Here is a 72,089-nt window from a genome sequence, read left to right as displayed (position 1 = left end):
CTTCGTCTTCTTGGCTGATTGATGAACGGTCACTTTTGAGGGAGGATTCCGCTGTGTTGTGTCAGTCACTTTCAATTCTTCAGCTTTCCTTTTCTTTCTTTCATTTTCAGCATGCAGTCTCCTCTTGTATCTGCCATAAGCTGTCAGCAAATGATATACCATACTCTTGTCCACTGGATCATGATGATCTGTATATCATCTCGGTGGAAATCTCTTAAGGCTGTTGTATTTCTTGCCTTCAGGTCATATTTGACAGTTTGTATGGCTGAATATGTCCTGATAGCTAGCCTATTTGACTTGGGGTCAATAATATCATTCATGACACTGAATGACTGCTCTATTCGTGGCCCAGAAAAGATGCTGAGACAGGCCTTCACTAATTTACCCAGGGCTGGATTGCGTGGCATTACCTCAGCCTACCAATGGTCCAGACGCTTGACCTTTGACTCTCCATCTACTACTGTGGCACAATCTGGAAGGGTAGAGTCAACTTGGATTCTGAAAAATTTCCTGAGATACAGATCTGCGTCACTGCTGGAGCTCACAACAGTGGGGAAATACTTCACAAGTTTCTTGAGATGACTGTGTCACAGAGTGCCCTTGTGCTTTAGGATCAATTGCTGACAAACACTTCAAAAGTGGATTGCTGAGAGGAAGCTTTCCCTGGAGATACTGCGCTGCAGCAACAAATGCTGCTCTGACCCTTTTTCTAAATTCTTGACGCAAGCTGTTGTGTCTTGACAATCTTTTCAGAATATTTTCTGCAGTATCTACTATGAAAATGTCCTTTGTGGGCAGATGCATGGATGCATCGCTGCCGTCTATTTTTTGCAACTGAGAAGCAGAAATGTCCCATACCTTCTCTTGTAGCATGAAACAGGCAAGGAAATGATGAAACAAATCTGTCTGCTCATCGTGAAGCTTGTGCACCATTGGTTGCTTCTGTTCAAACATCAGGACAAAAGACTTGAAGCTGTGGTCCTCTCCATTTGTATTCCTTTGCTTGCTTTGGTATCTCTACCAAACTTCTGTGCAAAATTGATGAGTTGAGGTGTTAAACTCAGTGGCAGTGAGTGTTCTGCGATGAATGACAGTGTCATTGCTTCTAAGTGAGCTTTTCTGTCCTGCATACTGACGTAGGGACGTGGTGGCTGAACCAGCTCAGAGTAGCTGCTACTTATCTTGTCTGGTGTGGTATGTCTCGGCCTCAACGGCTCTGGTGCTCAGGGCCTGCTCCTGAGCAGCCAGGATGAGTGCCCTCTGTGCTGTCCTTCAAGCCAGCCCTCTTGAGACACTGATAGGACTTCTTGAGATCAGCCACTTCAGTTATGGTCCAGTGGTACATCCCGTGTCCCTCTTCCAGCACCTCATCCTCTGTTCCCCATTGTCTGAGACATTCTCTGAGTACGTCATCCGTTGGAGCCTTCTCCTTGATGTATTCATGGCTTCTTAGGACTTGCCTCACTCGCTGGAGGTATTTGGCCATAGCCGCTTTCCTTGTTGCCAGTTTGAGGTTGCCATCGGCTTGTGGTATACCAAGGTACTTGTAGCTGTCCTCAATGTCTGCTATTGTTCCTTCAGGGAGTGAGACCCCTTTAGTGCGGACTACCTTGCCTCTCTTAGTCACCATCCGACTACATTTCTCAAGCCCGAATGACATCCCGATGTCGCTGCTGTAGATCCTGGTTGTGTGGATCAGGCAGTCTATGTCCCTTTCGCTCTTAGCATACAGCTTTATGTCATCCATGTAGAGGAGGTGACTGATCATTGCTCCATTTCTGAGGCGGTATCCATAGCCTGTCTTGGTGATTACTTGGCTTAGGGGGTTCAGTCCTATGCAGAACAGCAGTGGGGATTAATTTTAGGCAATTTTCCAGAGGATAATTGCCTAAAATTTATTTCCTGCAGGAAAATTGAGGACAATTTGAAGTACCGGAATTTCGGGAAAATCCGGAGGACTTTCATCTCTGGCATCACAAACATTATTATTGGGGCATGGGACATCCATCCATCCATTTTCTGATGCTTAGTCTCACAAGGGCCTTTTTTGGGTTGTTTGTTTTTTGAACATAGAAGTAGATAACAGAAATTTGGCAGCAAGCCAAGGGAAGGTAAAAAAAAAAGAGCAAATAGTCATCATTCAACACAATTTACATGTTCAAAGGAAGTAAGAAGTAAAAAAGGAAACTAATTTAGTCCCACCCCTTGTTTTTTGTGAGTTTTAACTTGATTTACATGAAAATTGTCATAGATTGTTCATTTGGCATTTCACAATCTGAAAGGAAAAAGTGAACACACACTGGCACATTTTTATATCAGTCTACTCTCATACTCAAAATCAATATTGCCTTTTTTATTTTAACTTAACTTTTAGACCCGTTTTGAACACAGCAAGCGATTCACACGATCTCTGCCGAGCGATGTGTTGGTGAGAAAGGCTTCTCTTTGTTCGAGGCGAGGAAGCTAAGATCAGACTAAACTCAGCCGAGAAGGCCCGACGAATACCCAGACAGCTGTAACTGCACACTAAGCTTGAACACAGTGTTTTCATCTGGAAACGTAGAACTGGATGTCCTGTATTTGTGCTTTTAATACAAAATCAGGGGAATGCAGTGCTGCGGGTGGTTGGGAAAATCAAGTATGACGTGGACACCCAAGCTGTAAATCAGTGTTTTTCCAAACTTTTTTGAGCCAAGGCACACTTATTTCATTGAAAAAATCTCGCGGCACACCACAAGCTGAAAATGAGTGTGTGTGTGTGTGGGGGGGGGGGGGGTGCTTATTTTAACAATTAACGGGTTATATTGTTACTCCAACCATTTTTAACATTGGAGAATGACGTTATAACAGCTCTAATTGGAATCAAATGAACACAAAGAAAAAAGTATTTTATAATCTTCCATATTTATTGTTTCACTGTCATCCTGCATTCATGCGTCACAAATGTGCTTGTCTGTAGGCTAAACATAAGGAAATTGGCTAGCTGTTGCTGCTCCCTCGCGGTATGAGAGGGTACTACATGATTACTTTCTGGGCGATAGTCCGCACAGGCACACAAATTGGATATTTTCCCGCGGCACACACTGCTCTCAATCAGGGGTTGGGAACCTACGGCTCTTTTGATGATTGCACTGGCTCGCAGATAAAACAAAATATTCTCAATTTTTTAATCCAACCATTGATTTTTCACTGCTTATGTCCTGTTCAGGGCTGCACTTGGCAGCAGGAGCAATTTTAATTGGATGATACTGGCCTACTTCGGCCGCTGCTGGGTAAACAGGAAAATGTCCCCTTTTGAATCACTCTGCTTGGTCATTAGCTCAAAGCTAACCTTTCCACAAAGCAGTTGAAAAGAAAAAAAAAAGATGACGAGTATGGTCCACTTCAAGACGAATGGACTGAAGGATTCGCCTTTGTGGACAGTACAGGTTCGACGGTGTGTCTAATTTGCAATGACAAAATGCCTTTGATGAAACGATCAAATGTAAAGTGGCACTTTTTGATGACCCTTCCAACCCTTTGATGACTTCCAACCCTACTGACCACAAGACATTTGACCCCGAGAACAACTTGGACCCGGACAATAACTTTTTCAAGACTGACCGACCGCGAGGGAGCCAGCGACGACCGATCGTGAGGGAGCCCAGTGACGACCACGAGGAAGCCAGCGACGACTACAGGGAAGCGAGCGACCGCGAGGAAGTCGGGAAGACAACCAGCCAGCGACCACCGAGAGGGAGCCAGCGACGACCGCAAGGGAGCCAGAGACGACCGAGAGGAAACCAGCGACGACTGCAGGGGAGCCACCGACCGCGAGGGAGCCGGGAGACAACCAGCCAGCGACGACCGCTAGGGAGCCAGAGACGACCAAGAGGAAGCCAGCGACGACTGCAAGGGAGCCAGTGACCGCGAGGGAGCTGGGAGTCAACCAGCCAGCAGCCGCGAAGGAGCCAGCGACGACCGCAAGGGAGCCAGCGACCGCGAGGGAACTGGAAGACACCCAGCCAGCCAGCGAGCCTGAGGGAGCCGGGAGACAACCAGCTGATACAAGCTGGTATCTTTCCATCAAAAATGAAAATTGCTAAAGTTATTCCAATCTATAAAAGTGGAGAAAGACATCTGTTTACAAATTATAGACCAATATCACTACTACCACAATTCTCAAAAATATTAGAAAAACTATTTTCTCGCAGACTTGATAGCTTTATACAAAAGCATGCGCTGTTAAGTGAGAATTAATATGGCTTCAGGGAAAAACGGACCACCTCAATGGCAGTTATGGAGTTTGTGGAAGCAATAGCCACTAATATAGACAACAAAGAATTTGCTGTTGGGATTTTCCTAGATCTAAAAAAAGCTTTTGACACAATAGATCATAGTATATTATTGAATACATTAGAGAGATGTGGCATTAGAGGTGTAGCTTATAAATGGATAAAAAGTTATTTAGATAACAGATACCAGTACGTGCAGCTGAACAATATAAAATGAATCAACTGAAAATCACTCATGGAGTTCCTCAGGGGTCTGTGCTTGGTCCAAAACTATTCTTCTTATATATAAATGATATCTGCAAGGTCTCAAAACAATTTAAATGTGTCCTATTTGCTGATGATACAACTTTTTACTGTTCTAGAATAAATCTGAAACAGCTCCTGACAACCGTAGAAAACGAATTAAACAAATTAAAAAACTGGTTTGACAGAAATAAATTGTCACTTAACCTGAAAAAATCGAAGTTAATTGTTTTTGGCACAAGACCAATCAAACACCAAGCTAAAATTATGGTAAACTCAATTGAGATAGAAAGAGCGTATGAAACCAAGTTTCTCAGATTAGTAATAGACTCAAAACTACCGTATTTTCACGACTATAAGGCGCCATTAAAAGTCTAAAATTTTCTCCAAAATGGACAGGACGCCTTATGATGCGGAGCGTCTTGTCTATGCGTTGAGTTCCAAAACCTGACTGACAGCCGACACGCTGTTTATATAGAGAAAAGGCGGAAGTGACTGTGGACAGGCATGCGGCAAAGAAGTCGGCCAATCAGTGAAGGGTGGGCGTGTATATATATACATATATGGAGAGAAAGAGAGAGAAAAGGCAGACGTGAGTGACAGGCATGCGGGGAAGAAGTCGGCCAATCAGTGAAGGGTGGGCGTGTTAGTGGACGCTAAAGGGACGCTACAAGCAGGTACCAACACCTGTATAGAGTGTGGCTATGTGCATTGTTGCAAAACAACTTCGGTTTTGGTTTCTAAGAACCCCCGAAAATAAATTCTACAAAGAGACACGCCTACGAAGCTCAGTTCAAACTTCAAGCCATCGGTTATGCTTTTGGCATGCGTGCCCATCTCACAGCAGCGGTGAAAAACCAAGTCAAGCAAATGAACTCTGAGCTTGCCGTTATTCCCGGAGGCTTGACTAAAGAACGCCAACCGCTGGACATCGGCATCAACCGGGTGTTCAAAGTAAAGTTGCGAACGTCATGGGAACAATGAATGATCGATGGCAAACAACTTTACAAAGAGTGAGAGGCAGCGCCGGGCGAGTTACGCCACAATTTGCGAATGGATTGTGGCTGCTTGGACGAACGTGTCTGCTTGCACTGTTGTTCGAGTTTTTGGCAAAGCCGGCATCATTTCTGTGGAGCCACATGGCAATGAGAGTGACTGACAACGAGAGGGAACACGGCGTTTTTGATGGATTACCGGTACTTGCACAATTGTTCAATTCTGATACAGAGGATGAGGACTTTGATGGATTTCTGGGTGATGATTGATCGAAAAACGTGAGTACATTGTACGATGGCTAAATAAAATACAACGGAACTCAGTTTTCCGTTGCCTTTTTAAAAACGTGTTTTTAGCTTGTATCTGTATGTCTTGGCATGCTACCGTATGCTACAAGCTAACGTGTTTTTAGCGTGCGTGCATGCATGCCGTATGATTAAGCTGGCGTATGTTTTACCACTTTAAAATTGCGCCCAATAATACAGTGCGTTTTGTCTATGTGTAAAATACAGAAATAGCACCCATTAATGAGACTGCGCCCAACCATACGGTGCGTCGAATGGTCGTGAAAATACGGTATGTTGGAAGCCACATATCGATAACGTAAAAAGAAAAATAGCCAAAACCATAGGAATCCTCTACAAAACCAAGAAAGTGCTAAATAAGAGATCTTTGTACACATTATACTCTTGATTATTATTACCATATATGACGTACTGTGTGGAAATATGGGGAAATGCCTGCAAAACAAACACACTCCCTATTCTAAAACTACAAAAAAAACAATCCGAATTATTAATAGATCAAAATATACGGAACCCACAAATCAACTATTTATCAAATTAAATACGATGAAATTTTATGACCTGGTTGACTTTAAAATCGCCCAATTAATGTACAAAGCACACAATAACCTGCTCTGCCAAAACATTCTGAAGTTTTTCGAAATTCGGCAAAGCAGCTATGATTTAAGAGGTACCAACTTATTCAAAAACTCAAAACAAGAACAAACATCAAGCAAAGAAGTGTATCTATCAAAGGTGTTAATCTGTGGAATAATTTCGAAACGGACCTGAAAATGAGTAAATCGCTTGCTGAGTTCAAAAACAAATTCAAAAAAATAGTACAAAACAGCCTACATCAATCAGAGTTAAAATAATAAATTCTAAACATTAAATATAATGATAAATCAGAACTAAGTTGATAAATAGAGAAAGGTATTGAAAGATCCATTATGAATACAAGAGAAAATTGACACAAGAGTGCCAGGGTGTGGATGTAGATAATCCCGATACAAACCAAAAATTGTAAAAATATCACAGTTAAGGGTAAAGTATGAGCCTTAATGGAGACTTCTTTTTTCTTACTTTCTTTCTTTTCTGATTGATATAAAAATGATTTATTAGATATAAACACATAACGGGGTAGGACTAGATACGTTTTTTACTTCTTCCCACTCCCTTGAACATAATAACTGTGTTGAATGAAGACTGATTTCTTTCTTTTTTACCATTTTATTTACCTTATTTTCTGTCAAATTATTACTGTATATGTTTTATGTTCAATAAACAAACCAAACCAAAACTTTAACACGCACTACGTTCGCATCAAAACACCCTGAGGGAAACAACAGGATGCGTGCAAGCTACTGTGTGCAAGCTAGACAACAGGAACTCCGCGTTTGGACCCGGCAAACTGATTATAATTCCACTAGCTTTGCGAGCAATCGTGAGGAAAACCATTCATATTAATGGTGAATATGATCACAAAATTATTTAAAAGAATGCATTCCAAGGTGTATTATGCTGACATTTTGTTTAATTCACTTTTAAAATATTTTTTAAATGGCTCTCACTGAAATACATTTCCAAATATTTTGCTTTCATGGTTCTCAGTCAGAAAGGTTCCTGACCCCTGCTCAAAATTGTCCTGAGGTGTGACTGTGAGCGTGAATGGTTGTTCATCTATGTTTGCCCTGCGATTGGCTGGACACCCCGCCTACTGCCCGAAGACAGCTGGGAATGGCTCCAACATGCGCCGCGACCCTTGTGAGGATGAAGCGATTGAAAATGGATGGATTTGACGATAAACTTGTCCTTGAACCTGATACGTACAGAAACGTACACAAACACACACACACACTGCGTAGAAGAAAGACAGCATATGAAGGCTGTTAATAAAGAGTACGAAAGAAGTGAGACGAACAGTGTGATCCAACCTAATCTGTGAAGAACAATTCTTGGCTGCATCCTGCCAATGACGTCCAGCAGTTGACGTTGTCCCTTGTGGTCCTCTTTTTCTCTACAAAGCTCCTCCTCGTATTCTGATGTCCTTCTTGCGCACATAGTTCACAAGATAATTACAACACTTTACGCTTACGATCTCTACGCAGCGATGTGTTGAGCACTAGAGCCTCTTTGTTAGCGGCTAGGAAGCTAAACTAGGCCGAGAAACACCAACGTACACCAAGACGACTTTAATCGGACAGGAAGCTTGAACGTAAGATGTTTTGGTCCAGCGAGATGATGGCGGAGGACCCGAGTGGAGGTTTGAGCACGTTGACGACAAATTCAGGAGAATTTGGTCAAGGGTGTCTATCCCTCATCGCGCCCCAGTCCCGTACTGCTGTCAAGCCGGCGATTGTTAATACTCTGCATGACGGAAATCTGCCAACAGCGAGTGTCTTTGAACACCTTCAAAATAAAAGCTATCCAAACCGCCAGCGGTTTGGATTTAAAATAATTTCTTGGCGGTCAGGCAACGACGAGTTCACCCAGAGAAAATGAAAACCACCAAGAAGAGTTCTGAAGTTGCGTCAGAAAATAAAGTCAATGTTAACTCTCCATCAATTACTAAAATTTCACCTAATTAAAAAAATAGATAAATAAAATGCATTTTTGTTGAATGATTTTTTTTTTTCAGGTCTAGGGCAGGGGTAGTGAACTCCGGTTCCTCAAGAGCCACATCCTGCCTGTTTTTGGTCCCTCCACACTCCAATCCACCTGATTCAATATGTGTGCCCTGAGATTGGCTGTCACCAAGTTCAGGTGTACCCCGCCTACTGCCCGAAGATGGCTGGGATAGGCTCCAACACCCCCCACGACCCTTGTTAGGATAAGCAGATCGGAAAATGGAAGGATGGATGTAGCGAGCCTCAAGTTGTTATTTTGTGCGTGTTGTAGTGACTTCTATGTACATAATTCACCACCAACTGCAAACGTGTGAATGCGATGTTTCATATGCTTGTCAGAGAGTTCACGATCATTTGTTAACAGGTAGAAATAATTGCAGTCCCTTTAAGGACCGCCATGTTAGTCTGCTTGTTTCTATGGAAACTGACTTTCGGCGGGTCTCGTGTGACGCGGGAAGTTTTTATGGTGTGCTAAAAAAAAACGACACACTCTCTCGGAGTGCGAACGTGAGAAATTGTTGCTTTCTTCGAGTTTCTACAATTTCCACAGTGTTGAGTTAATTCGCTGCTCTTCATTTGTCGAATGAATGTTTGACATGTTTTGTTCAATTTTTTTTTTAGTTACTTGTGGAAATGTCTCATGTTTACGCTGGATCATCTTTCAATCGAAAGAATGCCATTTGCTCACATAGATGACATTCATCCCCATTTTGCTGACAGAATACAGGGAATAAACTGCTGTCACCACCACCTTGGTCAGCTCCTGTGATTTTATTCCTGTGAAGATCTCACTGATGATGTCACACATACATTGGCCCGTTGTGTTTGTAAATTAGTGATCACATATTGAGCAAAAAACAAGGAAAGAGTTGAATTTTTGTTGATTTCGGAGGTGGAGCATTTGTGACCCAAGTTTATTTTGTCGCCCAGGTGGAAATGCTGCTAACATTTGTTTTTACTGTATGAGTAGTTGTAGTGGTCGAGGAATGATTATTATTTAAACCAGAATTCAACAGCAATTTCTGATTTTCATTCATTTTTTGAGTATTTTTCTTGCTTTTGTTTGTTTGTTTTTCTTTTTTACAGTGAAACTCCTCTACAACGAAATCATGTTTGCAGCAAGAAAATTTTCACAATAGGGGGTTTTTCACTGTAGCAAATTTGAACTCAGATGTAAACACACACACACACACACAAACATACACACACAAACGTATGTGTACACGCACACACAATCGTATGTGTACTCTTTATTTTTATTCCAATGAGCACACACTTATTTGACACTTCATATTTATTGTCAGTGTAGAAAGAAAAAAAGAGAAAGAAATTGCGAAATTTATGATCAGCATTCACTTTCACTGACATCAATTTCTTGGATAATGTCTTTTATTTTGCTTGCTCCGTCTTTCATTTTGATCACTTTTCCCCTCTCTTCCAGCATCAGAGCTCTTCTTATCTTAGCTGCTTGACATCCGCTGCTTGCAGTGACTCTTATGGTTTTGTCGCCATTTTAGCAATGCAACGTCCATGCTTGTCTGAATCTAACAATAACAAATACTTCCTGGACCCGGTGGCTTTTCTTTCCACCATCTCACTGTCTCTAACTCTACCTCCCCTCGATCGCCACCCAAGACAGCGTTGTTCAGCTGATGTCATGCAATGAACTTTTAAGCCAGTGTTAGAGGAATCTATGAGCAAAATTGTATCATGTTTAAAGTTTCATTTAATTTGGGCACATCTAAACGTTTGGGTGTGTATCCAGCACCCCCAAATGCCTGTGCACAAAGGCCACCTGGCCGGAGGGCTGTTGAAGTCCACAATTAGCACGTCAATGCAGGTGAGCGATCAGAGGAGAGTGGGCTAGACTCGGTCACAACAACAAAAGACGATTTGAGAACACCCGTCGCGCCCAGGCGACATTGGCCGTCCGCAGAGTCTGCAACATGTTGATTTAATGTAGACAAGACAGAAAGGCGCGAATGTACCGGTGGGTCAAAGCTTAAACCCAGGTAACCAATCATTACCGAGGGGCCGGACCGGGGGTGCGTTATGCAAATATCGGGGGCAGTGTTTTCCTTGTATGTTACAATAAAAGTCTGAATTGGCGGGAAGGGAGCTCAAGTGTGTGATCATCGGGGCAACTACCGTCGTTTGCTCTCAGAGATCCCTCCCGCCGATATTGAAGACAATTTTCCCCGTGTGCCGAGTCATTTCTTTAACTTTGTCCGAGAAAAACTCTGACAGCCAGCCACGGGACGCTTCGTAGTCCTCGATGGCCATAGTTAGCTCTCAAAGGCTAAAAAGCTTACGCTAACTGGAGTGCTTCTCTCTCATTACCGCTCCAGTTAGCGTAAGGTTTTTAGTATGATAACATGATGATATGAGGAAACGTTCGTTTATTTGAATGTCCGTCGAGCCATAAGCAATTTAAACTGAGCAGCTAATCGGATGCATTCCACTCTATCTTCTATGGATCTAGCTTCAGTATCTACACACATAGACAGTGAGGTCCCACTTGGCCAATCGAAGGCCGGGATGATGCTCGGTAAGCCAATGGCAGAGCAGCTATGAGTATGTTGCGTTCAGGAAACTCGCAGCTGTGACCGAAATAAACATTGTTCACTATGTAAACCAGTGTGGTGGTTGCTGTGGCCGTTTCCGAACGAAGCAGTAGAGGTCGCTGTTGGATTAGACTTCGTTGTAGTGAATGTCTTCGCGAGGCTGGAGCAGAGAAAATTATTTCGTATAACGCAACAGGGTTTTTTTTTTCATCATATGGGGGTCAGTAGAATGGGAATGGTGTTAATGCATGAAGATTTTTTCACATTCGGGGGTATTTTCGCCCATGTAGGTTTCGTTCTGGAGGAGTTACACTGTATTTCTGTAAGAGGGTAACAATTTTCTACACCTGTAGCTCGTTTGTGGAATATAAGATAGAAATGGAGCACGACACAATATCGTCTTTAGGCGTCGCATTGTCGCCCTTTCCTGGTTCGTGGGAGAAATGCTGTCTGACAACTTCCGGGAATCGAAAAAGAAATTTCCTATTTCCATTTGTGTCTTGTGCCAAATTCGTTTTTTTGTGGAAAAAAAAAAAGGAAAACCAACCTGTTTTTAGACTTTTCCTTCTACTTTACAAACAACAATATAGAATCGCAAGCTGTATTTCAATGTTGGTGTTTCGGTATTAAAAGAAAGGCTAAATAAAGACTTGTTTTCTATTTTTTGAAAAAAACATCGTTTTCTTAGTGTTCCACAAACAAAACCAAACCCCGTCAAATGTCACAAGATAAGATTAAAAAACCTAAGTGAGGTGAATTTTTTGACAAGAGAGTAAGGCTAGTTTTGAAAACCGTACACTCGTTTTCAAATCCTTGACTGTACCTCCTCGGTTAATCGTGACCAGATACTCGCTCGTTCTCTTGCAGTATTTGAGGCAAAGGAGGAGTGTGTTGCTGACTGTAAAAGGACAGAATTATCATAAAGTTTCAAACTTAGACTTGCTTTTTTAAGGCATAAAATATATACTGTACTTGATATCGGCGTTCATTTATCTTGGCAATAACTGGTGTATTCAGAATTTTATTGCTTCCACCGGTGTTTGTTTTTGGTTTCGAGTGCAGATTGTCTTCACACGGTGGTCTCGATATGTTATTGCTGATTTTTAGAGGCTCGTGAAAAATATGTGATTCTTTCAAAAGGTTGCAATGACCAACTAAAACGAGCAGAGGGCAGCTATTGTCTTTTGCCGTGCTAGGCCAAAGGAGGCTCTCGCATTTCAGCCCCAAGAAGAGGAGGCATCCACCAAGTGGAAAGAGAGCTCAAGAGCGAACATTGTGAATACTGTACATTGTAATATGTTTGTGTTCCAATCAAAAAATAAATAAGTCAAAAGTTGCAAGATTAAGAAGTACAAAACGCTTTGTTAGGAGGATTTTGAGCCGTGTCGATACTAAATAATAATAATAATAATGATGATGCAAAGTGTGATGGAAACGTGGCATTCATTTATCTTCAAAAATTGGTGTATTTGGAGATATATATATATATATATATATTTATGTTCTTGCTTATTTTTTGAGGGCAAGAAGAAATCATATTGTATTCTTGCATAAGGTTGCAATGACCAATTCTGACCAGCAGAAAGCAGCGTCAAGCGCTTAGTGTGCACGGCCAAAAGGGGCTCAGTGATAATTTTACAGTTTATCCCCAGCGAATCCCAGGGACTCGCTCATCAGAAAAGTATGAGTCACATTATGCATTTAGAGAGTCCCAAATTTCGAATTCTGAAATGGTCTACTTATTCGATTGCATATGATAATAACGCAAATAACAACATATGCATACAATTAGAAACAAATGCTGCAAAAATTTAAATAATTCAGGAGCAGGCCTGAGGATTTCGGATTTTTAACCGTTTATATTGGTTCCGTCGGATTACCCAATGGGAAACCATGGTAACTAATTTTGGGTTCCGTAAACATTCATCATGGGAAACCATTTTTCTATTTTGACAGATATTCATAATCAAGAATTCTGAAACTCAAAGTACAATGTTTCAAGGGTAAATGTTTGAAAACTATCCATGAACATGACATCAGCAGCTGTGTAGTCCAGGTTTATTTTTTAAAAAAAGGATCAAAATATGGTGTAGACATGTGGCATCATGAATACAGCATATCACAAAATCAGAGTATTTTTTTCCAATCTCACACTGCAAAGATTAATTTACTGATAAGTATTGATATGGCTTGATATCCTCTTCCCAAGACGATGCATGTGTAATCTACTATCAATTTGACGAAAGAATCTAACACACGTCATCATGAGTTCTACCAACAGTTAACATTAGCATTACTACACCTCGTGACGAATGTTTTTGTCAGAGATTTTCTCGGACAAAGTTAAAGAAATGACTCGGCACACAGGAAAATTGTCTTCAATATCGGCGGGAGCGGATCTCTGAGAGCGAACGACGGTTTAGTTGCTCCGCGATCACACTCGGCTCCCTCTCCGCCGGTTCGAACGTTTATTGCAAAATACAAGAAAGACACTGCCCCCGAGATTTGCATACCGCACCCCCCGGTTCGGCCCCTCGGTAGTGATCTGATCTACCCGAATACACAAGTCACAGACTTTACTGATGACAAATGTCCACCTGGGCGCGACAGCTGTTCCCAAACTGTCTTTTGGTATTCAACAACTCTTTGTTCCCAATTTGTTTACTCCCACTCTGTGATTGAATCTAGCCTTCTTCCATCTGTTCGCCCCCCTTGCTTTGACATGATTACTCAAGAAAAGGCCCTCCGCCCAAACGGCCGACACCTCTGCGCTGAGTATGTCCAGACATGCCCAAATTAACCGAAACTTTAAACATGATACAATTTTGTTCATAGATTTCTCTATCAGTTTTATTCATAAAGTTACCATGCTACAACCAATAAATTATAAAATAACCAATACTGTTTCATAATATTTTTCATAGCGATTAGCCTATAGATCTAATGACCAACTTGCCTCGTAATCGTGCCTCTCGTCGTATCTTGCTCTTGTCTTCTGTGCATACGTCACAGGTGAGTTTAGTGATATGCCCTTTGGACGATTCATACGAAAAATCAGACTGCATTCCCATTTCTTAAATGTGGTAATTAGTAGACCTTTGTGAGTTTTTTCGCCGCCATCTCAAACTTTCATCCGGGCGATTCCTCAGTTTTCGGACTAAAATAGCAACCCACATGCGCACATAACGTTATCTGTTCCGTCCCCCCCAACACTGAAAACAAAACAAAACAAAAGTAAATGAGATGAAACACACTCACACACCACACCACATACACACGTACAGACACAGTGAAATCGCGTTGATCACACAGGAGAGACTTGATCGCGTACAGTCAACTCGCGTGCGGTGACTCTTATGGTTAAAAAAAATTTCGGTACCGTCGAAATGACGCCGCGAAAACGACATGCTACCGGTAACGATCGTTACCATGAAATCCTCAGGCCTGTCATAGATTTTTTGTTGTTGTTTTGACAGAGAAATTTCCTTGCGTCTGTTGGAGGCGATCAAGCAGGGGGGAAGCGTGTTGCTGTGGACACGGCGGGATCCCTTCACCGTCCTTTGCTTCCCCCAGGTCCTCCGCGTGTTCGTTTGATTCGGGCTGAGTTGATGTGCGAAATCAGAGGCTGGAAATTGAGAAGTTCTTGCAAGAGGCTTTCCTGAACGTTCAGGGCACAAGTGTGAAACAAACAAGTGTCGTGGTCAAAACACAAATGCGCTCGCCCTAACAAAGTCCCGATACGAGTCTTATATATTCTAAGCGGGGCGTATCTCCTTATGGGTATCGTCTTTTCCTGTTATGGGCATCACCTTTTCTGTTTCTGTTTCGGGATGACGGTTTGAATGTCCTTGGTGTCTTTTCCATTCCTCTCTGACATTTCTCAGAAGTTATCTTGCTGTTTTGGATGGAACACAGCTGTAGGTGGGAAACCGCAATCTCGCCACCAGACGCACATATGTACTTGTGTGGTCTTGTCCACGAAAGGTGTAAACAGTATTTTCTGTTCCAAGGCAGTTCAAATTAAGGTCACCTCATAAGGTTCAACTGGCGGTCATATTGCTCGACTCAGAGTGAGGTTTATAGTCAAAGTCTGTCTGTTTGCGATACATAGTTTTAAGCTAAACTTGTAACATATAAAAGTGATAACTTCACGTCCCAAAAACGCACATTATTTGGAACCGTGTGTCCCGCGGGAAAATTATGCGTCTCGGACGCGGGACGCAGGGGTAACGAGATGGCTGGGGGCTCTCTCATTTTGGAGCGAAGAAGAGCCATACGCAAGATGGAAACAGCGCTGAACAGTGTATGTTTTGAATATAATACAAAGTTTCCTTAGTGTTCCAGAAACCAAATGTCTCAACGCACTGATTTGCAAGCACCTGGAAGGGACACAATTGAGTGCGAAACAAATATCAAAGGCCACACGCAAAGACACTGATCTCTCACGACTGCACAGATACATCCAGACAGGGTGGCCAACAGAAATTCCCGAAAATCTCAGAGTGTATCACAAAAAGAAAGGGGAAATTTCTGAACAACAGGGATGTGTCTGTGGGGAACAAGAGTAGTGGTGCTGGAGAAAATGAAGAGAGCAGTGTCAAAAGAGACTCACGACGGACACCTGGTATAGTAAAACTGAAGACAATTGCACGACAATATGTCTGGTGGCCAAACATTGACATGGACATAGAGAAGGTTACAGGCAGTGTGAGACGTGCCAGCTAGAACAGCGCATACCAGTTTCCTGGAGGGGTGAAGGATTCACATTGATTTTGCAGGTCCATTCATGAGTCACATGTTTATGATCGTTGTTGATGCTTACTCCATGTGGATGGAGTTCTCTAAAATGTCACAGAAACGTCAGCAGCCACCGTCACAAGGCTTAACTGTGATGTTAACTGTTTGCAGCACAAGGAGTGCCGGAGCAAACCGTCACTGATAACGCCACAACCTTCATGTCGGATGAGTTCCAACTCTTCATGAAAAGGAATGGAATCTTTCACATGACTGGAGCACCGAAACATCCTGCTACGAATGGACTCGCTGAGAGATGCATTGTGACCTTCAACGCAGGCATGAAGAAGCTCGCAAGAGAGATCCTGAGTGTTGAGGACAAGATTTCACACTTCTTGCTGCGTTATCGCACAACACCAAACAGTACAACTGGAGAGTCACCAGAAGACTTGTTCTTAAAGAGACACGTGCGAACACAGCTGGATTTCCTTAAACCGAGCATCTCTGAGATGGTGAGGAAGAGACAGTATCAGCAGAAGAAGAAACATGATTGTCAGGCTGCCGAAAGACAGTTTGATGTGGATGACCCCGTCTATCTATGCAACACAGCAGGAGAGCACCCCAAATGGATCCCTGGAGTAGTGAGACAACAGACTGGACCAGTGTCATACCGTGTGCAAGGTGAGACTGACCTGGTATACAGGCGCCATGGAGACCAACTGCACCCTTGATACCCACCTGATAATTTAGATCCTGCACCTGAAAGTGCGACTCAGTCAGCTGGGGAGGAGAGAGACTTTGGCGAACTGTAGTCCACAGCGCCCGCACCACCAGCTTTTGCACCGGACCCACCGCTTGTGCCAGAGACAGTGGCCTTGAGACGTTCAGGACATAAAGCACAACACCCTTCAGATTACAGGGATTGATTGTGATATTATAGATGGAAAAATGTTCAAATTGAGTTTATTATGGAAAAATTGTTATGCAGTATGATGGATAAGGTAATGTGAATTTGGTATTTTTCGTGAATGTTCATGTCAATTGAAATTAGAGTTAAGATACTGTATAATTTATATTTAATTATAATAATAATAATACATTTTATTTATAAGTGCCTTTCAAGACACCCAAAGACACTTTACAATAGCAAAAACAATAAAACACAACCTAACCTAAGGGTGGAGGTAATGTGGTGTATTAACCACTATAGTTGTTTGTACAGTATGTTGTTTGGATGCACAGACTTCCCGTACCTTGTATTGCCATCGACTGCGCATGTGTAAGAATGTTTCTAGAATGTTTGTTGGATTCACCTGGCGCTTTAAGAGGGGCGGGGCTGCCACTGACAGGTGACCGTTCGCGCGACGTATAAAAAGCAGCTTCGCATTATGTTACGTTAGTGAATACACTCGCTTCGTCGTCGGCATGGCCCAATGGTAAGCTACGCGTGTGCTTTTCTTTACCAGATATGTAAAGGTAGCTTTTAGATTCGATCATGATCGGCTGCTCTCTTTGTCTGCTTTGCATTGTGTCCGTTATGCTTTATGTTTGCCGCATCGCTATGCAATCACAGTCAGTTACCGTTCGCAATCGGCAATTTAAACAGAGTGGGCTAAAGTGCTGCTAGAACAGTGGCGTCTTTATTTAACTCATTTTTGCATAGTTGTCATGTTTGTCCAGCTGCAATTTGCAAACGAAGTAAATTGCGTTGCAGCTGGGCTTAATCATGCCGGCGCTCCACTTCCGGGTTGGACCTTTGGGACTTGTAGTTCTTTTGTTCGAGTCGACTTGATATGTTTGTGATGTATGGTTTCTTACGTTTAAAATAATGAACAATGATGACGATAATAATACATAGTGAAATCATGGTTGATTAACTCATTTACACCCTTTGACGTATAAATACGTCAATTAGCGCATAGCCGTTCCCTCCCCATGACGTATTAATACGTCAATCACGTGTTTTCATGGGGGAAGGGTGCAAGAGAGTCCGATGCAACTTCTCACCACAGGATTAGGCTTGACGGCAATGTTAAATAGCAAAAAAATGGCCATCGGGTGGCAGTGGTGCAAAAATCAACCAGGATCACACCGCAGAAGTAGTAGAAAGGGTGTACAGTGAAGGAGGGGCGTATGTGGATAGTGGATTGGAACATTAGCAACTAGCAACGATGGAGAAAAGGAAATAACTAACTAAAAAGGATTTTTTTTCGGTATAAAAGCGTCCTCGAAACAAAACAACAAAGGAGATTGTGTTTGTGTGGAAGAGAAAATGACACTTCGGTCACTAATCGAAAGCGGCACCCGTCAAACGAACGTCGGCCTGCACAAACATGGCGTGCTACACGCGGCCCGCATAGCTCACGCCGAGTTTCGAGTTCACCTGATGAAGATGAACTTGCTCCACGTCAGCGATCATCACTTGGCAGAGCATTTTGTGCCTCCCGATGCCCCACATCGCCCACAAATCGTCTCCCCGGCGACTTCCAGCGATGACGGCAAAGAGGCTGCATTGCGTCGCATGGCCGACGCCGGGCACACGTCAGCGATTCGTTGGAATCGTCTCATAAAGACGACGGCGAAAACGATGAATTGGAGAGCGATTTGGATCCCGATGTCGGACGAATATGTGCCTTCGGACATAACGGAAAGCAGCTGAGAGTCCTCGCCAGAGCCGCTGGAACGAGGAGGTAACTGCTGACTAGCTTGCAAGTTCCCATTCAAAACTTCATCACTTCTTATGCCTCCTCAGTCACTTTTATGTACCGCTACATTCCCCGCTATACTATGAAGTTGCCAGGAACACTAATCATTTATGTACGGTTGATGCGTCTCGTAGATGTGGATGAAAATATGCGCTGACTTGCATGTCGCCATAGGTTTAAAAAAACAAAAAAAAAACAGGACACATTTGGTCCGCTCAGCTCTGCTAAAACCACTAGTGTTAAATTCATATTCCATTTCATTTCAAATTGGATGCTGAGCAATGTGGAATGAATGGTGTAAATAGCGGTGTGCGAGCATGTATGTGTGTGTGTGAGAGATGTTGAAATGTACCGTATTTTCACGACTATAAGGCGCCATTAAGTCTAAAATTTTCTCCAAAATGGACAGGACGCCTTATGATGCGGAGCGTCTTGTCTATGCGCTGAGTTCCAAAACCTGACTGACAGCCGACACGCTGTTTATATAGAGAAAAGGTGGAAGTGACTGTGGACAGGCATGCGGCAAAGAAGTCGGCCAATCAGTGAAGGGTGGGCGTGTATATATACATATATGGAGAGAAAGAGCGAGAAAAGGCAGACGTGAGTGACAGGCATGCGGGGAAGAAGTCGGCCAATCAGTGAAGGGTGGGCGTGTAAGTGGACGCTAAAGGGATGCGACAAGCAGGTACCAACACCTGTATAGAGTGTGGCTATGTGCATTGTTGCAAAACAACTTCGGTTTTGGTTTCTAAGAACCCCCGAAAATAAATTCTACAAAGAGACACGCCTACGAAGCTCAGTTCAAACTTCAAGCCATCGGTTATGCTTTTGGCATGCGTGCCCATCTCACAGCAGCGGTGAAAAACCAAGTCAAGCAAATGAACTCTGAGCTTGCCGTTATTCCCGGAGGCTTGACTAAAGAACTCCAACCGCTGAACATCGGCATCAACCGGGCGTTCAAAGTAAAGTTGCGAACGGCATGGGAACAATGAATGATCGATGGCAAACACAACTTTACAAAGAGTGAGAGGCAGCGGCGGGCGAGTTACGCCACAATTTGCGAATGGATTGTGGCTGCTTGGACGAACGTGTCTGCTTGCACTGTTGTTTGAGTTTTTGGCAAAGCCGGCATCATTTCTGTGGAGCCACATGGCAATGAGAGTGACTGACAACGAGAGGGAACATGGCGTTTTTGATGGATTACCGGTACTTGCACAATTGTTCAATTCTGATACAGAGGATGAGGACTTTGATGGATTTCTGGGTGATGATTGATCGAAAAACGTGAGTACATTGTACGATGGCTAAATAAAATATAACGGAACTCAGTTTTCCGTTGCCTTTTTAAAAACGTGTTTTTAGCTTGTATCTGTATGTCTTGGCATGCTACCGTATGCTTCAAGCTAACGTGTTTTTAGCGTGCGCGCATGCATGCCGTATGTTTAAGCTGGCGTATGTTTTACCACTTTAAAATTGCGCCCAATAATACAGTGCGTTTTGTCTATGTGTAAAATACAGAAATAGCACCCATTAATGAGACTGCGCCCAACCATACGGTGCGTCGAATGGTCGTGAAAATACGGTAAGTGGAAAGCAACAATAAAAAAAATAGAAAAATAAAAGTGTGGTAATTGTACATACTTCTATACATTACAGATTGTCCAACCAGAAGCCAAATGATGACGACTCCTCGCTTTGGTGGTGGAAAGAAAGGTAAATAAAATTATTGTACCTCACTCTACAGCAAGATATATTTGCAACTTTTTATGTTTCTATAATTTATAGGTCGTGCATCTGGACGTGGTGGGATGAATCGATGGTGACAAACTGGATGGAAGCCAAAAACCATCTTCTCCACAGCTGCACTTTTGTTCATAGTTCAATAGTTTTTTTGTGTGCAAATAAATTATTTTGCGACAAAAACATTATTTGTAATGTTCTTTTGTAGGAGGAACACATTATTGAGGTATTTGAGCTGCCACAAAACCAAAAAATAGTGTCAAACTTGAAATGATGCTTGAAATGCGTGCTTTTACAAAAAGCTCATTTTCTCTGGATTTCTGCAGAAAATTGGCCTTTCCCATAAAACCTAGCAGTTTTCTAATGCTGATTGCCAACGAACGGAGAAAGATAGAAACAAACTTTTTTTTCTGCTGAAAGAAGAGAGTCTCACCTTTCTTTTGACGGGTTGCATGTATATATAGCCATAGAACAGAAAATTCTGTGGGCCTTGCAAATCAGTCAAAATTCAGTAAAATGTGAGGGATTGAGGGGGTTGCTCCAGTGAAAAGGGGTGGTATTCAATGAGTTAAAGTATTTATTAAATGTATTGTTAAAATAAAAGTATTAATTAATGCCAATTCTATGCATATTTACATCGTGATGCAGAAAGAGATATATATATTCATTTTTTTACTGCATTTATGTGTGCTTTAGGTTATTACCTGCTTCTGCTACTGCAACTACTTCTGTTACATCTACTATTACTACGACTTCTGCTGCAAAGTGCTCCAATAAATGTGTCCAAAAAGTACAGAAAGAGTGATCCTTCCATGCCGACCGACGATCCCTATTCAGAGGGCCGTGAAAAACGGAATTAACTGAACAATGTTTATGGCAGTGTTTTTCAAGCCCTGTGCCACATTCAAATTATACAATATGAATGCTTGTGCGGTCGTTCACTTGGAAGAACAATCATGTAGTACTCTTCCATACTGGTTGGGAGCAGCAGCAGTTAGGAAATTGCCTTATGCTTTGAGACGAGCGAAGTTTCAGACGCGAGGAAATACAATGAAAGGTATCTTTCATTAGATTTACGTTTACCAGAGATGCACCAATGTTCCCTTTGAGCTGCGCACTGGTCGCACACTCTCAGCAAACAAGAAAACCTATCCAACGCAGTCCAAATGAATTAGATATGTAACTTTTTTTTCCTGTATCAATTTACGGTGTAATTCGGTGAGTGACAGGTATCCAGCCAATCACACGATACGATGCAATGACGCTCTGCAACCAATCACGGCATTGACAGTACTTGCGCATGTTCTCTGCTCTATAACAATAACAGTGCGGTGGCGATAAGCATACCTTTCAACTCATACGGTTTAGCCATAGTTCATACGGATTTTGTGGTGAATCTTACGTATATGGCCGTATCGCACAAATCATACGGATTCTGAAAATTTCAGTTTTTTTGTTCCCCCCCCCCCACCCGACAGGTAGTTCCGTTTGCTTTTGCCCCGAACGGAGCTCGTCTACTCGAAGGCTTTCATTTCCGGAATACAACTCTGAACACGGTACTGTAATGCCATCCATCCATCCATCCATTTTCCACCGCTTATCCGGGGTCGGGTCGCGGGAGCAGCAGCTTTAGGAGGGAAGCCCAGACTTCCCTCTCCCCAGCCACTTCTTCAAGCTCTTCCTGGCGGATCCCGAGGCGTTCCCATGCCAGCTGGGTGACATAGTCTCTCCAGCGTGTCCTGGGTCGTCCTCGGGGTCTCCTGCCAGTGGGACATGCCCGGAACACCTCACCAGGGAGGCGTCCAGGAGGCATCCTAATTAAATGCCCGAGCCACCTCATCTGGATCCTGTCGATGTGGAGGAGAAGCGGCTCTACTGTGAGCCCCTCCCGGATGACCGAGCTTCTCACCTTATCTCTAAGGGAGAGCCCGGACACCCTGCGGAGAAAACTCATTTCGGCCGCTTGTAACCGGGATCTCGTTCTTTCGGTCACGACCCATAGCTCGTGACCATAGATGAGGGTTGGAACGTAGATCGACCGGTAAATTGAGAGCTTCACCCTTTCGCTCAGCTCCTTCTTTACCACGACAGATCGATACAACGCCCGCATCACAGCAGACGCTGCACCGATCCGCCTGCGGATCTCTTGCTCCCTCCTGCCCTCACTCGTGAACAAGACCCCAAGATACTTAAACTCCTCCACTTGTGTCAAGATCTCCTCCCTGACCTGGAGAGGGCACTCCACCCTTTTCCGACTGAGGACCATGGTTTCAGATTTGGAGGTGCTGATCCTCATCCCAACCGCTTCACACTCGGCTGCAAAACGCTCCAGTGAGAGTTGGAGAGTCCTGCTTGAAGGAGCCAACAGTACCACATCATCTGCAAAAAGCAGAGATGCAATACTGAGGCCCCCAAAACGGACCCCCTCAACGTTTCGGCTGCGCCTAGAAATTCTGTCCATAAAGGTGATGAACAGAATCGGCGACAAAGGGCAGCCTTGGCGGAGTCCAACCCTCACTCGAAACGATTCCGACTTATTGCCGGCAATGCGAACCAAACTCTGACATCGGCAGTATAGGGACCGAACAGCCCGTATCAGGGGGCTCGGTACCCCATACTCCCGAAGCACCCCCCACAGAACCCCCCGAGGGACAAGGTCAAATGCCTTCTCCAAGTCTACAAAACACATGTAGACTGGTTGGGCAAGTTCCCATGTCCCCTCGAGGACCCTGCTAAGGGTGTAGAGCTGGTCCACAGTTCCACGGCCAGGACGAAAACCACACTGCTCCTCCTCAATCTGAGGCTCGACTTCCCGACGGACCCTCCTCTCCAGCACCCCTGAATAGACCTTACCAGGGAGGCTGAGGAGTGTGATCCCTCTGTTGTTGGAACACACCCTCCGGTCCCCCTTTTTAAAAAGAGGGACCACCACCCCAGTCTGCCAATCCAGAGGCACTCTCCCCGATGACCATGCGATGCTGCAGAGGCGTGTCAAGCAGGACAGCCCCACAGCATTAACCACATCGGTGACTTCAACCACAGAGATAGGGTAGCCCACCTCAGGATCCTCAGACTCTGCTTCCTCCGAGGAAGGCGTGTTGGTGGAGTTAAGGAGGACGTCGAAGTACTCTGCCCACCGGTTCACAACGTCCCGAGTCGAAGTCAGCAGCGCCCCATCCCCACTGTACACAGTGTTAGTGGTGCACTGCTTCCCCCTCCTGAGACGTCGGATGGTGGACCAGAATTTCCTCGAAGCCGTCCGGAAGTCGGCTTCCATGGCCTCACCGAACTCTTCCCACGCCCGGGTTTTTGCCTTGGCGACCACCGAAGCTGCGTTCCGCTTAGCCAGTCGATACCCGTCAGCTGCCTCTGGGATCCCACAGGCCATAAAGGCCCGATAGGACTCCTTCTTCAGCTTGGCGGCATCCCTTACTGCTGGTGTCCACCAGCGAGTACGGGGGTTGCCGCCACGACAGGCACCAACCACCTTACGGCCACAACTCAGATTGGCCGCCTCAACAATAGAGGCACGGAACATGGTCCATTCGGACTCAATGTCCCCCGCCTCCCCCGGGACATGGGAAAAGCTCTGCCGGAGGTGGGAGTTGACACTCTTTCTGACAGGGGATTCTGCCAAACGCTCCCAACAAACCCTCACGATACGTTTGGGTCTGCCAGGACGGACCGGCATCTTCCCCCACCATCGGAGCCTACTCACCACCAGGTGGTGATCAGTTGACAGCTCCGCCCCTCTCTTCACCCGAGTGTCCAAAACATGCGGCCGCAAATCCAATGATACAACCACAAAGTCAATCATCGAACTGTGGCCGAGGGTGTCCTGGTGCAGAGTGCACATATGGACACCCTTATGTTTGAACAAGGTGTTCGTTATGGACAATCCGTGATGAGCACAGAAGTCCAATAACAAAACACCACTCGAGTTCAGATCGGGGGGGCCGTTCCTCCCAATCACGCCCTTCCAGGTCTCGCTGTCATTGCCCACGTGAGCATTGAAGTCCCCCAACAGAACAAGGGAGTCCCCAGCAGGAGTACTCTCCAGCACACCCTCCAAGGACTCCAAAAAGGGTGGGTACGCTGAGCTGCTGTTTGGTGCATATGCACAAACAACGGTCAGGACCCGTCCCCCCCACCCGAAGGCGGAGGGAGGCAACCCTCTCGTCTACCGGTGTGAACCCCAATGTACAGGCACTGAGCCGGGGGGCAATGAGTATGCCCACACCTGCTCTACGCCTCTCACCGTGAGCAACTCCAGAGTGGAAGAGAGTCCAACCCCTCTCGAGAGAACTGGTACCAGAACCCAGGCTATGTGTGGAGGCAAGTCCGACTATATCCAGTCGGAATTTCTCTACCTCGCACACCAGCTCGGGCTCCTTCCCTGCCAGAGAGGTGACATTCCACGTCCCTAGAGCTAGCTTCTGCAGCCGAGGATCAGACCGCCAGGGTCCCCGCCTTTGGCTGCTGCCCAGCTCACATTGCACCCGACCTCTTTGGCCCCTCCCATGGGTGGTGAGCCCATGAGAAGGGGGACCCACGTTGCCTCTTCGGGCTAACCCCATGGGTGTAGGCCCGGCCACCAGGCGCTCGCCAAATAGCCCCACCTCCAGGCCTGGCTCCAGAGGGGGGCCCCGGTGACCCGCGTCCGGGCAAGGGAAACTGAGATCCATTAATTTTACACGTCATAAGGGGTCTTTGAGCCGTGCTTCGTCTGGTCCCTCACCTAGAACCTGTTTGCCATGGGTGACCCTGCCAGGGGCATAAAGCCCCAGACAACTGAGCTCCTAGGATCATTGGGACACACAAACCCCTCCACCACGGTAAGGTTACGGCTCACGGAGGGGTACTGTAATGCCACTAAGTCGAATGATGATTAGACATTAACCAGACATTGTATTATGGAGATCTACAATAAATATCATTGAAAATTTCGTGGGGTTTTTTTTCTGTACCGTTATTTTGACATAAAATGCTTTAGTATGTTATAAGGATTTTTTGCTCTTTATAAGGATTTTTTTGGTAGTTTATACAGGTTGGCGCTCCGAAAAGTTGACAGGTATGGATAAGTGACGTTTATGCAAATCCTTTATCATGGCGAAACGACCGGACAGTGAATGGGATACGTCGACTCCCCGAACCAAAATAAGAATGAACTGCGGTTCTTTTAAATTGGAATGGCTGTCAGAGTATGTGCAAATAGAAGAAAAAGCAGTGAAACTCGGTGAGATGTTTTCTTGTTCGAGAGAAGGTCTGCTCTGCAAAACATGCAGCAAAGCTTAAGATGTAAACAAATTTCCCGATGGAAGAATAAGGACTTAATGGAAGCCGGACTACCTCAAGCGATAAATTCAGCAGAAAAGTCTTTTGAATGATGTTGGAATTATACAAAGACTCAAGATGGGAAAAAGGGATTGGTACAATATTTCGGGAGGGCGCAAACGACCAGGAGAAAAAGAATCGGCTGTCACGCAGAAAAGAATCCGACCCTGAGCAAGTTAAAGTTCTAATTGACTATATTTTACTTGCCATTAAAATGAATGCACCAAATATTGGATTGATGTTGATTTGATTCCTATTCAATGTGTTATAATATTGTGTTAATTTTCAATGTTAGTAAAACGCTTATAGTAATAATACAACTGTGGCAGACACAAGGACCATGCTTCTCACCCTGGAGGCATACAGTAGGGGGTGTGTTTATGTGAATGTCTTTGGCGCAAATTTCTAATTGTTCAAATCAGTGATGGGAATTCTTGCTCCTTTTAGAGAGCCGGTTCTTTTGGCTCTGCTCACTAAAAAGAGGCTCCCAATGGCTCCTTTCGTTTTTTGGTTGCTTAAATTAATTTACTACTAAAAATAATGTAAAATTATGTGTAAAATGAATTACTAATTTAAATAATATACAGTATATCAAATATTTATTTATATTCTTCTGAACATACTCAACATGGAGTGCTACAAAAAGTAAATTACAAAGTACAAAAACAAAGACCCATCTCAAAACAAGGTCAACAAAAAGTTCCAATCTCTGATTGTGTATATTTATAAGCTTTTAACTTTTCAGTAAAACAACATAAGTAAGCTTTGATTACCACACAATTATAAATTAAAATTTGATATTGGACATTTTAACCTTCACATACACGCTGCCGTTGAACTATCAATTAAGTTGAAATGAGTCCAAATTTCACTGCATTTTCTCACCTTTTCACTTTCCACTGGAACGGGAACTAAAAGCGACGGCGACCTTCGCCTCGCTGGAGAACAGGAGCAAAAGCGACGGCGACTTTCGCCTCGCCGGAGAACAGGAAAAAAAGCGACGACAATCCTTTGGCTGGGCGTGGCCTGACGTGGACGGAGCTCGACGTAGCGGGGGACATGGGACAGCCGGACGTGAACAGGGGCTCGGCCTGGCGTGGACGTGGCACGGCTCGTCGTGGACGTGAATGTGACTCATCTCGAACAGACACGTGACGAGGCTCGGCTCAATGTGGACGCGGACGGGGCTCAGCCTACCGTAGACGTGGCTTGACGAGACAAAAACATGGAACAGCCGCATAACCTGCGCTGCCTGAAGGGGGAACATGGGACAGCCGAATCACCAGCGCTGCCTGAAGGGGGGCCATGGGACAGCCGCATCACCAGCGCTGCCTGAAGGGGAAAAGGGTGTCAAAAACTATCAATAACCAACAAACCAACAAAAACTATCAATAACCAAAACACTACCAGAACATACATGACAGCAGCAAAGGAACAGCAAACAAACGAACATGACAGTAGCAAGAGCAAACAATGACCCGACAATGAGTGGTCGGGCTGGAAGTCCTTTTAAAGCACTAATTACCTAATGATCAACAGGTGTGCAGCTGCAGGGGGAGCCCTACAGTGCTACCTGTTGGTCCCAAACCGAATCATGACAGTTCGTGTGCTGCTCACAGTGTGCTGCTGTGTGTGTGTGTGTGTGTGTCTCTAACTCCTCACCCTTCTCTTCACTGCAGCGTGTGTGTAACCCTCCCCTCCCTCTTCTACCACAGATCTTGACCAATCACGTGCGGCTTTAACCGAATGGGGGGGAAAAAACAGGAGAAAAACAAAGTCGGCTCCTATTAGGAGCGGCTCCCTATTAGGAGCCGGCTCCCGTCGCGAACTACACATCACTAATTCAGATCCACTTGTTGGCAGTCGTGGAATAAAGACAGTCAATCGTGTGTGCTCCTTTTGACTGCCACATTGGTAACCCCGACGTTAAGATGTTTCGTTAACGGATGAAGAGGTGTCTTCCTCGGCCACGTCGCCCCAACTCCCGCAACTTGCAGCCGCCGTCTCTGCCGCGTTGACCCGACAGTGGTGGCCAGAGTGGTTACACGGAAGCGGCGCGAAAAGGCTCTCTGTTTGTTTCATTAGCGTTTTGGCGCCAAGGATCGGCGTTGTGTTCCCCCCTGCAACTACGAGGCCCCGGTAAACGCCAGTAGCAGCCGTGGACGCCGGCAACAAAAACGAGCTGCTTTTCATCACAGACTCGTCATCAGGAAGACGTTTCCTGGTGAACAGCGGATTGTAGGTCAGCCTGCTTACACTAACCGCCGCGGACAAGGCGGCCGGTGGCTGCGGACCGCCTCTGTGTGCAGCCAACGGCTCGCCCATCATCAGCTTTGGTTCCAGGTCGGTGACCGTGTGCTTCCATGGACGCAATTTCCAGTGGAACTTTGTTGTGGCCTCAATCACAGTTCTGATCATCGGCGCGGATTTTCTGTGTGCACATGGACTGCTCGTTGATGTCGCTATCCTCCGGTTGATTGACGCTGTATCGTTCGCCACTTTTCCGTGTGAGGCTGGGGGACTCGGACCATTAACGCATGCAAATTATTTGTCATCGGGTGACGTTTTCAACGTTTACTGACAGACTTCCCGTCGCTAACGACTCCTGCCTTTTCCGACGCCGATACGAAGCACGGGGTGGAGCATTTCATCCCCACAGTTGGCCCGCCAGTGTTTGCCCGCTCGACGCAGCAAAACTGGCAATTGCGAAAGGGGACTTTGCTACAATGGAGCATTTGGGAATCATTAGGCGTTCAAGCAGCTCGTGGGCCTGTAGTGTCTGTTTTATATTAGTACTGTACTAACTTCATGGAATTACGTTAGCTAATCGTAGTAGGTAGAAAAAACGGGCATATGGTTGTCAAACAGAGAAATGAATATGTCAAACGACATATTGATGATGCATGTTAGCTAATTACATGTCAAAGAATGCATAGAAATAGAACAAAATGTATACTGACGATGCTTGCTAGCTATTCTGCGAGGGTCCTCATTAGATTAGCAGAAATACCCTCCATTGGATTAGCAAAACGCATAGCAGTAATGACTATTGCATGTTTTCAGTAATTACATCGGGTTGCCAAGCCGACAAAGACGCGATCATATCTAAAGATTTGCATACATTGAGTTACCATGACTACGGGGATACGGTAACACCTGAAACCCACATGCCATCACACAAAGGCCTGGCAGGGGCCTCTAATATATTTCAAAGATAAAACTATTGTGATACCATTATAATCCAGAACCAAGACAAGAGGTGAATTGTAGATACCATTAAAATCTAGCCAACTAAGAAGGCCTCAGCCAATCAGAATTACACAACGCAGTATGATACTATTAAAGTTGAAAAATGATCGAAGAGACTAACCAACGAAATGAGAGGGGTTGGCCCCTCATAACGCTATAAAACCTGTGTTTAACCTCGGGGGAATTCAGAGTTTTTCCGATGTGCATATCTGTACCTCTCCGGGTTTTGATTGAATAAAACCCGTTTGTGACCAGCCTGCACCTCGGCCTCTGGACTAAGTTTGTACTTGGATTCTGAACGATTCCGGCCTCAAGCTCAAAGAAACATCTGGTGTGTCCCCTGATCTGCGGCTCTGTCAAGGAAAGTCTTTTTTGTGTCGGCCCACCGGATCCCTCAGCCGACACCCGGGAAGAGGCGGAACGCCCCGGCGCGCCCCTGGTCTCCGGGAGGAGGCGTGGGTCTGGCTCCGGGCCGACACATCATTTGGTGCCCTGTGCCCCGGATTTGGCAAATAGCCGGTGACGGTGCAGCTCGCCTCGACCGGCTGACCGCTCGCGCTCATACAAACGGCCTCCAAATTAAAAGGTAAGCAGACTTTTCTTCTGCACAATTACTCTGTCTGAGTCGCACTTGTCATGCCCGGATCGTGGTTAGACTGCCTGGGGACAAAATCCAGACCCGATTTGGCTTTAAATTCTACATTTCTTGCCTATTGCGGTTGACTCGAACCGAAATTCCAAACCCAAAGGCCCAGTTTTGAGGCTGAGCACGCTGTTGTGTTGTTTCGTCCAACCACTGTGTGTAGCTTGCCCAGGAGTGGCAGTGCTTGGCCAAGGCCCCAAGGGGGGCGGCAATTGAATTAAGTTCCCGCCGACTAAAACTTGCCCAGGAGTGGCAGTGTTCGGCGAAGGCCCCAAGGGGGGCGGCATATGTGTAAAGTTACCGCTGTTTGTGGCTTGCCCTGGAGTGGCAGCGCTCGGCGAAGGCCCGAGGGGGGCAGTAATCGATTTAAGTTCCCGCTGATTGTGCCTTGCCCTGGAGTGGCGGTGCTCAGCGTAGGCTCTAGCCTATCTTGAGAGAGCAGTGTGCAGTGTCAGCCCGTTGATGACGTTGCTCGAGTTACGTTAAGATGTTTCTCGTAGATTCTGAATTGTTGTACATGCATTTGCGCTGTTGAACTTTGTCCACCCTGGAATGGTGATTGTTTGAATTTGCGTTCCACCCTGGAGTGGTGGATGTCGGTGTTTGCCAAGAGCGGCATAATATACAGAGTTGTTGAGTGAGCGTTTGTGTGATCTGTGGGCCACCAGGCAGCGTAGCCCAAGATAGAGTTGACATGTGTTGCGTTTCAAGCAATAAGGAATTGCTCGAAAAATTTAAGGGGGGGTAGCGTAGAAAAGCTTTTTTCGAAAAGTCATCTGTGAAAGTGACTACAGATGTAGGAAGAAGGGGAAAGATAGCTTGAAAATGAATGTGTATGTAGAAAAAGAGTGTCTTGCTGAATCTGTGAAAGTGACTACAGATGCAGGAAGAAGGGGAAAGATAGCTTGAAAAAGAGTGTATGTAGAAAAAGAGTGTCTTGTTGAAAATTTATCTGTAACTGACAACGACAGGGGTAGTTGAAGCTAGAATTGTCCAAGTGTTGCGAGTGACAAAGGTTACTCAAATAATAATTGTGTTATTGTAAGATTAGAAGAAACAAAAGTTATGAAAAAATAGAAAAAGCGAGCTACGGTGGAGTGTAATCAAGGGAAGGAATATAGTGGATGGAAGACGTCACCATACAGGTGGGTGCTCGAGCTCCCATACAGCCCATTTTGACAAACGAGAACCCGATAACGCAAGGGATAAGAACCAATTTCTGGATAGAGCGCACTTACAAAGACAAAAACGGTAGAGAGCAGAGGCAGAGTGAACAATTAATTAACCTAAGGCTGTGGGAGATAACTCAATTTTGCAATTTAGACAAAATTAAACAAAGCCTCCCTAGTATAGACTGGAACTCGTTGTTACGTGGAATTTGGACTGCTCAAAATCTAGCGTCTATATTGGGATATCTTTGTCATCATTTGCAGGATCAAGCGTTTGTTTCGCTGAGACCCTATCTGCGTGATAATTTGTCTCCAACTGAAGAGAATCAAATTACAGACTACCCACAGCTCTGCATCCGCGTGGTCCCTAGAGAGGTACACTGCGAAGCAGCCGAGCTCGGGAAATTGCTTAAAGAATCGAATAGTGACAAAGAAGAACAGCTAAGGTTAAACTTCTGCCCTCACGCACAACTAAGGCCAGCCATAACAGTTGGTAAGATACTCGTAACAGTGTTAGTGAGCGTGGCAAACGAACCGGTAATCCCCGGCCTGCTGGGCGGAATTAAACAAGCAGATATAAGATAAGATAAGATATCCTTTATTTGTCCCGCAATGGGGAAATTACAAAATGGGCGCTGGTGCATCAGGAGGGGTGGGTACGTCCACGCCACTCTCAAATGTGGTTAGACGGCAACCCGATCATGAACAATTGATCCGACAGTGCATGAATAAATGGTATCAACGGACCTCTGGCCAACTGAGATGGCCGAGGGAGGGGACCTTCATGGCAGCCTGTTGTGATGAAATAGAAGCAAATATCAAACATTACAAAGCCAAAGACACTAGTGCCAGAAGGGAAGGTAAACGCGCTCGTGAGCGAGAGGTACTGAGGTGGTTTAGAGAGGAGGGCCGTAGACGAGCATTTGGGGTATCACAGCTCCCCATAATAAAGCAAGAGCGGGCACAATCGAAGCCTGTTAAAGAGAAACCCATTGATAAAAAAGATGTCCAAAGACCACAAGAAGGGCCCCGCCCCCGAGTGGCGAGAAAAAACACCTCCGTACGCCTCAAGCCCCACTAGTCCATCAGGACAATATGTCCTGACAGCAGAAGACAAGGGGCTCAAGGGAGAAGTGGCAGTCACATTTGAAGTAGTGTTTAAGACTGTCCCAACCACAAAAGATGGCGACAAAGACTCAAATGGAACTGATGCTAACACCACTACTGTCAAAGAGGGGGGTAACAAAAAAAAAGTTGATCTTAACCGAACATTCTGATCTGCAGCAAACCATACGCGCCCTCAGACACATACTCAAATACGAAACGGAAGGCCAGGCAGCGCAGAGTGACCACCGAGCTGTCAAAACGGGTGACTTTGAAGAAAGATACACTCGGGAGGCTAGAGATAATATACGGGATTAGAAGAAAATAGCTAACCCCACGCGCGACCGCGAGATTAGGTTTCACCCGGACACCCATTCCGACAACACTACAGTTGAAGACGCGCACACTCATATGCACAGACACTTATCACTCATAGAGCTTTCCCAGCCCTGCCCTGGAGATGCGGGCCCACCACACCTTCGCTCAATTCACCATCACTCATCACACCAACAAGAAAGTTCGCCCCATGGCAACTACCCCGTGAGTAGGAGCAGGTACCCATCCTGCATGAACTTGTCCGAACCCCCTCGGCCAGAGCGGCAGCTCCCGCCTCTGAGTCCAGTGATGGCCCCAGGGGGGAGCAGCCACCCAGCCTCGGCCCAGAGCATTCCCCAGCAAGAGGTTCAGCCGCATGTCCAACACATCTTGACGTGCAACAGCATGCCAAGTCATCGATGAGACATACGGGGCTATCTGCTGCCCCAAGAACGGAGGACCCACCCCACGGGACGAACAGGAAAAACTATGCTGCAAAAGCAGCCGCCTCCTCGAGAGGGCAAAGCCCCGTTCGGACGTCTATGACAACGGTGCCTCATTGCAGTGCCCCCTAGTGATGAAGGGGCAAGGACAGCGACATTACGTACCGTGGTCGTTCTGCGACATGGCGGGCCTCGCGGACAGGTTGCCTGACCTCTCAAAAGCGGCGAACAAATGGATCACCTCCCTGGAAGAGAGCACCGCGGGCGCCACCCTGGCGCTGGGAGACATGAAGGCGCTTCTCATGCACATCATAGGCAAGCACGCCGCGGAAGAGATTCTGCTTAAAGCTGGCCTGGAGACGCTGATTCAGGGGAATGAAGCTGACCATGTTGGCTTCAACAGGCAGCGACTCCTGCCTATCGAGTGGTCGCCACAATGGGCACAGGCGTTCTCACAAGTGCAGCCCTCCTGGTCCACCCGATTGCAACCGCGCAAGTGGCTTTAACTACAGATGCGTCTGATATTGCTGTTGGGGTGGTGGTTGAGCAGCTGGTGGAGAACGTATGGCAGCCCCTTGCGTTTTTCGGTTGGAAGCGGGATAACGAACGCAAGTATAGCGGTTTTGACAGAGAGTTGCTGGCACTCTGTCTTGCGACGCACCATTTTCGTTTCCTTCTTGCAGGACGCCCTTGCACCGCTTTTGTGGATCACAGGCAACTTACATTTGCAATGTTAAAGGTTACGGAACCGTGGTTGGCTCGGTAGCAACAGCACTTAGCGGCCATTTCTGAGTTCCCAACTGACACTCAGCATGTGGCCGGTAAGTGTAACCCTGTGGCTGATTGTTTATCACGCGCAATCGTATGTCCGGTCCAGCTTGGGGTTGATTTTTCGGAAATGGCCGCCGACCAATCCGAGGATCCTGACATCCACAACCTCACGGCAGCCAGTACGGCTTAAACTTGAGAAGGTAATAATGCGTGTAGGCGGTCCCGCTCTCCTCTGCGATGTGTCTACGGGTCGTACTCGCCCTGTGGTTCCGTTGGATTGGCGTCGCCGAATCTTTGATTCAATCCATTCCCACTCACACCCTGGCGTTCGTGCGTCAGTCAAGCTGGCTGGGGCCAAGTTTGTCTGGCCTGGACTACGTAAGGACGTCAGGAGGTGGGCGGCTGCATGCGTGGCGTGTCAGCGCGCCAAAGTCCACCGGCACACCAGGGCGAACCTTGAACCGTTTCCAATTCCGGCCAGGCGATTTGACCACGTCCACGTGGACCTGGTAGGCCCCCTCCCTCCGTCGCAGGGTTTCACACATCTACTCACGATGGTAGATCGGATCACTAGGTGGCCGGAAGCAGTTCCCCTGTCCTCCACGACCTCGGTAGATATAGCCTGTGCTTTTCTGTCGTTTTGGCACACCATCCGATATTTTTTTTAAATGTTATTTTCTTGGTTTGTTTATTGAACATAAAACATATACAGTAATAATTTGACAGTAAATAAGGTAGATAAAATAGTAAAATGAAAGAAATCAGTCTTCATTCAACACAGTTTTTATGTTCAAGGGAGTAGGAAGAAGTAAAAAACTTATCTAGTCCTACCCCGTTTTGTGTTTATATCTAATAAATAATTTTTATATCAATCAGAAAAGAAAAAAAGTAAGATCACCTCGGACAGGGGCCCCCAGTTTGTGTCGGAGCTCTGGTCAGCCATGGCAGGGTCCTTGGGTGTGCAGGTACACCGCACTACGGCCTACCACCCATAGGCTAACGGGTTGTGCGAACGTTTTCACCAGTCGCTAAAAGCTGCGCTGCGGGCTGCGCTTTCAGACGGTAACTGGGTCGACCATCTTCCGTAGGTTTTGCTCGGGTTATGTTCGGCTCCGAAATAAGATCTTAATGCCGCCCCTGCTGAGTTGGTGCTCGGTCAACTATTTCGTGTTCCCGGTGAATTTCTGCCAGAAAGTTCCGGCGCGCCTTCTTTCCCCTTTTTGTCGGAGGGACCCCTAACTCACCCGTTCACCATTTTGTTCCCAAAGTGTTCGTACCGTCTGCGCTTGTGTTTTGTCTTTGTGCACCATGATGCCCACCGCTTGCCCCTCCAGCCACCGTATGACAGCCTATTTAGGGTGCTCGAGCACGGTGATAAGAGTTTTGCGATTGATATGGGTGGGCGAAGAGAGTGTGTTTCGTTTGATAGGCTCAAACCAGCTCATTTGGTTGCGGGCGATGTGCTGTTGCCGGCCCAGGTCCCTCGCCGTGGTCGTCCTCCGAAGCCCCCAGCCTCACTTCAGCGTGTCGGTGTTGGTTGTCGTTCTCCCACTCGTGTCTCACCTGTGTCTCCTGCCCGACTAGTTTCGCCTGCGCCACCAAGAGACAGACTGTGTAGTCGTTGTGGCAGGCGAATAAAACCCCCTGTGAAGTTGTCATTTTGATTGTCCTTCTGGGTGTTCGAGGGTGGGGGGGGGGGGCGGACACAAGGACCATGCTTCTCACCCAGCAGGCATACAATAGGGGCCGTGTTTATGTGAATGTCATAAACGCGCAAATTTGTAATTGCTCAGATCCACTTGTTGGCAGTCGTGGAATAAAGACATGTTTACAGTCAATCGTGTGTGCTCCTTTTGACTGCCACACAACACTTAATTGTTAAAATAATCTTTTTCCACATTTTCAGGTCGTGGTGTGCCACGGGATTTTTTCAATGAAAGAAGATTGATGAAAAAGATTGACAAACACTGGATTACTGTATACAGTCGCGCCGAGTCGCAGACGCCAAAGGTGGAACTGAATTGCGTGGCTTAACATTCTCGTCGGACCATTTAGTGCACTGTACCACTGAAAAAAGATGCGAAGATGAGAAGCAGCCCTCAGAGAAGCAGTCCCAAGATTAACACGATGACAAGTAGTATTATCTTGTCACGGTAAGACCACAACACAAAACCAAGCAAGTCTCCAACATTAGGGTTGCTTAAGTGTAATTCCTCTTCACTGTTAAAAAGTTAAAGTTAAAAATGAAGACAGAAAAAGGCATTAAATCCTATTTCTACATGAAAAAGAAACTAAATGATTCAGACACTGAGACAGCCAGATGGTGGTGGGGAGAGAGCTAAAGAGGAGCAAGTTGAGATCACCAGAGATAATGCAGTATTTATATATGCTCAGAATGACTCATTAACATCAGAAAAGTGAGCTTATCTTTGTATGTTCATTAATGTGAACTGTGGGCCTGCATCTGGCTGGTGAGAAGTTGAATGTCAGGTTCCATTTCAGTCACTGCCAGTCTCAAACACTGATGCAGATATTCATCTGTCAATCTTGATCTCATTGGGCTTTTCAGCAGTTTCATGTGTGAAAAGGTTTGCTCGCGTGATATACGTGCTTCCAAAAAGTGTGGACATCTTCAATGCGTGTTTTCTGATGTTGGGGTACGTGTCGTTTGGGAGGGCAGAATAGAAGTCAATGAGACTGCTGGGCTTGAATGTGTCTTTCAGAACATCACAGTTCTGTAACTGGGCCAACTCAAACTGATAATAAGGCTGGGCTTCATCAATGTCGGCAACAAAGGGGTTCTGGAAAAGACTGATTTCTTTCAAATAAACATGTAGTTCACGGAATTGCACACTGAACTCCGCCTTCAGCATTTCCAGTGCTTCCACACACTTTCCAGCTGGAAACGGGGCCGCTGGGTTCTCTGCAGAGAGGTTTTGTGTAGCAGGGAGATGGATGAAGATTTGCTTTTTAACATGTCCCAAAAGCAGCTCAAGTTTCACATCAAATGCTTTTATGTGGGAATACATGTCACAAATGAGTTTTCCCTGGCCTTGTAGCTGCAAGTTAAACCTGTTCAGCATTTCTGTCATGTCTGTTAAAAATGCAAGGTGCCATTTCCATTCTGGGTCGATCAGCTCTGCCACCATTTTGTTTTGTGAATGAAGAAATTCTTTAATTTTGGGTAGCAGCTCATAAAAATGCCTCAAAACTCTACCCCAGACCTCTGTGTAGTGCAGCACGTCACCGTGCTAAGATTCCAGCTCAGAAAAGAACTCTTGGAACTGCCTGTGTTTAAGTCCCTTTGCTCTGATGAAGTTAATGCATGACACTACAACCCTCATGACAGAATCCCACGTCAATACTTTGCAGCACAGTGCTTGCTGGTGAATTAGGCAGTGGATTTGTATTGGGGTGGTGAAACCCCGTTCTTCCATCTCTCGGTTATTACGTGCTATTAGGCCCCGAGACGCACCCACCATACTTAAAACCCCGTCAGTTGTGACGCTGCCCAGCTTTGACCAGTCCAGGTCGAACTCTTCCATCGTTTGGTGCACTTTGCCGAAAACATCCTCCCCCCGTCATAGTCCCTTTGAGACTTTGGAGGGCTGCCAGCTCCTCGCACATCTCAAATTTGCGCTAACTCCACGAATAAAAATTTGCAGTTGCGCTATGTCCTGCACGTCCGTGCTCTCATCCAGTGCTAATGAAAAAAATTCAAAATCTCTCGTGTTCTGCTGCAGCTGGGCATATACATTTCCCGCGATTTCTTCAATACGTCTGGTGGTTGTACTCGCTGATAGACTCACGCTATTGAAGACGTCTTTATTCTCGGGGCACACCTCCTCCGCGACAGCAATCATGCATTTCTTCACAAACTCTCCATCGGTAAAAGGTTTACCGCTGCTTGCTAACAGTTGAGCAACCCTGAAGTGAGCTCGAACAGATGACTGGTTCAGCTGAGCTTGGTGAACAAATGTATTTTGCTGAGCGAATATTCCACTTTTTAGTTTTAATAGTTTGTCTGCTCGCATTTGTCCTTGGAAGCTGTCGTATTTGTCCTTGTGACGGTATTCATAGTGTCTCCACAGATTGTATTCCATGAATACCGCCACCGCCTCTTGACAGATGAGACAGACAGCTTTTTCTTTGCATTGAACAAAAAAAGAATTGTTTGTCCACTTTGGGTTAAATACCCTGCATTCTGCATCTATTTTTCTCTTACCTAACCTATTCGCCATGATTACGTTCTCTTTGAGATGGGCAGATTTAGGATTTTTTTTTATGGGGTTGCCAGATAACGGCATAGACCGCAAAAAGATGCAACAAATGTCACGTTATAGTAAAGGTATTTATACAGGTGTTTGTGAAATAATTACTAATTAATAGTTAATCATGAAAATGGTTCAGAACTAAGGAACATTCTAATGCAAAAGCCCAACTTTACTATCAAATAAAAATACACAAAAATAAAAAATAAATCAAAATACTGTGGTATTGTTCAGGGGGGCCGGACCAAATGCAGAGGCGGGCGGATCCGGCCCGCGGGCCGTAGTTTGGGGACAACTGGATTCCGCAATCTTGGTGTACCGAAAAGGTCGGTGCTGATGGACAGTCAGCGAGCGCTGATAACCACCTTCAAAATAAAAGCTTTCCAAACCGTCAGCGGTTTGGATTTAAAATGTTTTAAAATAATTTCTTGGCGGTTAGGCAACGATGAGTTCACCCAGAGAGAATGAAAACTCTCAAAATAGCACCAAGAAGCGTGTTGAATTTGAGACAGAAAATAAAGTCAATGTTAATGCTCCATCAATCATTAAAATGTCACCTCATTTTAAAAAAAAACATAAATAAAAAGCATTTTTGTTTTCCCGCAACCAGACCAGGCCAAAGGCACACTATGCCACCCCAGGTATCTCACCATAGTACTTTGTTCTGATCTACACTGATCTGATGTTACATTTCAAAATAAAAGGCCTCTAAAATAAGCAATTGTTACCTTTGCGCTTGTTTAAAAAATATAATAAAAAATGTGGCCATTTTGAGCAAAAGCAGATCGGAAAATGGATGGATGGATGCATGTTTGGTTTCTCTTTGGTTGTTGTTGTGTTTTCTTTATCCCTCGCTGTTTTCTTTGGGTGAAATTAACAGTTTGGTTTCTTGAGTTAACCTTACATTTGCTGTGATTTAGTTTTATTCCAAAGCCGTTATTTCATCTAGAGTTTTCTTTTTATGATCTTCAATTAAAGGGTTTAGACTCTAATGTTACTTTTAAATTCAGTTTATTTATATTACACAAATGTCCATAAAATTGTGTTAAACAATGATGTGCTGATTAATTACGTATTTACTTTATTATATGTGAATTTGTAGGATTCAAATCAAGATAATGATAAACCGCAGTGCGCTGCTGCGACGAAGGGGGTTACTCTTCTCCTCACACCAATGCACGACTTCCATTGTGCATGTGTGATGTCACTACTTCAGAAAGGCCCCGCGCCGTCAGGGATAAATCAGCATTCATGCCGACGGTGAGTGCAGACACGAGTCAGGCGCTAGCTAAACTACAGCGACATAATACATCTGTACAATGCAAATGCGTAGTACTATCCACGTGAATCTCACAGAAATGCTGTAGCCTATCCCAGCCGTCTTCGGGCAGTAGGCGGGGGACACCCTGAACTGGTTGCCAGCCAATCGCAGGGCACACACAGACTAACAATCATACACGCTCACATTCACACCGACGGACAATTGTTCCATTAACCTGCCACGCATGGGTTTGGAATGTGGGAGGGATGGAACCCACGACCTCTGCACTGTGAGGTCGACGAGCTAACCACTGGCCACCGGGCCGCCCGTGGACAAAGTACAGTATTGTAAACTCAGTTATTGAATAAATTCAAGTGTTGCAAGCCTTAAGTCATTATTTTGTGTGTGTTGGGTTAATTCACTGCTCTTAATTTGTAAAATTAATATTTGAATTGTTTTGTTCGACTTTTTTAAAGTTCATCCTGGAAATGGCACATGTTTACTCTGTACCGTTTTTCAATCAGAAGAATGTGTTCAGAAATCTATTCCTCACTGTGATTTCTGAGCCCCTCTCTGTAAGTTGGATCTGTTCAAACATTTGAGAGAAAGAATGTCGTATGCTGTTACGGGTACAGTATTTCCTGATCACTGTGATTTCAATCACCTTTCGTGCCCCCTGACTCACACCATGTTTAGGACCCCGCCAGAGGACATGTTTAACATCAAAGGAGGAACTGTTATCTCAAGTATCTGTGTTGCTGCCATCACATCAAAGCTCAGACCGAAGAAAATGATGGGTTGTGGTGGTCTGGTCTCACCTCACTACTCCCAACTTTTTCCAGCCACACTGGGTCAGATGTAGAGGTAAGATCTTAAGCCCAAGCCCGAGCCCTTCGGGTCGGTCGGGCCTAAAATGTCAATCATTGCTTCGGGTCGGGTTGGGCCAGGCTTCTCTCTCGCTGACTTTTTTTTAGATAAATATACTGTATGTTTATAAAAATGTATACTAAAATGATGTGTGGATACAAAACTAAGCAGTCTGCTTCTCTCAAAGTGCTGCGCTAGATCCTTAAGGACGTACTGCTGCTGTGGTCTATGGCCCAATTTTCAACCCGTCAATATGACGGATGGCCTTAAATTTTTACCGTCAACTCTTAAAAAAAATCCGTCAATGATGGAAAATTGTCGGTTAATGTACTGCAGAAACAGAAATATAAAAGATGTAAATGTTTAAACAGTCTTGTTTGACTTAGATTTCGTTACAAAAGACAGGCTTTATCCCTTCTTATGGGCTCACCACCACCACCCATGGGAGGGGCCAAAGGGGTCGGGTGCAATGTGAGGTGGGCGGCAGCCAAAGGCGGGGACCCTGGCGGTCTGATCCTCGGCTGCAGAAGCTATCTCTTGGGACATGGAATGTCACCTCTCTGGCAGGGAAGGAGCCCGAGCTAGTTTGTGAGGTAGAGAAGTTCCGACTGGATATAGTCAGACTTGCCTCCACACACAGCCTGGGTTCTGGTACCAGTTCTCTCGAGAGGGGTTGGACTCTCTTCCACTCTGGAGTTGCTCACGGTGAGAGGCGCAGAGCAGGTGTGGGCATACTCATTGCCCCCCGGCTCAGTGCCTGTACATTGGGGTTCAAACCGGTAGACGAGAGGGTTGCCTCCCTCCGCCTTCAGGTGGGGGGACGGGTCCTGCATATGCACCAAAGAGCAGCTCAGCGTACCCACCCTTTTTGGATTAATTGGAGGGTGTGCTGGAGAGTATTCCTGGTGGGGACTCCCTTGTTCTGCTGGGTGACTTCAATGCTCACGTGGGCAATGACAATGAGACCTGGAAGGGCGTGATTGGGAGGAACGGCCGCCCCGATCAGAACTCGAGTGGTGTTTTGTTATTGGACTTCTGTGCTCGTCACGGATCGTCCATAATGAACACCTTGTTCAAACATAAGGGTGTCCATATTTGCACTTGGCACCAGGACACCCTAGGCCGCAGTTCGACGATTGACTCTGTGGTTGTATCATCGGATTTGCGGCCACATGTTTTGGATACTCGGGTGAAGGGAGGGGCGGAGCTGTCAACTGATCACCACCTGGTGGTGAGTAGTCTCCGATGGTGGGGGAAGGTGCCGGTCCGTCCTGGCAGACCCAAACGTATTGTGACGGTTTGTTGGGAGCGTCTGACGGAATCCCCTGTCAGAAAGAGTTTCAACTCCCACCTCCGGCAGAGCTTTTCCCATGTCCCGGGGGATGCGGGGGACATTGAGTCCGGATGGACCATGTTCCGTGCTTCTATTGTTGAGGCGGCCAATCTGAGTTGTGGACGTAAGGTGGTTGGTGCCTGTCATGGCAGCAACCCCCGTACTCGCTGGTGGACACCAGCAGTATCTGGTCCACTATCCGACGTCTCAGGAGGGGGAAGCAGTGCACCACTAACACTGTGTACAGTGGGGATGGGGCGCTGCTGACTTCGACTCGGGACGTTGTGAACCGGTGGGCAGAGTATTTCAAAGACCTCCTCAACTCCACCAACACGCATTCCTTGGACGAAGCAGAGTCTGAGGACCCTGAGGTGGGCTCTCCTATCTCTTTGGTTGAAGTCACCGATGTGGTTAAAAAGCTCCTCGGTGGCAAGGCCCCAGGGGTGGATGAGATCCCCCCGGAGTTCCTCATGGCTCTGGATGTTGTGGGGCTGTCCTGGTTGACACGCCTCTGCAGCATCGCGTGGTCATCGGGGAGAGTGCCTCTGGATTGGCAGACCGGGGTGGTGGTCCCTCTTTTTAAAAAGGGGGACCGGAGGGTGTGTTCCAACTACAGAGGGATCACACTCCTCAGCCTCCCTGGTAAGGTCTATTCAGGGGTGCTGGAGAGGAGGGTCCGTCAGGAAGTCGAGCCTCAGATTGAGGAGGATCAGTGTGGTTTTCCCCCCGAGGACGACCCAGGACACGCTGGAGAGACTATGTCAACCAGCTGGCCTGGGAATGCCTCGGGATCCCCCGGGGAGAGCTGGAAGAGATAGCTAGGGAGAGGGAAGTCTGGGCTTCCCTGCTAAAGGTGCTGCCCCGCGACCCGGCCCCGGATAAGCGGTAGAAGATGGATGGATGGATGAGTGTCAGAGATTTTCTCGGACAAAGTTAAAGAAATGACTCGGCACACAGGAAAATTGTCTTCAATATCGGCGGAAGCGGATCTCTGAGAGCGAACGACGGTTAGTTGCTCCGCGATCACACTCGAGCTCCCTTCCCGCCAATTCAGGCTTTTATTGTAACATACAAGGAAAACACTGCCCCCGATATTTGCATACCGTACCCACGGTCCGGCCCCTCGATAGTGATTGGTTACCTGTGTTAAACATTGAACCACCAGTACGTTGGCGCCTTTTCTGTCCGGTCTACATTGAATTAACATGTTGCAGACTTTGCGGATGGCCAATGTCGCCTGGGCACGACGGGTGTTCTCAACTCGTCTTTTGTTGTTCAACCGCTGTTCCCGAATTATTCATCCCCCTTTTGTGACCGAGTTTCGCCCTCTCCCCTGTGATCGCCCACCTGTATTGACGTGCTAATTGTGGACTTCAACAGCCCTCTGGCTTTGTGCACAGGAATTTGGGGGTGCTGGATACGCACCCAAACGTTTAGATGTGTCCAGATTAAATGAAACTTTAAACATGATACAATTTTGCTCATAGATTCCTCTAACAATGAGACAGGCTTTAATTTGTTATCATAAATCACCCGTCCTCCTCCCGAGTCCTCACAAATAAAATCTGAAATTTTGAGCTAGCTTCGGGCTCAGGCCTGCAAATCAAGTTAATTGGTCGGGCTTGGGCCGGGTCGGCCTTTTTAATACCCGCGGGTCGGGTTGGGCTGGATTTTTTAGGCCCGATCTTACCTCTAGTCAAATGTTAGTGTCTTTGTTTCCGGGATTTGCATGGAGGCGTAACTCCCTGCCTGTCATCATCATATTGTCTCAATATATTCTCATGACTGTATTTTTTCTGGGCTTCCTGACAAAATCTGAAATTCTCAGGACCTCGAATCGATTTGTAAACTGCAGAAAAGAAAAATAAAACCTTTGAAGGTACTGTTCATCGTCTCCAGCCTGTATTTAGATCACCAACATCCTAATCATCCGAAATTAACGAACACGCGGAGGAAGAGAAAGGCCGACTCTCACCCCAACAAATGCCATTTGCTAACAGAGATGACACTCATCCCCATTTTGCTGTCAGCATACAAGGAATAAACTGCTGTCACAACAACCTTGGTCAGCTCCTGTGGTTTTATTTCTGTTAAAATCTCACTGCTGTCACACATACATTGGCCCGTTGCATTTGTAAATTAGTGAACACATATTGTGAGCAAAAAACAAGGAAAGTGTTGGATTTTTGTTTATTTTGGTGGTGGAGCATTTGTGACCCAAGATTTTATTTTTTTTTGTCGCCCAAACGGGAATGCTGCTAATATTTGTTGTCTTTTTAGTAGTAGTGGTAGAGGTATGATTATTATTTAAATCAGAATTCAACGGCAACTTCTGATTTTCATTCATAATTTTGACTTATTTTCTTGTTTTTGTGTGTTTGTTTCATTATTCTTTATTTCTGGAAGAGAGGGTACCAACAATTTTCTCCACCTGTAGCTCGGTTCTGGAATTCAGGATAGAAATGGAGCATTCAAGAAAAGGTCACGATATCGTCTTCAGGCGTCACGTTGTTTCCCTCTTCTGGGCAGTAGGAGAAATGCTGACGGTGACAACTTCCAGGAATTGAAAAAGAACCCCCTATTTTCGTTTGTGTCTTGTGCTAAATTATATTTTCGTTCAAAAAAGTAATATGAACCTGTTTTTAGACTTGTCCTTCTTCGTTACGGACAATAAACTTGAACATCAAGCTGCATTTCAATGTTGGCATTTCGATATTAAAAAGAAGGTTCAATAACGACAAGGCAACATGAAAAAAGTTGCCTTGTCCACAGTAAGAGAAAAAGGCATCTTGGGGCGTGGCCTCACGTGATCAGAGAGGAGCTTCAGTTACGCGATGAGATCTTGAGTTCAGAAGACGAAGCAGAGTTGACAAATTTCTTCGGCAGGTTGCTGTCAGCTTGGTTGCTGCTCATGACTACAGTGGCTGGTGAGTTTTGCTTGGCGAGGTGAAGAGTCACTCAACTGAATGCTGAAACTGCTTTTGTCTCATCCTTCAGGCACCAGTGGCGAGCTGGTGGCGGTCACGACTGAAATGTTGGCATCAAAAGGCAGTCGGGTGACACTGTCATATGTTTACCCCGACAAGGCTCTGAGTGGTGATGATTTCTTCTGGTATAAACAACTTCCTGGACAAGCACCACACTTCCTGCTTTCCCACTTATGAAACGGCAAACCATTGAAGGTCAAGCCGGGAATGTCGGTCAGCATAGCAAGTGACAGGGAGCGAGTGCACCTGCACATGGAGGAAGTGTCGGTTGAGCACTCTGCAGTTTACTACTGTGCTGTGAGGCCCACAGTGATACACACGCCACATTCTTGCCACAAGAACATTTCCTGCTCCTGAACTCATCACACTCACCTCAAAGAGAGGAACAACTCACCTCGATATACAAAGCCCAATTCGAAAGTTTGGACGTTGTGCAATGTGTCAACAAAAACAAAATACTCTTTTTTTCACCCTCGTGGGCTGTGGTCTGAGGAGCCCTCATTTCAACTTGTTTTTGGTCATCATTTTCATTGTCTTATCTGGGCCAAAGATGAAAAGGACGTCTGCAATGTTATTCGCACCAACAGTTTTTCGAGATCTGTAGATGTTCTTGTCAGGGAGGTGTGATGACATTCAGAGATGACATGGTGATTTTTGAAGGGCACTGTTGTGTCATGTAGTTGGAGTCAGAGTAGAGGATGCAGAGAACAGGGAAAGATGGAAATTAATGACTCGCTGTGGCAACCCCTGAAAAGGGACAAGCCGAAAGGAGAAGAAGAAGAAGACTGTTGTGTCATGGGCCTTCCTGTGTGACAGAAGAAGTCTGATTCTCCTCAATGGCTTATCAGCCCATATTTATTCGCAAGAAGGAGAAGCAGATGGGGCCAGGATGAATTTCAGGTGACACGAAAGAACCACAGTACGGTGCTGTGACAAGGGAGGAAAAGTCTTCGAATGTGCATGTTGATTTCATTGCAACAGGAAGTGAAGGCCGTGCCCACTAAGCCACAAGTTAGCATTCATATGAAGCGCGAATGCTGCACCATGAAGCTCTTGCCAACACATCCACTGGCGCGCCTGCACAAAAACACCTGCGGCCGCCTCGTGCACATGGGAGTGGGGGGGAGAGGGGGGGGGGGCTCACGGGAGGAGATGAACCACTGTAACAACATGCTGCTGCTGTGCAGGGGATGTTCTTGTCTCATGGGCTCATACAACTTCATCTCATACTCACTGATCTTATGTTTTGCTGTGATGTTATGCAAGCACAAGGAGGTCAACGTGTGATGTGACTCTGAGGGCAGCAGTGATTTTGTTTTCATATACAGGCATGCACAACAATGAAAATGTTATCTGGCTTTCTCTTCATCACTGGCGCAAGAGGATACAAGTTGTCCCAGAACATTCCTGACATCCATGTCAAAGCTCAGGCGTGTGAAAGGTGCTGCTGACTGCTACTGCACATCAAGTGAAAAAAACTGAAATCCAAACTATCCCCACTCTGCACACTGATATGAACGCAACTTTGATGACCTCACTGTTAAAACGCAATAAAGACCCCACTACGAACATCCAATTATCACAGACTGTCCTGAAATCAAACCTGTTTAAAAGTTACAGAAAACGATGCTCCTCGTTCTACCTGATGTGCATTTCGTACACACAACAAACATCCTGTCCCAGTAAGCTTTTGAGACAGAAACCATCACCGCTGTCATCTGTGGTGCATGTGCCATGGCAACCGCTTCCTGTGGAAAGAGCAGCAGAGACACAAACGATATCACACACACCAATGCTCACACTGAAATAGCGCAAGTCATTTTTAACTCATCACAAAATAAATACGGATTGGCTTGGTAAATGATGTGGGATTTCATTTTTTAACGTGTGGGCTGACTCTCATTCATCCAGGTCATGACAAAGGTTGAATCGAGGACACTGAATTCTTCTACATTGTTGATTTTTTTTTCAAAATGCCTTTCTACTATTTGAACGATTTGTTTTCATACTGATTTGATGTCTTCTTTATGTTGTATTCATGACGTATTAGTTTCTCTGTATGTAGAATCTTGATGGGCTATTTTGAATCATCACTAAAATAAGGAAGCAACAGCCTTTAATTTTTTTCTTTTATTGAGTTTTTGTTGATATGAGGCATTTTATAGCTCACTGACATGAAAAAAGCGACACGTTCTAAAACGAGCGGAGGAGGAAGAGGAAGGCGGTGGCGCTGCGCTAGCTACTCTGGTGCGCCAAACCACAGGCTCAGTGTCATGACATAGTTGATGGCGAGCATCTTGGCGAAGACGAGGCGCAGGGTGAGGACGGTGAGGGAGAGGAGGTTCATCTTCCCATCTGCCGGCGACATGCACATTAAACTCAGCCCGACAGACTGCGCCTCTCGCATGTTCAATACTAACCTGGCACCAACATGTCCTGGCACCGCCCTAGTCCACTTTCACCTGCGGCGACCAAACAGGAAGCAGACATGAGGCGGTGACTCCATTAACATGACTGGAGGCCTTGCCTGACCCTCCTCACCTTCCTCGCACGTGTCGTCATGTGCGGCTGTTAGCAGTGCCACCTGGTTGTACAACGAGTCGTCCGAGATTCGTACGGGGCGAGACTCCTCGAACATGTGACCTTTTCCCACCTTCTCTGTGGCATTGCGTCGGCTGAAGCCGGTGGCGAGACATGCCGTCAGGTTGCTGGACTCAAGTTTGTAGAAGGATGGCTCAAAGTCCTCCCCTAAAAAACCAACCAGATTCTCACATTACAGGGGAAGTTGTGTCAAAGGTTTTCATGACCATAATGTGGAATTGAAGCGGCTCCCCTCACTCCTTTTAAAATCAAGGCAGTCGAAGGACTTTGTTGGAGCAGAAATTGACTCCCGGGGGTCCATGTATGAGATTGGTGTGCGCATTCATTTCACTAAACTGCAAACTCTCCCCTTGGAGATGATATATTCGGCCGGGCATTTGACGTGGGCAATTGGAGAGCACCTTGCAACCCTGTTCGAGGATCCATGGGGACCAAAATCATGAACGGCTATTTTTTTTTCAGTGTTTGGTTTCTATTTTTAATTTAGCACTAAATGCATATGGAAATAAAACAACCATTTAGATTTTTTTCCAGTGATGCAGTTTGGGTTATGGTGTTTACTTGTAGTTTTGAAGAAACTTGCTGGTTCCTGACATTTCTAATATGTAACAATAACTTTCACATTAAGTTCGCGACACAGCTTGTGAACGTTTCACACAAAGCATATCAACATGTAACAACCAAATCCCCAAATTTCATTTAATTGAGCCGCCAAATAGACTTTGCCATGTTTCCACTCACCAGGGTCAACACTCAATCTGGTTCCACATTCAAACATCGACTATACATTCAGACAGTCTGTGGCTCAAAGAAAAAAAAAATATATGAACTAGCTCAGTCTCAGATTTTTACTAAAACAAAACTAAGTAATTCTCTTTCAAAAAAAAATTAAAATCCCACTTACAGGTTTCCACCATCAATCTGGTTCCACTTCCAAAAAACAACCTGTCGAATCCTGTCACACATTAGTTACTTCCTTAACAAGAAACTCCTGAGATCTGTTGTCGAGCTGCATACCTCAACAGGCTTCGCAGTGTAAAAGAATGGACACAAAATATGTATTTTATCTGGTTTTATCTCATCTTTTTAGGTAGTGACACAATTTGGGCTATGATACATAAAAGCCAAACTTACGAGTCACAACAGTCAGTCTGGTACCGCTTCCGAAAAGTAATTTTCAGTTTCCTGACACACATTAGTTAGTCCCTCAACAAAAACCTTTAGAGAAACCTTGACAAGAACGCAACTGGAATCCTTATGGGGTGGCATGGCTCAGGTGGTATTGTGGTTGTTTTCCAGCCTGAAAGTTGTGGGTCCAATTCTGAGCCTGAGTGATCATGCCCAAGGGGTCCTTGAGCAAAATGCCAGAGCCCCAACTTGGTCCTGATGCTGATGAGGATTGTTCAAGTGCTTTGAGTGCCTTCAAAAGCGTGATTCAAGCAAAATCCCATTTGTTATTTACCTTCATGTTTCCACGCACAAATAAAATGTATATTCAGCGTACCAAATATCTGCTCGTTCCAGCTGCATGTATGGGAAATCTATTAGTTGCGACACTCAGACTACTTTCACATCAGCGATCCACCTCTTCACAGCGGCATTCCTCAGGGCAAGGTTCCTTGTCCACTAGACTTTCATGCCATCCATGTCGACTGGACACCCTTCTCCAAGTGTCTTGAATCATGTTGTTTGCATAAAAAAAGATGGGTACATTTTTCATCGTGTTGCCATAGCACTTGAGGCAATAAACGAAAGGTTCGTGGCAGAAGCAAGCATCTGAACCTTTCCTCAAAAAACAGAGTAGAGAAAGAAAAACAAGTGTTCACGGACAATGATGTCAATACAAGAGGTGGAAAATACAAGCTACCGTATATATTAAGATCCTACTGATTTCCACTGTCATGCTTGTCCCATCCCCGAAGACAATCTTCTTGCAACAACATCCACTGTGACACAAAGCTGCAACCACATTGGTGACGCCCACCACCTCTGGCTTCATGATGCTGACATCATGTTGCCTCTGTTCAAAGTTCCGCTCAAAAGCCACTGACATCTATTTTGATGTTACCAGGTGGTCCCAAGTAATGGTACAAAGTAAAGTAAAATGATACAGGATCCGACATTAACGGTGGCTCAATGGCCTGATGGCCCTGGACCAGTATGGCACTGTTGTCGGGCCACCACCGACATTCTCGATGCGAGCTCGGTAGTCCAGTACTGTACATATTTCATGAATATGAAACTGAAATTCTTGCTTTGAAGCAAAATATTGAAGTATTTGAGAATTTAGTTTTTAGCAGTAAGGTGAGGCAGTCAAACTGTCTCGAAAACAAATGATCTTTTGGGCTCTCCTCAGTCAAAGGTTGTCTTGTTTGGGGTTCACAGAGAATTTTCAGTGATAAATTGAGTCACAGTCACAGTGGTTTGACTGTGATTAAAGTCACAGTCAAACCACGCTAACTTATTTGTACTATTTGCTTCGACAGAGCCAGAAAAAAAAACAATACATAAAACAAAAAGCAAGGTACAAGAGAACACCGAGAATACACAAACAAAATATCACAAGCCCAATAACGTTCAACCAAATATCAAGATCGATAACAAAGAACATTGAAAATGAGAACAACTCAGAAACGCATGGAAAGGTCACACGTTTCCTGCTTTCCGTCTCGCCGAGTGGCAGCTCGCCACGTGCAGGAAGGTCGGCGAGTATCGGAAGGGACAGGAAGCAAGTGCACCCGCATCTCAAGACGATTATGAACATGTTTACTTTATTATTAGCTATAAATTTGTCTGATTAAAATCAAGAAAGTCAAAGATGACGTTCACGCGAACCACAGTGCACTGCTCCACGTCACAGCAATACACGACTTCCGTTGTGCACGTGCAATGTCACACGCTTCAGAAAGGCCCCGCCCCCTTAGCGACAAGTCAGCGTTCATGCAGACTCAGAGTGCAGACATGAGTGTGGCGCTTATCTGTGTGCTGACCGCTGCTTGTAGCCTGGGTGAGGTCAAGATGTGAAGTCAGCGCCGCTTTCCACTGATGTCTGATCGCTTTTGTTGCCTTTTAGTGACAGGAATCAGCGGCCAGACACTGCACCAGTCAGAACGGGGGGTCCACGCCGTGGATGGTGCAGCAGTGACGCTGGACTGCAGTTCCCCCAGTTCGGCGTACACTGACTACATCTTCTGGTACAAACAAGAAGTAAACTCATTTCCTGACTTCATCCTGAGCACATATCAGTTCGGTCAGGTTAAGAAAGCGGAAAAGTACCGTGAAAGGTTTCGCTGCAGCATGGATGCTAGCGCTCGGCAAGCTTCTCTTCATATCGAACGTGTGAAGCCCAGCGACTCCGGAGTCTTCTACTGCGCCCTGCGGCCCACGCTGACACATTCACTGGTGTGCCTGCACAAAAACACCTGCGCCCACCTCACCTCAGAAGTGACATTGGGGGCGTGGCCTCACCGGAGTCCAAGATGTCTCACTGTCGCAGAGCTGCAACTCAGAATGACAACAGGCTGCTCCCATCCTCGAGGATGCTATTGTCTTGTCTCGTTTTTTTACTTCACTCTGCTCTGTAATGGGTCTCATACTCTGTGTGCTCTTTAGTTCATTTCATTGGATACCACATGTAGTTTTCTTCTGGTAATATCCAATTTTATTTTTTATTGTATTTTATTTTTTTAATCAGGTGAAATTTTCGTAATTGATGTTGAGTAACATTGATTTTACTTTCTGTATCAACTTCAGAATGCTTTTTGGTGCTGCTGTGAGAGAGTTTTCATTCTCTCTGGGTGAACTCATCGTTACCTGAAGAAATTATTTTAAACATTTTTATTTTAACAATATTTGAAATTCAAACCACTGAGATGCCTTTATTTTGAAGGAGGCCAACGCCACTCGCTGGCTCCAGATTACCGTAATGCAGAGTATAGACATCGCTGATTTGACCGCGGGCCAGGACGTGGAGCGAGGAGGGATAGACACCCTTGTAGAGGTAAGATCGGGCCGCCCGAGCCCGAGCCCAACCCGACTCGAAATTCGGGTCGGGCCTAAAATTATCAATCATTGCTTCGGCTTCTCTCTCGCTGACTTTTTTTTTTTTTACGAGGCCGTGAATTGTTTTGGCCACGAGTGACCGTGGTTCGCATAAAAACAGAAGGCTCCTCATCACAACACCTACTGTACTAAACTCTTGCAATGACAATTCTTAGAACTCCTTCCAGTCTCTGTCGAGTATCCACCTGTCAGTGTTCGTCTTTGTCTATCTGCTTCTCTCTCTTAAAGTGCCGCGCTAGATTCTTAAGGACGTACAGCTGCTGTAGTTTACGGCCCAATTTTCAACCCGTCAAAATGACGGACGGCTTAAATTTTCCCGGTCAACTCTTAAAAAAGATCCGTCAACGATGGGAAATTGTCGGTTCATGTAACCTCTTCAGAAACAGAAATATAAGAGATCTAAATGTTTATACAGTCTTGTTTAACTTAGATTTCGTTACAAGACAGGCGTTGTTATCAGAAATCACCCCTCCTCCTCTCGAGTCCTCACAAATAAAATATGAAATCTTGGGTTTGCTTCGGGCTCGGGCCCGCATATCAAGTTAAGTGATCGGGCTCGGGCGGGTCGGGCTTAAATACCCTCGGGCCCGGTCGGGTCGGGCTCAATTTTTTAGGTCCGATCTTAGCTCTACACCAGAGTTGGGCAAACTACGGCCCGCGGGCCAAATCCGGCCCGTTGGTCTTTTTAATCCGGCCCGCCGAAGGTTGGTACACAATTAAGGTTCGATGTCAACGACTGCATTCATTTCATTTGGACTTGTAATGACAGGCATTTCAACGCCAGATGGCACAGTTACTTGAAGTTGCAGAGCATAGGGAGGAAGGGGGAGACGATACGGAAGCCCGCAGTAGCGCCAAGTCAAGCAAATCCCATTCGATATGACGGAATAATGTACTCTTAAAGTCTGAAAAACGTGCCAAAAAATGCAAAATACTGCTTTTTAAAGAAAGAAATCCAATGAATATTATGTCGACTTTCACCCTTTTGATCCGGCCCTCCATAATATTTTCTGGTTCTCATGTGGCCCTATGCAAAAAATAATTGCCCACCTTGGGCACCATGAAGAGAAGACCAGCTGGTCAGCTGGTAGGGTCCAGGTGGCATGATCAGCTGGGTTGGGGTCAGTGGACACCTTGTTTCACTGATTTGGTTTCGGGGCATGTTTTGCTTTGCCGAAGGTGGACTCAACTTCATCGTGACCTTTGTCGTCTGTCATCTTGGGGTAAGCAACAGCGCTTAGTGATTTGGAGGATGCGTCGCGAAGGATGCACGTTTCTCTTCTCTGAGCTGTAGACAGCGGGAGTGGTGTGTACACTCTTGAAAGTTTCGAGTCTTGGAGGTCTTGCAAAGAATCTCTCCGTCTTTGCCACTTCTCATGACTCTTCTTTGGGAGTGATCCATTCCAGTCACTGGTGTCAGGAGTAATGTCTTTTAGTATTGAATGACCTTGGATGCTGACAGGCTTCTGTGGATGATGGACGTCGAAGCTTGGTAGATGCCAGCACTCTTCATCGGATGTAAGAGGAGGAGCTGGTTCTGTATGTCCGGAACGTAAAATCTTTTCCGTGAATTCTACATTGTGATCTTTCGTCCTCGGCTTCTTCTTCAAAGTATGCCGAAGGAATGGTAGACAGTTGAGGGCTTGCTTCCTGTTTGGCAAGCATTGCCTTGGAAACCGTAACGGGAGGGGAGCTACCGAACTCTTGGAGTCATCCTTTGAGAACTCTTCATTGTTGATTTGGAGGGAGATCTCGTCTTCGACAGAAAGTGACAGATTATCATCCTCAATGGTGTGCCTGAAGATCTGCCTGGAAAAACCATCTGGAACCGGGTTTCGAGGAGGTTGTTTAGGGTGCTTTCCTGTAAACCTCTCTTTAACATAGATCAGGGGTGTCAAACTCATTTCATATTGTGGGCCGTATACGGCCTCGTTTGATGTCAAGTGGGCCAGACCATTAAAATTACACCATACTCTGCTCTAAATCACCAAAATATCATGTCTTTCCTTTGGTTTTTTTATATAGCGAAGCACAAGAACATGAGGAAAATATTGAAATGTACCTCCATTTCATTTACCTAACATTTCATAAAACACCTTAGATTTCCTTCGACAAATGTGCAATTTACTTTTATCATTCACATATGTGCAGTGCAATTGATCCCACTGATTGTACGAGGGCACAAAACTTGAACAATTAGTATTTAAAAATGTAGTCATGCATTTTAAGATTAAACGAGATTTATGAAGAAAGGATTTTTAAACCATTTACACATGTGCATATGAAATTAAATGGAACCCCCGCCTACACTTTACAAACGAAAGAGAAAACAGTGTGCCCCCTAGCGGATAATACATGAATTGCATCTTATTAAAAATATTCATTGCGTGTCCTTTATGCATTTTTTTTCATTTTTAAATCATCCCGCGGGCCGTATGTTTGACACCACTGCCTTAGAAGGTCTCCTCACTTAAATGGTGTGGAAGTTCAGCAAGTGTGGATGACCGCACTTAAATGGGATTGGCACAGTGTGAGGGGAGATTGGCACCCAAAGGAATGCAGTGATGTGTTCGAGCATGATAGCAGAGAGCTGACCCATCGTGTTAGGGGTTTGATGGATTGAACTAGAGAGAAATTCAAGCGTAAGGCCAATGACACTGCAATTGGTCGTGAGAAACAAAAGGATGATGAGTCATTTGAAGAGTACCGAATAAGGATGGCAGCCTGCTTTAGAGCAAACAGCGGCATTTCTGAGGATCACACTGCAGGCAATGTGTATCAGGAACAATTGAAAAATGCTCTTCATGCACATTCTAACAATGGGATTAAGCAATGGATAGATAAATATTACGTCAACAAACCCATTGGTAGTCTAGAGGAGTATTTTAACCACGCTCTACATGCCGAGAGAGTGTTGCAAGGAAAAAAGCGCAAAGATGACTCAGCGGCTTTGGGGGAAGAGAAGGGCATGTTTGGAGCACTGTGCAGAACTATCAGTGACTTTGGGGAGAACAGACGAGGTAGAGGGTGGTTTAAGCGTCTGAACCAGAATTTTGGCCAAGGACAAATTCACGAGGATTCGGACAGAGAGACATCACCTGTTGGTGTTGTGGAGAAAAAGGCCACATTTCACAAGATTGCCCGAGAGTGAGAAGGCAACAGCAAGAGGGGCAAACCCAATGACGACAGGCATCCCATGTTAAAAATGATGTTCAGGATGGGGAGCTTGTGAATGAGGAAAAAATAGATGACACCGACAATTCAAAAGTCAAATTAAATTTACATGGAGTTTGGACAAAGTTAGACCCGAGGTTGAATTGTTTGAAAATGGCAAATGGATAACTTTTTTGTGTGACTCGGGAGCGTGTAGAACAGGAGTGGCCAACCAGACAAAGACGAAGATCCACGATGATCTGTGACCCTGTCATACCAACAAGGCGTCTTTTCCCAGAACTCAATTAGTGTCCTACAACTACAGGAACTACAATAGAACCCACCAGAAATAAAAGATTAATTTGTCGCTAGTTGTTTGTTTACAACAAAGAGTGTCGCTAAGATGATTAGGAAAAGTCTCCAGCTCAACTAAGAACAGAATGCGAATTGAAAAATTGCTCACACGGATGCCTGCACTAAAAGGTCGGTGATTGGCTCATTTTGCTGTCAATCAAAAAGAGATTCAGCCTCAGACACATCATCCAACCATCATGCAGAAAAGCTGAGCGTCCAGGTCAACTGATACGCTGAGCGTCTGTCAGGTTGGTCCAATTTGACACTCAGGAATAAAACACAAGGATGAGACAGGAGACTCAATTCTGGTACCAGGAGGGAACGAGGAGAAGCGTTCGGTTTCAGTTCTCAGCACGTCACCCCTCACGATCTCCTCCTTCCCCCCTCATATATTGGGAAAGCCAGGACTGTCTCCATGAGCAGACTTTGACGAAGCAGCTGCGGCCCGTACATTCTTGTCATCACCCCCTTCATTGTTCCTGGTTTTTCCCCATGACGTCAACTGATCAGCTGAGCACTAGAATGGACTGGCAGCTCGCCGGTCGGGCCGCGTCGCACCCCCCCCCCATCCATCCGCCCCCTCATTACGTTATGTCTTGTGACTTGTTGTAACTGTCATATGCTTTTGATGTGCTGGGTCTTTTTTTCTTAGACTTAAATTATCCTCAGTAGAGGATAGTTCGAGCATGGGTTTTTTCCCCTCTCCTTCCCAAGTGTGTTACTTTCTCATCTAAGATCTCGGGGCACTGTACGTACGGCGAGTACCGACAGGCCCTTTGCACTGTATCCCATGTTCGCCATTGTTTTTTGTGTTTCTTGTGCAGAGCGTGCCTGTTAAGTCCAATTACCCCATGGGGATGAATAAAGTTTCCTAAATCCTGAATCACACAAGAATCCGCACTGGTGAGAAACCTTTTATCTGTTCATATTGTGGCCAAAGATTCTCTCGTAAGGGACACTTAATTCACCACACAAGAACCCACACTGGTGAGAAACCTTTTTCCTGCTCAGTTTGTGGCCAAAGATTTTTGTGGAAGTCTCAGATTAAGAATCACAAGTGTGATGATGAGATGAACAGTTATCAATGAAATGTTCACCTCCCATCTAATCATGCTTATATAAGCATATATAATAAGGTCAGAATGGAATTCCTGAACGCCCTTTGGGCCGGGAGGTCCGAGCCGTGAAGTCAGCAAAAAAATAGTTCCCAAATTCACTCAAAAGAAAGGATCCCAATGGAGACGAAGACTGTGAATGGCAAAACATCCTCCAACCATCTATTTTTTGATCTGCTTCATCCTCACAAGGGTCGCGGGTGTGCTGGAGCCTATTGTTGGAATACATGTAATTCTCTTATCCCATATTTACTCTCAGTATAACGACAAAACCTTTGTTCCAGAGTTTGACTTCGCAAACACCTCATTTGCAATGGGGGAGGTTTATGATAGGAGACTTGTCGGCCTGGGAGAGCTCAGCCGGCTCCTGTTTTGGCTCTTAAGTTAACATCCTTTTGTTCCGTGAACGGCTTCTGATCAAAGTAACTGTTGCTTGTGAGAAGATAACATCTACCCCAGAACACAAGGTTAGGGAAATCCACAGCTGTGTTCGCGGACCACCGAACTCCAGCAGGAGCCACCTGAGACCACAGGAATGAACTGTGTGTTCTCACTGAAAGTATCCTCTACTGAAACTGTTGTGAAATGTGTCATCGTCACGATATTCAAGAAGGGCGACAAACTCGACTGTGGAAACTATAGTGGAATTTCCCTGCTGTCAACTGCTGGAAAATTCATCTGTCGTATACTGGCCGACCGACTCACCTGTCTCGCTGAGAGTCCCAGGCGGGCTTCCGTCCAGGAAGGGGAACCGCGGACATGGTGTTCTGCGCCAGACAGCTCCTGGAGAAGTGCCGGGAGCAGCGGAGGGAGTTCCACGCCATCTTTTATGATCTGGCCAAAGCGTTTGATTCTGTGCCCCGAGCAGCACTCTGGAAAGTGCTGGAACGTCAAGGCTGCCCCCCCAAATTCATATCCCTCATCCGGATGTTTCACGACGGCATGAAGGGTTGCGTCCTGACTCAGGGCGAAATGACTCCCCCATTCCCGGTTCGGACTGGAGTCAAACAGGGCTGCACAGTGGCGCCGACGTTGTTCTGCCTCTACATCGCCGCGCTCATCCACCACGTCACCCCTGTCCAGGAGCACGGAATCACTCTACGCTACCAAACTGAAGGGTCGCTCTTCAACCTCAGCCGTTTGAGGAGCAGGCGGGGGACCATGGTCACGACCGTCAGCGAACTCCAGTACGCTGATGACAATGCTGCGGTCTCCAACTCCTCCGGGGGCCTCCAGCTCATCGCGGACGGCTTCGCCGCGGCGTACAGGACCTTTGGCCTCTCCGTCAACACCAAAAAGACAAAGACCCTCCACCTGAACCATCGTCCACCCCAAATCACCATAGACGACGAACCCATTGAGCAGGTCTCGGCGTTCCCTTACCTGGGCAGCATTATCCAGGAGGACGCCGGCCTCACGGAGGACCTCACTTACCGTATCCAGGCAGCCCACACAGCCTCTGGACGCCTCGGTCGTCGGGTCTTCAGGAATCACGCCATTTCCACCAACACGAAGATCATGGTGTATAAGTCTGTCGTCCTCCCGACCCTTCTCTATGGCGCCGAATATTGGACACTCTATCGGAGCAGCATCAAGAGGCTCGAGAGGTTCCACCAAGGACGACTCCGATCTCTCCTCAACGTTTCCTGGGAGGAGAGAGTGACTAATAATGAGATCCTCACCCGGGCTGGCCTCACGAGTATCAAGGCCATGATCACCCTGGCTCAACTGCGGTGGGCCGGCCACGTGCAGCGGATGAGCGACGACCGTCTCCCGAAGCAGCTCCTCTACACGGAGTTGCTGGAGGGCACCCGTCCCCGCGGTGGCCCGAAAAGACGATTCAAAGACCAGCTAAAGGGTCATCTTCAGCGGTGCCGGATTCCCCCGGCACAGTGGGCTGACCTGGCCGCGGATCGGGCGGCCTGGCGTCGGGCTGTGCGGGGCGGGGTCCGGGTCCTCGAGACTCGACGCGTCACTGTAGAGGAAGACCGGCGAGCGCGGAGGAAGGAGAGGGCCCGGCAACCGCCTGGCCCCCCAACCCACTTCTGTCAATCCTGCGGGCGGGGCTTTCGGGGAAGACTGGGCCTCCACAGTCATCGGAGACACAAGCACCAGGAGCCGTCGCCTTGTCCTGGGGGCCGCATTCCTCGATAACGAGGGCCTTCACCGACCGACTTTGGAATTTACAAACACTCGACTCACGCTTGGTAAGGCCCGTGCAGGGTGTCGTTTGACCTCTACAGTTTTACATCTGTCTGTAATTGATTGGGGACGGGTGGGAGTGACGTGTTCAATGTGTTCTGTTATGGTCACTGGCTTTGTCTGTTGGACCCCCCTCCCTCTACTCAACTCAACTCAAGTGTATTTAGAGAGCACTTTAAAACAACCATCGCTGTATACAAAGCACCGTACACGGAGCAAATATCATACATAAAACAATAAAACAACAAATTAATAACAAAGACAGTAAAACGACACGACTCATGGCAAAGGGCAAATACAAAATCAAGTTGAAACGTTTTGTTGCACAACGCCTTCCTTGATGTTGCAAGTTTAAGTACGGCACAGAGGCCAGGACGTTACGCTTTACTGGAGGCATTTCCCTTTCTTTCGATTTCACGACGACAACAACCGCTTTGGTTTTGGTATGCACCTTTGATGTGTTCTTGCAGTGCCCCCGCTGAATCCCCACTGAAAGTGCAGCCCTTTTTCTTTCAACTCTTGATGTTGTTCCGTGAGCTGTGCTTAAATTCGGCAGACAAGCCTGCTGGCTTCATCACATCGAAGAGTCATTCGACCTGACCAGAAGAGTCATCCCACCTGACCAGACTGCATCTCTTCTCCTCGTGAGGGACCGCTGTAGCAGTCACCATGTCGCCACTTATGCTGATGGCCTGCGTGCTCAGCTTGTTCGCGTCTTCTGTCATGTGTAAGTATGGAAGAGAAAAAAAATGCCTGGTACCTGAGAAGAGTCTTATTTACCAGTCGATATTTTTGTATTAACTTTCATAGGATATATTCTGCAAGTCTGTCATGTATACACCAGGGGTGTCCAAAGATTTGATCCCAAAAAAAAATGGGAAGGATGAAAGGGCCCCTTTAAAATTCATTAGCTTTTTTCAGCTCAAGTCGGTCAAGAAAGCAACTATACATTGTTTGTACTGTTCGTTTCATCAGCCGGCTGTTCAAGGTGTTAAGGAAAGTCATTGACTTTTTTAGGGTGCCCACCACCCCTCTGCCGAATCGCATGGCCACAAACAGAACCAAAAAAGAAAAACAAAAGTAGGAAGGTGATCATTTTTCAGTTACCCCAGGATCATTAATGTGATATCTGAATCAATCAGCCATCGAGCAGCGTGGAAGAAACTATATTTGCCTCTTAAAATACAATGATCTAGATTCACTGCAGTGTTTTGAAGATAAATTGTTATTCTTATCATCACTAATGGCTTCATTGTATCTTCTTATACATTTTCTTTGGTCATGTCGCCGGCCGTCAGGGGCCCACGGGCCACAGTTTGGAAACCGCAGGTATACACAGGAGCGGTTGGCTTGTAGAAAGACTGCCAAGCCACCTCCAGCTGATGCAAAGAGCCCGCTGCATGAAAAGCGCCAGTCAAACGACCGCTCAAAATGTGTCTGTCCTCAGGCATTGAGAGTGACGGGTGGAAGACATTCGGCACGGGTTGCTATCGCTTCTTCAGCATGCGCAAAACTTGGTCTGAGGCCGACAAATCCCGTGTCCAAGAGGGTGGTCACCTGTCCAGCTTCCACTCACACCCAGAGTTGGCGTTCTTGAATGGTGAGCATTAAGATTTGGGGAATCCTGCCCATGGCCGGACACAATGCTTCACGACATCCATCGATGTGAGTTGTGTTCTTGTGCTCAAACTAATTACTGTGAGTGTTGTTGTTGTTGTTGTTGTTCTCCTTTCCCAAAGGTCTGAGCAGGGGCTCCGTGAACACGTGGGTGGGAATGAAAATCCAGTGGTCCAGATTTGTAAGCTTTTTGTGGTGGGAGAAATACCTTACATTGAGTGATGGAAGCACTGCGGTAAGTGAATCATTTGCCCCATTGTTATTTGGCAAAAAGTAAGATCTGGTGTGATGACAAGGAAAGGGTGGAAACAGAAAGATTGATGAATTGGATGCAAGTGAAGTTCTAATCTTTCAAAGTGAATTGAAACAGATGAGGAGAAAACCAGCATACAGATAGATGCAGATCTGAAAAACAAGTTTTGATGGGACTGGTTGGATAGAAAGCTGTGCTTGTGTCGGATTTCGTGAAAAAGTTCGATGTCGCTGCTCTGTGTACAGTGTGTAACAATGTCATACAGAAAATGCATTCATAACCCATATATAGTTAACAGTTTGGGACTTCACTATCACCCTCACCCTCACAATACGTTTGGGTCTGCCAAGTCGGACCGGCATCTTCCCCCACCATTGGAGCCTACTCACCTCCAGGTGGTGATCAGTTGACAGCTCTGCCCCTCTCTTCGCCCGAGTGTCCAAAATATGCGGCCGCAAATGCGATGATACAACCACAAAGTCAATCATCCAACTGCGGCCAAGGGTGTCCTGGTGCCATGTCCACATATGGACACCCTTATGTTTGAACAAGGTGTTCGTTATGGAAAATCCGTGACGAGCACAGCAGTCCAAAAACAAAACACCACTCGAGTTCTGATCAGGAGGCCGTTCCTCCAAGGACTCCAAAAAGGGTGGGTACGCTGAGCTGCTGTTTGGTGCATATGCACAAATAACGGTCAGGACCCGTCCCCGCACCCGAAGGCGGAGGGAGGCAACCCTCTCGTCTACCGGTGTGAACCCCAATGTAGAGGCACTGAGCCGGGGGGCAATGAGTATGCCCACACCTGCTCTGCGCCTCTCACTGTGGGCAACTCCAGAGTGGAACAGAGTCCAACCTGTCTCGAGAGAACTGGTACCAGAACCCAGGCTGTGTGTGGAGGCAAGGCCGACTATATTCAGTCGGAACTTCTCTGCCTCGCACACCAACTCGGGCTCCTTTTCTGCAAGAGAGGTGACATTCCATGTTCCTAGAGCTAGCTTCTGTAGCCGAGGATCGGAGCGCCAGGGTCCCCGCCTTTGGCTGCCGCCCAGCTGACACTGCACCCCACCCTTTTGGCACCTCCCATGGGTGGTGAGCCCATCAGAAGGGGGACCCACGTTGCCTCTTTTGGCTGAGCCCGGGCGGGCCCAATGGGTGGAGGCCATCAGGCGCTCGCCAACGAGCTGGCTCCAGAGGGGGGCCCCGGTGACCCGCGTCCGGGCAAGGGAAACGGAGTTCCATTTATTTTATTCGTCATAAGGGGTTCTTTAGTCGTGCTTTGTCTGGTCCCTTCCCTAGGACCTGTTTGCCATGGGTGACCATGCCAGCGGCATAAAGCCCCAGACAAGTTAGCTCCTCGGATCATTGGGACACACAAACCCCTCCACGGAAAGGTGACGGCTTATGGAAGATAAAAATCGACAGACATATTGTCGGCCCAAGAGTGGGTCAGCAAGGATCTCTAAATGGCGGGTACCGTGTTCAAACCCACCCTAACTCTGTTGTCTAAAAATTCACCTAACTTATTCTTTTTCATCTTATCTTGTGATATTTGACGAGGTTTTATTTGGTTTCTGGAACCAAAGGAAACGTATTTTATTCAAAACGTACACAGTTCAGAGCTGTTTCCATCTTGCGTATGGCTCTTCTTCGCTCCAAAGTGCGAGACCCCCTTTTGACCATGCACGCTAAGCGCTGAACGCTGCTTTCTGCTGGTTAGAGTTGGTCATTGCAACCTTCTGCAAGAACACCAGATGATTTCTTCTTACCCTGGAAAAATAAGCAATAACATAAATATCCACTCTGTGAACATAACCTGCACTCGAAACGAAAACCAAATACAGGTGAAGGCAAAAAATTTCCAAATACACCAATTTTGAAGATAATTGAATGCCACGTTTCCATCACACTTTGCATGATTTTTTTGAATCGACACGGCTCAAAATCCGCCTCATGAGAGCGCTTTGTATTTCTTAATCTTGCAACTTTTGACAAATTTTTATTTTTAAATTTTTTTAAATGGGAACACTAAAACGTTACAATATATTCACAACGTTCGCTCTTCAACTTAGTTTCCACCTGGTGGATGCCTCAACTCTGCTCTGAAATAGATATAGCGTTCACACGTGCAAAGTTACACTGGTGTAGCCCCTGAAAACATCTTACTCCGGAGCTAATTTAACCCACCTTAGGGAGATGGTTTAAAAATTTGCTCCGGAGCAAATGCTCGTTCGCGGGGCAGCACCGATGTAAAATGGTACGTGCGAACGCTACAGGGTTAAATATTTGCTCCTGAGCAAATGCTCGTTTGCGGAGGGAGTAGCCTCGCTACGCATGAGAAGAGTTGATTACATACGGCTAGAATGAGTTGCTTTCCTGCTCTGTCTCGGAGTTGTTTGTGTAGTTTGTTCCTCTGTTGTGTGTTCACAACCCCCCATAGAATTTATTTTGTGATTTCCTCTCTTGATTTTCTGTTTGGCGCATTATATGTTTGCTTTTCTGAGTGTCATTGAAGTCATCGTTGATTTACGTTTTCGGGGGCGGTCATTGAACGCCACTCGAGCAGAAGGCACGGAGACGGAGAAGGAGCAGGACGTGCCTGTACAGTAGTTGCTTGAGTTGTGTATGTTTTAAAAAGAACCAACACGATAGCTCTTTGTTTTCTATCGTTTTGCACCGCTGCAGAAACTGCCGTGTGAACGCACGTGGGGCTGCATTGGTGCTGCACCGGCATTAACACGCTCAGCGGCTTTGTTCGTGTGAACGCTCCACAAAATTTGCTCTGGTGTAAGATATATCGCAACAAAATACATCGGTGCAGCACCGGAGCAAATGTGCGCCGTGTGAACACCCCTAGAGAGTCCTCTTTGGCCGAACACGCCAATCGGCAATAACCGATTGGTCATTGCAACCTACTGAAAGAATCCCATATTTCTTCCGACCCTCCAAAAATCAGCAATAAAATCGAGACCGCCATGTGAACACAAGCTGCACTAGTAACCAAAACAAAATACCATTGGAAGCAATACAATTTCCAATAAACCAGTTGTTGTGAAGATAACTAAAGGTCGAAATCAAGTATGTATATTTTAGTCTTAAAAAAAGCAAGTTTAAATGTAAAGCTTTATGATAATGCCGTCCTTTTGCAGTCAGCAACGCACTCCTCGTTCGGCTCAAATACTGTAAGAAAACCATCGAGTATCTGGTCACCACGAACCGAGGAGGTACAGTCAAGGATTTGTAAACTGAGTGTACGGTTTTCAAAATCAGTTTACTCTCTTGTCTAAAAAGTCACCTCACGTGGGCTTTTTCATCTTATCTTGTGACGCTTGACAGGGCTTGATTTCGTTTCTGGAACACGAAGAAAGCAATGTATTTTTTGAAATTAGAAAACACGTCGTTATTGAGCCTTTCTTTTGATATTAACACCAATATTGAAATACAGCTTGATATTCTGTATCAGCGGTGCCCATTACGTCGATCCTGATCGACCGGTAGCTCTAGGACAGGTCCCAAGTGTGTCCGAGGAGTGTAGAGGAGAAGAAAAGAAAAACAGCCATTTGTGTGTCTTTGTACATGTTAGTAAAATATTTTTTGTGTTAATGTACGCTGCACCCTAATCATCCAATCAGTCTCATTTTCACGAAAAAATATTTTAAAAATAAAATAAAATAAAGCAGGTAAATCATGAACCTACGGTGGCGCGTGATCTACGTCACCGGAAGTTGTTAGCGCTCAGCAGTCTGCAATTGCAGCTTGTGATCAGAGCTGTTGCACTCCATCTTTTATTGTCATTATTCTCATTCAGAGTTTGATTCGTGTACAATTCGCCGAGGGCACAGGCAAAGAATAGGAATCTAGAGGGCCCAGGGGAGCACTTTAAAATGGTACGTGTGAGCTATCTAGATAGTTAACAGGCTGCAAAGGTGCATTTCATGCCTCCGTATCAGGCTGTTTCTCATCATGGCGGCCCGTGCGTGCGCGGTAAGGGGCGATCCCGGGAGGTTGGTTGATCGAAAAGTTGATCTGAGGTCCAAAAAGTTTGGGCACCCCTGTTGTCTGTAACAAAGAAGGAAAAGTCTAAAAACAGGTTGATTTTTTTTTTTAAAACAAAAATAGAATTTGGCACAAGACACAAGTGGAAATAGCGGTTTCTTTTTTGATTCCCAGAAGTTGTGACCGACAGCATTTTTCCCACTGCCCAGACGGCGACAATGTGACCCCTATAGACAATATTGTGACCTGGCATGCTCCATTTCTCTCTTAAATTCCACGAACGAGTTACAGGAGGAGAAAATTATTGGTACCCTCTCTTACAGAAATAAAGAATAATGAAACAAACAAAAACAAGAAAAGTATTCAAAAAATGAATGAAAATCAGAAATTGCTGTTGAATTCTGGTTTGAATAATAATCATATCAGTGATGAAAGTCCTCCGGATTTTCCCAGAATTCCGGATTTTCAAATTTTCATGAAAATCTCTCCAGAAAATTGAGGAAAAATTGCCTAAAATTAATCCGGATATTAGTTGACAACATTGAACGAACACGAGTTTGAGTTCGTTGTTTTGCTTTCATGAGCGTAGCCATGTTGAGGCCCGAACACTAGTAACTAGTGATGGGTCCATGAGGCCTCATGAGGCGTGTCGACACACTGACACACTGTGTTGATACTGTGTTGATATTGTGTCGTTGACCACTGCCACCTGCTGGACCTTCAAAATCCCTGCAGCCAACCCACTTGACAGACTGAATAATAATAATAATAATAATAGATTTTATTTATAAGCGCCTTTCAAGACACCCAAGGACACTTTACAATAACAAAAAACACAAAACAATACGGGTTGAGCAGCGGCAGCCAAAACGCGCCAGCGTTCACTCAACCCGAAAGTCAGAAAGAAACAAGGGAGGGAGAGGGGGAGAATTTTAAAAAAATATTTTTTGGACTATAATCTGCGCATTACCGCGATCGCTTGTTAAAATTATCCGTTTTATTATTTGCATGCACGAACAGAGGTATTGCAGAGAACGCAGCAGCGCGACTGTGTGTGTATAATGTTTGACGAACTGGAGACCCTGGCTGAGCAGGGCATGTCGGCGATAACGATGCGCTGATTGGCTCCTCTGAACTTAAGGTGTGCCCATACATAAGCGTCACGCATTCAAAATGGATGATTGTGTCAGGAAACAGACGCATGCGCGACGCCACAGTGTGCTCACAGCTTCAGCACAGGAGAGCCGCACACAGACAATTAGACAAGACGAATCGCGGGAGGTTTCGATTGTGTGCAGTTTTGCTCCCGTCTACCCGGGGATCTTTGCAGCTGTTGAACAGCAGAACACCGCAACATGGTAAATGAACATCCCAATGGCGTCCTCAAATAATATTTGCATGCCTCAGACATTGCATTCACCTTTAGTGGAAGAACAGCACTGCACCTTCCTGTGTTCCCTTGTGTCAGTATTTAAAATGGTTCTTAACTCCTCTTCTGATATATTTTTCAGTGATTTCAGAGGGGATGTGAAAAGGAGAATTGTACAAATGAAAATAATATTTTTGTTTTCATGTTTAGTATTTATTTTGGTAAAATGAGTATTTTGTTTTGCTTTTGTTAAATTAAGGGAAAAAAAGACTACTGTTTAACAAAGTTAAAGTAAACATGTCTTATTTCCCTAAAAGGGCTATTTCTATTATTAAGCAGGCACAACTTAACAAACCTTTACAGTGTAGCTGCTATCCTTTCTTAGCGGTATGTGTTGAATGCACAGCATGTTTGCATTCATTTTTGCACTGAGGATTGATAGGAAGAAATTTCATCTATGCTGCATGTCATACATAAAGCATATTTGACAACAAAGATGACCTTGACCCTTGACAATATCATTCACATCCATGCATTCATATTGTATCATTTAATGTGTTTCAATAATGTGAAAATCATGTGAATGAGGATGCTTGTGGGCATTGTCTTCACAAATAACAACGTGGCAGAGTCATCAAACATGCGGTGTGCTCACTCGCAGTCACTTACTGGAACTCCCCCTTTATAGGCGGGACCTCTCTGTTTCAATAATGTGAAAATCATGTGAATGAGGATGCTTGTGGGCATTGTCTTCACAAATAACAACGTGGCAGAGTCATCAAACATGCGGTGTGCTCAATCGCAGTCACTTCCTGGAACTCCCCCTTTATAGGCGGGACCTCTCAACTGGAGTATGACGTACAGTACAAACGTTCATAAAGCACTTCTCATATAATAATAGCCTATTATATGACAGCCGACACGAAGCTCGAAGTCAGATGGACACGTTTTTCTGATAATCTGTGTTTTTTCCGTTTTTCCCAAATATATATTTTTATTCGGGCGAGGGTGAGGTCTGGCTTGTTTCGGCAGGCAGCATCGTGTCGCCAGACGCACTTCCTTATAAACACTGTGTGGCGGGCTTTTGCTGCGTCTATTCCCCCCCCCCCCCCCTCCCCTGGACTGAGACCACTCCGCCTGGACTGTGTCACGCTGCCTGGACTGTGTCAACGCAGTCCAGGCTGCGCTGAGACTCATTTCACGTGTTGATCACATGATCTCATGAAGCAGCACACGCACCGACACGTGGATTGCTCTGTGAGCCCGACGCATGCGTCAACGCATCTGTGTCGCTGGACCCATCACTACTTGTAACAGTAAATTGATTTTCGTCTTTTTATAAGCACACTTGCTAAACCCCCAGTGGAACGAATAAAAGACGGCATGGACAAGACAGTTGTCGTAAAAAATATATTTGGACAAAAACGGAAACACACAGATTGGCAGAAAAACGTGTCCGTCCGACTTCGAGCGTTGTGTCGTCTCGGCTAGCTTAGCTTAGCTGTTGTCGTATGTCATGTGTGACATCGGTTGCATCGGCGCTGATTGATTGAAATCAAAAGACGCGCGTGTGCGTACATGTTCGCGCTGACGCACACACGGCAGAAAGCAGCGGACTATCGACTGCTGAGGCGCGCTTTGCTCGAGTGGCGTCACCACAACAGTAACTCCCTCGCCTCGCATTCTCATGGCCTCGCCATATCTTGGAGATTTCGAAATTTCAGCGAGTACTGGAAGGTACTGGAAAGGCATATGGGAGAAGGAGGTTGCACATAACAGCAGTGCACAATGGCTGGTGACCCTGAGAGAGGAGCACAGCAACCTCCCTGAACAGAACCCAGTTACCATAACAGTGGCAGACATACAGGAAAGAGTCTCAGATATGAAGAACTGGACAGCACCAGGCCCGGACATGGTCCACACCTACTGGCTAAAGAAACTCACAGCACTCCATGAGCGCCTAGCAGCACAAATGAACCAGCTGCTGAGGGATGGGACTCACCCAGGATGGCTAACCGAAGGGCGAACGATCCTGATCATGAAGGATCCCTCAAAGGGTGCAGTCCCATCCAACTATCGGCCAATAACCTGTCTCTCCACAACATGGAAGCTCATGTCAGGCATCATTGCGGCTAAGATGAGTGGACACATGGATCAATACATGAGCGAAGCACAGAAGGGCATTGGTAGAGATACCAGAGGAGCCAAACATCAGCTCCTGGTTGACAGAACAGTCGCACAAGACTGCAGGTCCCGATGTACCAACCTGTGCACAGCTTGGATTGATTACAAGAAAGCCTATGACTCGATGCCACATACATGGATCACTGAATGCTTGGAGTTGTATAAGGTGAACAGGACCCTAAGAGCCTTCATTGCGAACTCGATGAGGATGTGGAAAACCACACTTGAAGCCAATGGCAAGCCACTTACCCAAGTGTCCATCAAATGTGGCATATAACAAGGTGATGCACTCTCCCCACTGCTGTTCTGCATAGGACTGACGGTTGATTTCTGCATAGGACTGATCGGCACTCTGACAACGATCTCAAGAAGTCCTATCAGTGGCTAGAGAGGGCTGGCATGAAGGACAGCACAGAGGCACTCATCATGGCTGCTCAGGAGCAGGCCCTGAGCACCAGAGCCATTGAGGCCCAGATATACCACACCAGACAAGACCCAAGGTGTAGGTTGTGCAAAGAGGCACCTGAGACGATCCAACACATAACTGCAGGGTGTAAGATGCTGGCAGGGAAAGCCTACATGGAACGCCATAACCAGGTGGCTGGCATAGTCTACCGAAACATCTGTGTGGAGTATGGCCTGGTAACCCCAAGGTCAAAATGGGAAACACCTCCGAAGGTGGTGGAGAATGACAGAGCGAAGATCCTGTGGGACTTCCAGATCCAGACTGACAAGATGGTAATGGCGAACCAACCAGATATCGTGATCATAGATAAAGGGCAGAGGAAAGCCGTTGTAGTGGATGTAGCGGTCCCAAGTGATGGAAACATCAGAAAGAAGGAACACAAGAAACTCGAGAAATACCAAGGGCTCAGAGAGGAGCTGGAGAGAGCCTGGAAGGTAAAGGTGACAGTCATGCCTGTGGTGGTCGGAGCACTCGGGGCAGTTACCCCCAAACTAGATGAGTGGTTGCAACAGATCCCGGGAACAACATCGGACATCTCAGTCCAGAAATGTGCAGTGCTGGGAACAGTAAGGATACTGCGCAGAACCCTCAAGCTTCCTGGCCTCTGGTAGAGGACCCGAGCTGAATGAGGGACGGACACCACCCGAGGGGGGGGTGAGACGAGGAATTTTATATATATATATATATATATATATATATATATATATATATATAGTCAAACCTCGGTTTTCGACCAAAAATTTTGAGTTTCTTATGCCTCGGATGCCGAACAAATTTCGGTTCTCGAACAAACTGAGCGCACTTGAATGCACCACTTGACTCCTCTCGCCTTCCTGACACGAGGAAATGACGCTTCCTCGGGTAGACGAAGAAGTGACGCTTCCTCGTGTCGCTTTTCATTGTGAGCAGACGTGTTCAATAAACATTTTTTTGTTTAAAGAGCGTGGTTTCGGTTTTCGGACAATTCGGTTTTCGAACAGCCTTCTGGAATGGATTATGGACGAAAACCAAGGTTTGACTGTATATATACATATATTAGAGCTGTCAAACGATTAAAATATTTAATCGAATTAAAAACACAACTGTCATAATTAACTCAAATGAACTCATAATTAATCATGATTACGCACATATTTTTAATCGTTTCTGAATTTCCTTTTATATATCTTTTCGTCCTATTTTTTCCCGTTTTAATGCTCTCATCAACATGTACCTGTAATCATGGATCAGTTTTCTATGAGTAAAATGAAAATATTTACTGAAACAGCAATTTCGATTTTCAATTTTACATGAACATTTTTCACTTGGAGCAGTTATTCACACATAATCTCTCACACAATATTACTGTCTATCAACAACAGTGAAAAAAATATTTTGCCACACAACAGCTCCTTTAACAGCTCTTTTTAGGGAATCAAAACTGAGCAATATAAAATTATGAAGTGCACATCTTATGTAAACTAGTACTCAGGCTCTCGTGGATTTAAGCCATTGTTGCATATTTCGTTTTTCTCAAGTTAGCTATGAACACAGCAGTCAGGCTATGTTGATTCTGTTGGTCCTTCTTGCGCGGAAGTCTCTCTATGGTTTTGTGTAGACATCATTTCGGATGACTACACTTGGTTGGAGAAGTTTTATTTTCAGTGTGGTCGCTCCGACTGCACCTCTGAACTCTCAACGTGCCTCAGCGCACCGTCACTGTCAGACGAACACAGAGAAGCTCCACCCCATTTATTTATATGGAAATGGAACATGGTAACCTTCCACACAAAATAGTTCCAAACAAGGAACAATCGCGTCAGTGGCATACATCGTACTCAACAGGCTACCTGCTCTTTATTCACCAGAGGCTCATCAACCTAGTCTCTTATTTCCCTCCCGAAACAGTGTCTTCTCCCGCTTGGTGTACATAGCTTGTAATGGAGGCTCTCGCTGGCAATCCGTAGTGGAGTCGTTAGATGCAATGCGAATGATTTCAGCTTGAGTCTAGCTGTGGACAATGTTGACAGGCTTGCATGCAGGAGACATACATTTAGCTATGGCTTCAACAAATTAGTTCTTCGTCGTGTTATCCATTTTCTTCACTTTGAAATGATCCAAAGCTGTCTGTCTTCGATGAGGGGGCGGAGTACTCACATTAGCTGTGTTTTGCCATTAAGTGGTATTTCAGACTCGAAGTGGTATGATGATAGCTCAGTTTACGACTGCAAAACATACAGGTAACTTTGTTCTTGTTCGTGGAACAATCTGGCAACTTTTTAAAAGTAAACTTTCCATTCATAAACTCCTTAAGTATCCGTTTTGGTGTCTCGAGCTGCCATGGCTGGCAAAACAGACATGGGCGTGGACTTTTGCAGCGCGCTTGTTTTGTTTCTGGTTTATTTATAGAGCAACGTAAAATCCGTTGTGACGCGTGCCGCATTAATCTCGCGAGAATAAATGTAATCACGTTAAAATTCATTTAAATTAATGCCGATAATAACGCGCTAAACTGACAACTCTAATATATATAATTCTTTTTTTTTTCTTCCCCCGGAATTTTCAGGAAAGTCCTCTTTCATACACATACCTGGGGTGGCTGAGTGTGCCCTAGACCTGGTCTGGATGCGGGAAAACAAAAATTCATTTCAATTTTTTTATTCATGAGTTGACATTTTAGTGAGTGATGGAAAGTTAACATTGACTTTCTTTGATATCTCAACTGTGGGACACCTCTTGGTGCTATTCTGAGAGAGTTTTCATTCTCTCTGGGTGAACTCATACAAAGGGTGTCATTCGTCGTGAGTACAATGAAGTAAGCGCAAATCTACTCACCACCTCAGAATTCTCTTCAGGCCAAGAGAACAGCAGATTGGAGCTGCCACTGTGTTGTTTTTTTTTTATTTATCATAATGTCACTGGGCAAGGGCAAGAGCATGCACAAGTAGCCAGTGGCAATTCCGGAAAAAAAACTGCCTGACGTAAATCATGCACTGCAGACATAATAAAACTTGATTAATGAAGAATGTTGACTAATTTAATATTTGGACGTACCTGCATTCTAAAACAGGCAGGACAGTGGCTCTCTGGGTTCGGAGGGTAGTCCGTTGCTCTTTTGGTTATTGGATATTACGTTTCAAAACTTATTTTTTGTTTATATAAATTTTTAACGAAAATATAATTTGTCACAAGACACAAATGGAAATAGGGGTTTCTTTTTCACTTCCCGGAAGTTGTCACCGAGAGCATTTCTCCTACTGGCCAGAAGAGGGCGACAACGTGACGCCTGAAGACGATATCGTGACCTGTGCTGTCATGCTCCATTTCTATCCTGAATTCCACAAACGAGCTACAGGTGGAGAAAATTGTTGTGACCCTCTCTTACAGAAAAATAATAATAATGAAACAAACAAACAAAAAACAAGAAAAGTACTAAAAAAAAGAATGAAAATCAGAAAATGTTGTTGAATTCTGGTTTGAATCATAATCATATCTCCACCACTACTACTCCTAACAATAACAAATATTAGCACCATTCCCGCTTGGGCGACAAAAAAAAAACTTGGGTCACAAATGCTCCAGCACCAAAATAAACAAAAATCCAACATTTTCCTTGTTTTTTGCTCACAATATGTGATCACAAATTTATAAATACAACGGGCCAATGTATGTTGGACATCAGTTATGTCTTCACAGAAATAAAAGCACAGGAGCTGACCAAGGTTGTGGTGACAGCAGTTTATTCCTTGTATGCTGAAAGCAAAATGGGGATGAGTGTCATCTATGTTAGCAAATGGCATTTGTTGGGGAGAGAGTCGGCCTTTCTCCTCCGCGTGTTCGTTAATTTCGGATGATTAGGATGTTGGTGATCTAAAAACAGGCTGGAGACGATGAACAGTACCTTCGAAGGTTTTATTTTTCTTTTCTGCAGTTCATCACAATACGAATCGATTCGGGCTCCTGAGAATTTCAGATTTTGTCAGGAAGCCCAGAAAAAATACAGTCGTGAGAATATATAGATACAATATGATACTGAGAGGCGGGGAGATACGCCTCCGTGCAAATCCCGGAAATAAAGAAATTAACATGTCATCTGACCCGGTGTGGCTGGAAACAGTTGGGAGTCGTGAGGTGAGATCCGACCTCCACTACCCATCATTGTCTTCCGTCTGAGCTTTGATGTGATGGTCGCAGCACAGATACTTGAGATAACAGTTCCTCTTTTGATGTTAAACATGTCCTCTGGAGGTTCAATTCATGTAAAAACACTCCTCAAATACATATTATGTGTTCAGAGCATGATTTACACCCCATCATTTTATTGCATGCACCAAGCATGTTATACATTTTCATGTCCACATGATGCCGTAGTCGAGGAAATGATTCATCTTGAAGCCCCAAAGCGTGTGTTAAGTATTTCCCTGCAGGGCTTCACTGCTTTATGGGGCTTCATTTTGCCATCGCTAGTACAGAGTAAACATGAGCCATTTCCATTATGAATTTTAAAAAGGTCGAACAAAACAAGTCAAATATTAATTTTACTAACTAAGAGCAGCAAATTAACTCAACACGCACAAAATAATGACTGAAGGCTAGCAACATTTGAATTTATTCAATCACTGAGTTTGCAATACAGTACTTTGTCCACGGGCGGCCGGGTGACCAGTGGTTAGCGCGCCGACCTCACAGTGCAGAGGTCATGGGTTCGATCCCTCCCACATTCCAAAACCATGCGTGGCAGGTTAATGGAACAATTATCCATCGGTGTGAGTGTGAGCGTGGATGATCGTTCGTCTGTGTGTGCCCTGTGATAGGCTGGCAACC

The 72,089-nt window shown here is 45.6% G+C and overlaps 2 protein-coding genes across 5 annotated transcripts in view; both read right to left on the bottom strand.

Moving 5' to 3' along the window:
• The window catches only part of LOC147188056 (uncharacterized), a 32,822-nt gene extending 24,672 nt beyond the window's left edge, over positions 1 to 8,150 (bottom strand). For both annotated transcript variants that reach the window (XM_086100513.1, XM_086100514.1), the window contains exon 1: positions 7,732 to 8,150. In XM_086100513.1, coding sequence (XP_085956639.1) covers positions 7,732 to 7,858 — 127 coding nt within the window. In that variant the 5' untranslated portion in view covers positions 7,859 to 8,150. The remainder of the gene's footprint in view (positions 1 to 7,731) is intronic.
• Positions 8,151 to 46,029: 37,879 nt separating this feature from the next.
• Positions 46,030 to 48,464, bottom strand: LOC147188055 (uncharacterized). 3 transcript variants are annotated; one of them, XM_086100518.1, is made up of 5 exons: positions 48,020 to 48,464; positions 47,763 to 47,935; positions 46,456 to 46,662; positions 46,335 to 46,376; positions 46,030 to 46,269 (listed from the first exon to the last, which is right to left on the bottom strand). In XM_086100518.1, exons 2-5 carry the CDS (start codon positions 47,782 to 47,784, stop codon positions 46,154 to 46,156), a joined length of 387 nt encoding a protein of 128 aa, XP_085956644.1. In that variant the 5' UTR covers positions 47,785 to 47,935; positions 48,020 to 48,464; the 3' UTR covers positions 46,030 to 46,153. The 3 variants fall into 3 exon arrangements, with proteins under 3 accessions (XP_085956644.1, XP_085956646.1, XP_085956647.1); XM_086100520.1 differs by having other exon boundaries at positions 47,763 to 48,189; positions 48,383 to 48,450; XM_086100521.1 differs by lacking the exons at positions 47,763 to 47,935; positions 48,020 to 48,464 and adding an exon at positions 47,420 to 47,640.
• Positions 48,465 to 72,089: the final 23,625 nt, after the last annotated feature.

This window comes from Hippocampus guttulatus, chromosome 20 (genome assembly GCF_054856545.1).
Source record: "Hippocampus guttulatus isolate MCC_2025c chromosome 20, RoL_Hgut_1.0, whole genome shotgun sequence".
Lineage (NCBI taxonomy): Eukaryota > Metazoa > Chordata > Actinopteri > Syngnathiformes > Syngnathidae > Hippocampus > Hippocampus guttulatus.
Note: the sequence above shows the minus strand (reverse complement) of the source record. Positions and strands in the feature narration are given on the sequence as shown.

Coding starts and splice junctions, on each gene's coding strand:
- LOC147188055 (XM_086100518.1), bottom strand. CDS start 47,784: ATGCCACCCCATAAGGATTCCA. Junction 46,663..47,762: donor GCCACCCCATAAGGATTCCA/GTTGCGTTCTTG, acceptor TTGGTTTTTTAG/GGGAGGACTTTGAGCCATCC. Junction 46,377..46,455: donor TGACGACACGTGCGAGGAAG/GTGAGGAGGGTC, acceptor TGGTCGCCGCAG/GTGAAAGTGGACTAGGGCGG.